The sequence below is a fragment of the Herpailurus yagouaroundi genome, unplaced genomic scaffold (genome assembly GCF_014898765.1).
Source record: "Herpailurus yagouaroundi ecotype Mexico unplaced genomic scaffold, PumYag 187, whole genome shotgun sequence".
NCBI classification, from domain to species: Eukaryota; Metazoa; Chordata; class Mammalia; order Carnivora; family Felidae; genus Herpailurus; species Herpailurus yagouaroundi.
In genome coordinates this window covers 3,446,785-3,507,911 of record NW_024412418.1, presented here as the reverse complement: position 1 = coordinate 3,507,911, position 61,127 = coordinate 3,446,785, and the positions used below count along the sequence as shown (strand labels likewise).

Here is a 61,127-nt window from a genome sequence, read left to right as displayed (position 1 = left end):
CTGCTTTCTCCTCGAGGATTTTGATAGCTTCCTGCCTTACATTTAGGTCTTTTATCCATTTTGAATTTATTTTTGTATATGGTGTAAGAAACTGGTCCAGGTTCATTCTTCTGCATGTCGCTGTCCAGTTTTCCCAGCACCCCTTGCTGAAGAGACTGTCTTTTTTTTTTTTTTAATTTTTTTTTTAACGTTTATTTATTTTTTTGGGGACAGAGAGAGACAGAGCATGAATGGGGGAGGGGCAGAGAGGGAGGGAGACACAGAATCAGAAACAGGCTCCAGGCTCTGAGCCATCAGCCCAGAGCCCGACGCGGGGCTCGAACTCACGGACCGCGAGATTGTGACCTGGCTGAAGTCGGACGTTTAACCGACTGCGCCACCCAGGCGCCCCTGAAGAGACTGTCTTTATTCCATTGGATATTCTTTTCTGCTTTGTCAAAGATTATTAGTTGGCCATACATTTGTGGATCCATTTCTGGGTTCTCTATTCTGTTCCATTGATCTGAGTGTCTGTTCTTGTGCCAGTACCATACTGTCTTGATGATTACAGCTTTGTAGTATAGCTTGAAGTCTGGGATTGTGATGCCTCCTGCTTTGGTTTTCTTTTTCAAGCTTGCTTTGGCTATTGGGGGTCTTTTCTGGTTCCATACAAATTTTAGGATTATTTGTTCTAGCTCTGTGAAGAATGCTGGTGTTATTTTGATAGGGATTGCATTGAATATGTAGATTGCTTTGGGTAGTATCGACATTTTAACAATATTTGTTCTTCCTCTCCAGGAGCATGGAAGAATGCAGCCCCTTTTAATACACAGTGGAAAGCATAAAGATGTAAGAAATCATCAGGTGCTGTGGGAGCCTGGAGGACTGTCCTTTGATCCAGCTTCAGAGAGGGGCAGGGGTTTCCTGGAAGATATAAATATCCAGGTAAATTGCAAAGTATGAGGCGTTAGCTAGAGCGAGAACGTGGGATGCGGGTGTACCAAGGAGAGGGACCACAAAGGGGCAGAGGCAGTGCATTGGGCAATAGGAAACAGTCCCGTATTCTGGAATGAAAGTTTCTGTCCACTGGTTCTTCCTCTCTGTTACAGAATTTCTGCACCCCCCCAGGTGAATTCAGTCATGAATTAGCCCAGGCTCCCTGTTCAGGAATGGATCCTAATCCCCCAACAGCAGAAAGACCCACATGGTGCATGGGCTTCACATCCTCACACAATGCAAGCCTTTGTGTGTCAGAGCCAGTCCCAAGGAGACCTGGGTTCTAGTTCCACATCTTGATCCTGGGGTTGTGCCCTATGGCTTTGGATGAGCCATAGAAACCCGCACCTGCTTCCCAGGATCACTGTGAGGCTGAGTTCACAGAAGTGAAGAACTTTGACAATTACAATCTGATATAAACAATCAGGTTTGAATCCCCGCTTCAACTAACTACTGACCCTGTTTCTGCCTCCATTTCCTCATCTATAAAATAGGGCTAATAAGAGTGGATGTGAAGAGAAATGAGCTTAAAAAGAGAGTAATGAGGGGCACCTGGGTGTCTTAGTCAGTTAAGCAACCACCTTCGGCTCAGGTCATGATCTCACGGTTCATGAGTTCGAGCCCCACGTCGGGCTCTGTGCTGACAACTCAGAGCCTGGAGCCTGTTTCGGATTCTGTGTCTCCCTCTCTCTCTGCCCTTCCCCCACTCGCACTTTGTCTCTCTCTCTCTCTCTCTCTCTCTCTCTCAAAAGTAAACATTAAAAAAAGTTTTTAAAAAGTAATGAGTTGATATTTGGACAATAAGTAATATTTAAATAACAATGCTGATAGTATGGGGTGCCTGGCTGGCTCAGCTAGAAGAGCATGCAACTCTTGATCTCAGGTCATGAGTTTGAGCCCCACGTGGGGTGTAGAGATTACTTAAACTAAATTAAATAAATAAATAAATAAATAAATAAATAAATAAATAAACCAATGTTAATAGTAGTAAAAATAATGCTAATAAATATTAAAACGATGTCGGGTGCCTTCCCAGGAGCAAATGTGCTGGGTTGGAAGAACAGAGATGTTTGCGTTTGTTAGAGCAATGGTCACACTATCTTCCCAAATAGGAGAACCCTTTTTACTTTTCTTTGATCTAATCATTGGCATTTATTCCTCCATTCTACAAAATGTATTGAGCATGTACCATGCAAGGCCCTGGGTTGGGCAGTATGAGATGGGGGCAGGGTGAGGCCGACTCTGTCCTTACCATCAGTAGAAGAGACACACGTCTGTGTGGATGGCAAAAGATTGCAGGAGAAGGGCCTCTAGGCCTGACTTTTCAAGACTCAACTCTGCCAACTGTAAGACTTGCCTGTGTGTTGAGAAACAAAGTGAGACTGTTAGGTGACGGGTATCTTGTAGGTACTAACACACTTTATCTGTTCCTATTGCAGGGTTCAGGTTGTTCAGAAGCCTCTTTGAGCCTTCAGGGCATCTATGAGGGGAGGAGTGGGTTAGGAAGGAGCAGATGTTTTCCTCTAGGCCCCCTGCCTGGGCTGGTTCTGGTCTGGGGCAGGGAGGGTTAATCTGAAACTCCCCTAGCCTTCCCTCCAGCCCAGAGGAGTTCTCAGGGGACCAAAGGCAGAAGAGAATTTCCTGCTTTTTTTTTTTTTTTTTTTTTTTTGAGAGAGAGCGAGAGGGAGAGAGTGCATGCATGTGCACATGCTAGAACACACAAGCTGGGGGAGAGGGACAGAGGAAGTGGGGGGAAGGGAGGGAGGGAGGGAGAGAGAGACACAGAGAGAGAGAGAGAGAGAGAGAGAGAGAGAGAGAATCATAAGCAGGCTCCATGCTGTCAGCACAGAGCCCAACTCGGGGGACTCGATCCCACAACCCTGGAAGCATGTGAGCTGAAATCCAGAGTCGGACACTCAATCGAATGAGCCACCCAGGTGCCCCGGTTTTGATGGAGGAGGAGATTCCTGCTTCCCATCACCTCACACACCTCCTTCTCCTGGGTGAATCATGCACACGTGCGCGCACACACACACCCCTCTCTCCCAGGCTGCACCCCAGTGAATCCTGCCTTTGTGGGTGAGGTGGAGGGCACGGAGTAGAGGCAGCCATGAAGGCAAGAGCCCCAGGAGAGGAGCTGGACGGGTCCTGCCCAAGAGCAAGGAGACAGTCTGCAAGCCAAGGAACCTGCTTCCTCAGCCTGGCTCAGCCACCCACTCACTCACTGGTAGGGGGACTCTGAGCAAGAGAGGTAATAGTGATGACAATGACAACGATAATAACTGAAGTATATTGAATGTACCAGGCTGTCTTGGCCAGCTCGGGCTGCCACAACAAATACCACAGGCTGGGTGGTTTAAACAACAGAAACTTATTTTCTGGAGTGCCTGGGTGACTCAGTCAGTTAAGCGTCTGACTTCAGCTCAGGTCATGGTCTCACAGTTCACGGGTTCAAGCCCCGCATCAGGCTCTGTGCTGACAGCTCGGAGCCTGGAGCCTGCTTCAGATTCTGTGTCTCCCTCTCTCTCTGCCCCTCCCCCACTCACACTCTTTCTCTCTCTCTCTCTCTCTCTCAAAAATAAATAAACATTTGGGGCGCCTGGGTGGCTCAGTCGGTTAAGCGGCCAACTTCGGCTCAGGTCACGATCTCGCAGTCCGTGAGTTCGAGCCCCGCGTCGGTCTCTGTGCTGACAGCTCAGAGCCTAGAGCCTGTTTCAGATTCTGTGTCTCCCTCTCTCTCTGCCCCTCCCCTGTTCATGCTCTGTCTCTATCTGTCTCAAAAATAAATAAACGTTAAAAAAAAATTAAAAAAAAAATAAATAAATAAACATTTAAAAAAAAAGAAAAGAAATCTATTTTCTCACAGTTCTGGAGACTAGAAGGCCAAGGTCAAGGTTCCAGTGGATTTGACTTCTGGTGAGAGCTCTCTTCCTGGCTTGCAAGACAACTGCCTTCTCAGTCCTCATATGGCCTTTTCTTGGTGTGTGTGCTCAGGGAGAGCAGAGGGCGCTAGGTCTCTGGTGTCTCTTTTTATAAGGACACTAATCTATCCAGGGCCCCACATTTATGATCTCATTAAACCTTAATACTTCCTTGAAGGCCCCATTCCAAATACAGCCACGTAGAAGGGTTAAGGCTTCAACATAGGAATTCAAAGGAGACATAATCATTCATTTTATAACACGACCATTGTGCTAAGTGCTTGACATGCACTACCATAATTGATCTGTCCCCTTTATTTATTTTTAAATGTTTATTTATTTGAGGGTGGGGGGTGGGGGGAGACAGAGAATCTGTGCTGTCAGCACAGTGCCCAACCTGGGCCTCAAACTCAAGAACCATGAGACCATGACCTGAACCAAAATCTAGAATCTGATGCTTAACCAACTGAGCCACCCAGGCTCCCCTATTTATTTTTAAGTAGACTCTATGCCCAGTGTGGGACTTGAACACATGACCTTAAGATCAAGAGTCAATACTCTATACACTGAGCCAGCCAGGTGCCCCTGATCTGTTCCATTTTATAGGTAAGGAAACTGAAGCTAGGTCACTGTCCAAAGGCCACACATCTATTCAGTCTCTATGTTGCAACTTTTCTTTCTTTTTTTTTTTTAAGTAATCTCTACACCCAACATGGGGCTCGAACTCATGACCCTGAGACTAAGAGTCACCTGCTCCACCAGTTGAGCTAGCCAGGTGGTCCCCAAGCTGGAACTTAACCCCAGACTGCTGATTTCCTGCTTCTTATCTGCATATCTACTTAGGCCCTATTTCCTCCTGTTAAAGATGATGAGAAATTTTGCCTTGTCTGCTTCATGTGGTTTAACTTAAAGGGCCTTGATTCTTACAAAGTGATATGCACGTATAAGTTCTTATTCTTAACAAGGAACAGCCCCCAGAATTTAGCTGTCCCAGGGTATTCAAATTAGCCCCAGGTCCCCCAGATACCAGAGCTGGAAGGGAGCCTTGCGGTCATCTAGGGTTGTCTAACCACCTCACTCTGTGCCACATCTCGCCGTGTGGGTAAGAAAACAGGCCCAGACAAGGGAAATGGCTTGTTCAGGTCATGGATTAGAACCTAGATATTCCTATGCCTGGTCTAGGCTTTCAGGCTTCCTCCGATTGCCTCAGCCTCATGCATAATTTTTTCTGAATTGGGCCATTTGATAGCAACAAATGGATCACCCTTCACTGATGTTTTGCCATCAGGGGTAACTGGTATTCAGGAATCATCCCCTGGTCCGGAACTGGGGTATGGCGGGTTCCATGCTCATCGCTGCTGGACTGTGGTCAGTGCCATTTACAGCCTCCCTCCCTTTGTTTGCTCATCTATTTTCTTATGACTAAAAATAGAAGTGGCAGACTGGTGGCTCAGAAACAATCAATTTGGCAGATGTGTTCTGTGTGGCTTGTACCTGTTTTTTCAATATGATACGACATTTTTATTTTTTTTATTTTATTATTTAAGAAATTTTTTGTTTATTTTTGAGAGAGAGAGATGGGGGGGGGTGCGGTGTGGGGCAGGGGCAGAGACAGAGGGAGGCACAGAATCTGAAGCAGGCTCCAGGGTCTGAGCTGTCAGCACAGAGCCTGATGCAGGGCTCAAACTCACCGAGTGTCAGATCATGACCTGAGCCAAAGTTGGACGTTTAACCGACTGAGCCATCCAGGCGCCTCTAATGAGGCAACATTTTTGAAATGAAAGATCTAAGGGCCACACTAGGAAACTCATTTGCAATTTATTCCAGACAAAGAGTTAGTTCCCCTCCTGTATAAAGAGTACCTATGAATGAATAAAAATTCAACGATTCTAGTAGAAAATGGAAAGAGATGGGAAAAGATAATTCAATGAAAAGGATGTAGAAATTGTTCTGAAACATGTGAGGGGCACTGGCTGGCTGAATCAGTGAGCATGCAACTCTGGGTCTCAGGGATGTGGGTTTGAGCCCCACATTGGATGTGGAGATCACTTTAAAAAATAAAATCGCAGGGTGCCTGGGTGGCTCAGTCTGTTGACTCTTGATTTCCACTCTCTCCCTCCTTCTGCCCCTCTCCCCCACTTGCACCCCCCCCAAAGAAAAGAAAAATAATTCAAAGAAAAAGAATGAGGCAGTTGTTTGTGTATTGAAAGAGAAGGCTCTTAAAGATAAATTTTAAGGGAAGAAAGCGGAATATGGTACAACGTGAAAAGTATGTTATAATCTGTGTAGGTAAAGGAAAAATAATATTTGCCTCCATACGTGCACAACGTCTCCGGAAGGATGCAAAATACTGTGCTTATCTCCAGCGAAGGTCACGAAGTAACTGGGTGTGGAGGAGGCAGAAACCTTTTCGCTATAAACCTCATTTCCTTTAAAATGTTTGAACAACGCAAATGAACCACTTGTCGATGCAAATGAACCAACCTTTTAGAATCTCTAAAAGCAGAAAAGAAAGTTTTAGTGGAGCCAAAGTTAGGACAGCTGCCTGGGGAAACACGCTCTTCACAGGGAAGAAAGCGTTCTGGAGAACGAATAGATTTTACAGGGTTACAAACGTTTTACATCTTGTAAAGGCTCAAAAGATGATAGAATTAGCGTAGAGGCAGGAATCGCGAGTTTTGTCCTAAAGGAAGACAGGAGACAGGAGCACTGAGCAATAATCTCAAGGACAAGGTGGTTTTCCTTTAGGGTGCTTATTCACAAAGCAGATGTACAATGCATGTGTGACGGGCCATAAGTCTTTTGGCTTGAGCAAAGTTTAAATACAGTCATGTGGACTTAGAAAGAAATCTAAAATGGTTTCCCTTGTATATCAGGCCTTTAGAGAGTTTTTCTCCCACCAACCTCTTCAAAAATGAATAACATTTAGATTTTATTTTTTTTTTAATTTTTTTTTCAACGTTTATTTATTTTTTGGGACAGAGAGAGACAGAGCATGAATGGGGGAGGGGCAGAGAGAGAGGGAGACACAGAATCAGAAACAGGCTCCAGGCTCTGAGCCATCAGCCCAGAGCCTGACACGGGGCTCGAACTCACGGACCGTGAGATCGTGACCTGGCTGAAGTCGGACGCTTAACCGACTGCGCCACCCAGGCGCCCCTAGATTTTAAAATATGCTGTCCTTAGGGGCACCTGGCTGGCTCAGTCAATGGAGCGTGTGACTCTTGATCTCAGGGGTTGTGAGTTTGAGCCTCTCCTTGTGTGTAGAGATTAGTTAAAAATAAAATCTTTAAAATATTCTTTCTTGGAACCCCTACTGTGGAGTCCCTTTGTACTTATTACTGCCGGGAGCACATTTGCTACCCAAGGTATGTTCTTTGGCATATTGATTTTTTTTTAATATATTTATTTGTTTTGAGAGAGAAAGAGAGTGAGCAGGGGAGGGGCAGAGACAGAGAATCCCAAGCAGACTCTGTGCTATCAGTGCATTGCCTGACACGAGACTCGATCCCACACACTGAGAGATCATGACCTGAGCTGAAATCAAGAGTCAGATGCTTAGCAGACTAAGCCACCCGGGCGCCCCTGTCTCATGACCAACTAGAAGAATCCTGAAAGGTGAAATAAAATTTTCTCCTCCCCAGTAGTATATTCCTATCTGCAAACTCTTCTTTCTCCCCCAGCATCAGGGTTTTTCTTGCTTCCTGATAGCTGTGGTCTTTGCAAAGCCAGATGTGTACGTAGATGGCATGGTGCCCAGCCCGGCTCAGGATGCTTCCAGGGTCTTCAGGGTGGAGAACTGTCGCCTTCCACCCTTCGATAAGGCAGAATCTTCCTTTGTGACAGCTCCATCATTGACGGGGGTGTAGGAGACCACCTGAAAAGGAGTTGGGAAAAAATACTTTTCAGACACCGTGGGCAGTGTGGGGTCGAACCTGTGTTTAAAGACTAAGGAGTATACATTTATGGTTGCTTGTTAGAGAGTAACCAGAAAGGATACTTAAGAACCTAATAGAGTAGTTACCAGTTTGGGAGGGGGAAAAAAATGTGTCTACAGTCAGCAAACCCTTTCCAAGCTATCCGCCTTTCATAGTCTTTGAGTCATTATACAACTCTAGAAGTTGTAGTAGCTGATAGCATGCAAAATATTTTTAGAGACCTGCAAATTCTTTCTGTCCAATAGAGGTTTAATTGACTTCCTTTCCCCCACCCTATGGAAAAAACAGTTTTGTCTTTATTTACATATTCATTTAATACTCTTGATCTATAAACATGTCTGTTTTCAGATTCTGTGATTCTAATATCTGCCTGGTTCCCTCGTTGATTAATGAGAAGAATGAAATCTTTAACATGTGTCCATTTTATATCTCTGTGAGTCATGATTTTGCCTTTTTCTAGAAACTACCTTTAAACAGTTATAGATAGGGGCGCCTGGGTGGCTCAGTTGGTTAAGCATCCGACTTCAGCTCAGGTCATGATCTCACAGTTCCTGAGTTCGAGCCCGACGTTGGGCTCTGTGCTGACAGCTCAGAGCCTGGAGTCTGCTTTGGATTCAGTGTCTCCCTCTCTCTCTGCCCCTCCCCTGCTCTCTCTCACTCTCTCTCAAAAATAAATAAACATTAAAAAAATGTAAACAGGGGCACCTAGGTGGCTCAGTCGGTTAAGCATCTGACTTCAGCTCAGGTCATGATCTCACAGCTCATGAGTTTAAACCCCGTGTTGAGCTCTGTGCTGACAGCTCAGAGCCTGGAGCCTGCTTTGGATTCTGTGTCTCCCTCTCGCTCCCTGCCCCTCCCCCACTAATGCTCTGTCTCTCTTTCTCTCTCTCAAAAATAAATAAAAACATTTAAAAAATTAAAAAATATATAAATAGTTATAGATTAAGCTGGAAGGATGCTTAAGAAACTGATGATGGGAGCATGGGTGGCTTAATGGGTTGAGCATCAACTCTTGATTTTGCTCAGGTCACGATCCCAGGGTCATGGGATTGAGCCCCATGTTGGGCTCCACACTGACAGCACAGAACCTACTTGGGATTCTCTCTCTCCCTCTGCCCCTCCCCTGCTCATGCTTTCTCTCAGATAAAAAAAAAAAAATAGAAAAGAAAGAAACTGATGAGTGGGTTATCAGTTTCACGAGGGAAATTGGGTATCTTGGAGTGGGAAGGAGACTTATTTTTCACTGTTCGGTATTTAAAATTTTTCATATGTGAATAACTATCCATTCAAAACAATAAATAAATATAATATGGTTTTTATTTTATTTTTAATTAATTTATTATTTTTATTTATGTATTTTGGGGAGAGCACAAGTGGGGGAGAAGCAGAGAGGAGAGAATCTCAAGCAGGCATTGACAGATGGAGACAGACTCGAGGCTCGAACTCAAACCGTGAGATCACGACCTGAGCTGAAATCAAGAGTCAAAGGCTTAACCTACTGAGCCACCCAGGTACCCCATACAATGTGGTTTGTAAAGAAAATCAATGAAAAAGGGGAGACAAAAATAGGAAGTGTAACCTGGGGATTAAGAGCATGGAATTCAGAGCCAATCAGACCTGGATTTAAAGCTCTGGTATTTCCTAAGTGATTCTGGGCAAGTCACTCACCCTCCCTAAGCTTTAGTTATCTTAAGATGGAAATATTAATACCGTGTTCCCAATGTCCTGGTGAGGATTATGTGAGATTTGAATATGAAAATTTCTAGCCCAGGGCCAGAAATACAGTAAGCACTCAAACCAAACCTGGACCACAGGAATCTAACAACCAATATCAACATCTTCATCATTGTCATCATCAAATCCAGTGTCTCCGCAGTATGGGATGAACCCATGGGAGGGGTGTCAAGCAATTTTAGGCGTACAAGCTAACAAAAAATCACAGACCGAGGAAGCTTTTCCTTTTCAATTTCTTCTGATCCTTCCTGATTTCTCCAGGACAAAGTATCAATTTGGTGCCAGTAGGTCTTTAAAGACCTAACACATGTTAATCTCCTTTTTAAAGAAGGACTTGGGTGGGGGGCACTTGGGTGGCTGAGTCGGTCAAGGGTCTGATTCTTGGTTTGGGCTCAGGTCATGATCTCGCGGGTCCTGAGTTTGAGCCCCACTTCAGGCTCTGTGCTTCCTGCTGCTTGGGATTCTCTGTCTTTCCCTCTCTCTCTCTGCCCCTCCCCCACTCGTTCTCTCTCTCTCTCTCTCTCTCTCTCTCTCTCTCTCTCTCACACACACACACACACAAACACACACACACACACACACACACAAAATAAATAAAGAAATTTTTTTTAAAAAGTGGAAAAGCAGGGCACCTAAGTGGCTCAGTTGGCTAAGCATCCAATTTCAGCTCAGGTCATGATCTCACGGTTCATGGATTCAAGCCCTGTGTCAGTCTCTGTGCTGACAGCTTGGAGCCTGGAGCCTGCTTCAAATTCTGTGTCTCCCTCTCTTTCTCTCTGGCCCTTCCCTGCTTATACACTCTCTCTCTCTCTCTTTCTCTCTCTCTCTCTGAAAAATAAATAAACTTAAAAACAAAACAAACAAAGGTCTAAGGAAGCACATAAAGGAGGTATAGAAAATTTCAGCAGGCAGAATCAGCTAGAAGTTAGTAACTTGATTCTGTTTTCATTGTGTTTCTTTTATAGGTACATTCACTCCAGGGTTGTACTCTGACTTTCATGGGCCCTAGGCACTTTTGCCCTGGTGGGACCTTCTAACGTTAAATGAAAAAGGTAGAGAGAGAGAGAGAGAGAGAGAGAAAGACAGACAGAAAGAAAGAAAGAAAGAAAGAAAGAGAAAGAAGGAAGGAAGGAAGGAAAAGAAAGGAGGGAGTGAGGGAAGGTAGAGTTTAAAAATGATATTTTATGACTGCATTGGTATAAACAAGAATATAATCCAGGCTGGATTCATTATTGTCTTTTCTCTTCTGATTTTAAAGTTTGTTTGTTTGGAGAGAGTGGGGAGAGGGGCAGAGAGAGAGGGAGAGAGAGAATCCCAAGCAGGCTCAGTGCTATCTGCCTGGAGAATGACTCAGGGTTCAGTCCCACCAACTGTGAGATCATGACCTGACCTCAACTGACTGAGCCACCCAGGAGCCCCTTTTCCTTCTGATTTTAAAAGAAATTTACATTAAAGCATTTTCTAGACCCCTAAAAGTATCCTGGGCTCAAGGCTCTGTGCCTGGTTGGCCCTGATTGATTTTATTTATGGTGAGTGCTACCAATTTTCCAATTACAAAGGAGATGTCAAGTTTCCTTTTTATTTAAGTGTATTCAAGTAAACAAATGAGTCTTAAACAATATCATGTTAGTCGGTTCTGGCGGCTGTAACAAAATACCGCAGACCGGGTGGCTTAAACAATTGGGATGTATTTTCTGTCAGTTCTAGAGGCTGCAGGTCTGAGTTCACGCTGGCAGAGTAGACCTCTGGAGAGAGCCCTCTCCCTGGCCTGCGGACAGACTTCTTGTCCTCACGACGAGGGGGTGCACGTGTGTCTTTCTTCCCCTTCTTAGAAGGCTTCCGTTATGTTAGATTCACGTCCCACCCTTGTGACCTCGTTAACTTTACCAGTCTAAAGACTCCATCTATGGATACGGTCACATTAGAGGTAAGGGCTTCGACACAGGAACCTTGTGGGGGGCAGGGGGACACAGTTCAGTTCATAGCTGATGTGAAAGTACACAGATGTGTAAGAATGTGGCAAAAATAAAAGCTCTTCATTTTAATTTTCAAAAATTTTTTAATGTTTATTTTTTGAGGGAGAGAGAGAGAAAGAGAGACAGCACAAGCAGGTGAGGGGCAGAGAGAGAGGGAGACACAGAATCAGAAGCAGGCTCCAGGCTCTGAGCTGTCAGCACAGAGCCCGACGCGGGGCTCGAACTCACGAACCGTGAGATAATGATCTGATCCGAAGTCTGACGCTTAAGTGACTGAGCCACCAAGGCACCCCGAAAGGTCTTCATTTTAGAGATAAGAAGACGGGGTCTAGAAAAACAAAGCCTCACAGAGCCAGGACTGGAATTCCTAAGCCTTCTGGATCCTTCAGGACACTTCATGATGAGGCAGCTGGGTTCCTCCAGATCACTCCCGAGATTGGGAAGACCCTTCGGGCCGCAGGCCTTCTCCAGCAGGACTAACCCCACAGCCTGCTCTGGCCAAGCCCACGGCCTGGGGAGTCGGCTTCCCAGAGGACTGTGAGGAAACTACTCCAGATCTTCAGATCAGGGTTCCGTCTCCATCAGAACACTGTTTAAAAACCATTCAGAAAGGCCAACAAAAGACAGAGTCCCTTGAAATCCAGGCAGCAGTGCCTTGTTAAAAATAATAATAATAAAGAATTGCAGGAGCTTTGAAGAAGAGTAAATTAGCATTCTGACTAGGAGGCTCCTGCCAAGGCCTGAGGACCAGACTCCTGTCACCCAGGTAACCACATCCCCATCAGAGGACGCCTCGGAGACAGAGAGGAGGGACCCTGGCCGCCCCACCCCCAGGGTCTTGTCCTCTTACGTCCATTTTAGCCTCCTGGACTAGAGGCTGAGGGGAAAGGCCGGAGGCCTAGCAGGAGAGCCAGCTCTACCAATGGGTCTGCTTTCTGGGTCAGCTCTCTGGACGGTCGTGGGAGATGAAAGTGTAGTTTTTGAAAATGCGGACAGGGATAGAGATCTGGGAGCTGGGAGCTTTTGCTACTTGTTTGAGCGGGAAGCTCAGCCCAGAAAGGCCCCTAGGGAGCTTCTGAGTAAATGAAAAGCCTGGGCTGGGTTTGAATACCAAATGAATCCTAAATCGAGCAGGTAGACCCAGGGATGAAATTAAGCAATGGTAGAATATGGTTGGTTTGGATAGAAAGCGACCGTACGGCCCTATTTGTAACATTTTATATTTTTAAAGAAATTTTCTTTTTTAAGATTTTATTTTATTTTTATTTTTATTTATTTATTTTGAGAGAGAAAGAGAGAAGGGGAGGGGCAGAGAGAGAGAGAGAGAGAGAGAGAGAGAGAGAGAGAGAATCCCAAGCAGACTCTGCACTGTCAGCACAGAGCCTGACAGGGGCTTGAACCCATGAACCGTGAGATCATGACCCGAACTGAAGTTGGATGCCCAACTGACTGAGCCACCCAGGCGCCCCTTAAGATTTTATTTTTATTTTTATTTAAAAAATTTGTTTTACATTTTTAGTTATTTTTGAAAGAGAGAGAGAGCGTGAGTCGGGGAGGGGGAGAGAGAGAGGGAGACTCGGAATCAGAAGGGCTCTGACCTGTCAGCACACAGCCCAATGCGGGGCTCGAACTCTTAAACCTTGAGATCATGACCCGAGCCAAAGTCGGACGTTCAACCGACTGAGCCACCCAGGCGCCCCAAGATTTTATTTTTCAGTAATCTCTACACCTAACATAGGGCTCGAACTTTTAACCCCGAGACCAAGAGTCACATGTGCTATTGACTGAGCCAGCCAGGTGCCCCCTCTATTTGTGATATTTTGCAATTTTAACCAAAAGACCATTTTTGTGTATCCCACAGGTAAATGTCGGCAACTAACTTCAATGTTTAAATGTCCATCTATTTAATCAAGTGGTGTTTTTAGTACGGAAATGAGAGTAACCCAGGGCTAGCATTCATAAGGAAAACAGGACTGGAATATATTGGGGTGGGGGGGGGAGATAAAGAAAATGCCTTGACCTTGAATTGTTAATGGACTCCTGGCTGCAGCTGTTTCTCTAGAATTTGGGGGAGGGTTTGCTCTCCCCTCCTCCCCTTCCCCATGTGCTATCTCTGTGCCTCTCCTCTCTTAGTCTTATCAGTTCTTTAGAGGAGGTAACAGGCACCACCAGTCTCCTGGTTGCCGCTGCCAGAAGTGACGGTTGGGATGGGTGTGCAGGAGAAAGTAGCTGCTAGAAGGCATGGGGGGACAATTTAATCTGTGTCCTTGATGGCCAATATCAAAGGACCGTGGTCATTCAATCATTCCACGGTTATCTATCGAGTGTCTGCTGTGTGGCAACTGGTGGGCTGAGAGGAAGCTGCGTGGGCCAGAAATGGAATCTGAGCCTTTCACAAGGCAGGCGAGGATTTCAAACCACAAGGACACCTCCACGAGCGCCCCGCATGAGCCCCCGGCCTCCGCAGGAGACAGTGGTGTGTAATTGGTATGCTTCTCTCCACACCCGCTCTTCCTGTCTGGGGGTCGTCTTTTCTTTTCACTTACCCAGATGAAGGATGGAGAGGGGTCAGAAAGAAGCAATTGTTAGGGACCCACAGATGGGAATCCCATACTACCTCTGACTGGGTGAAGAGCTTGCGTTGAGTTCATTTCCACATAATTCACCCATCTTCTCTCCCAGGCACACACAATTTTGTCATTAGATGTTACACGCAATCACTTGAGACTCTCAGTGGTTCATCCAGCCCCTGTGGAGAGTCTCTGCCTTCGGAACTACTGACCTTTAGCTTAGGCAAGATGGATCCATTTATTCAACAACCACTTATTACGTATCTCCCCGTGGTGAGCGCAGAATGATGGGCCGGGAACACACGGTGAACAAGATGTGCAGGGTTCCTGCCCTCATGTGGTTCACAATCCGGTGGGGAAGACCAATCATCAAGTGAGCAATGAGCAAACAGAATGATTGTCCCTGTTGTGGTAAATGTGATGACGAAAACCAGAGAGAGGGGCACGGCGGTAGAGACAGAAACCACAGGGACCATAGTGTGGTCAGAAAGGCCTCTCTCGGGGCGCCTGGGTGGCTCAGTCGGTTGAGCGTCCGACTTGGGCTCAGGTCATGAACTCGCGGTCTGTGGGTTTGAGCCCCGCATCGGGCTCTGTGCTGACAGCTCAGAGCCTGGGGCCTGCTTATGATTCTGTGTCTCCCTCTCTCTCTGCCTCTCTCTCTCTCTCTCTCTCTCTTAAAAATACATAAACATTAAAAAAATGTTAAAGAAGGCAGGGTCTGCTTGGACCAGTCTCATAACTCAGGCAGACTAAAGAGTTTAGATTTTATTGAAAGTGTGGGAAGAAAGCCTTTTTTTTTTTTTAATTTTATTTTTAATTAACCTCTATGCTTCACGTGGGGCTCAAACTCAACTCGTGAGATCATGACCTGAGCCAAAGTCAGGTGCTTAACCAACTGAGCTACCAGGCACCCTGGCACAAAAATTATTTTTAATGGAACAGATTGAACTAAAATATAAACTGTGTTGTAACAGCATAAAATGTATCCAGTAGTTGGGGCGCCTGGGTGGCTCAGTCGGTTAAGCTCAGGTCATGATCTCGCGTCCCTGAGCGGTTTGAGCCCTGCGGCGGGCTCTGTGCTGACAGCTCAGAGCCTGGAGCCCGCTTCGGATTCTGTGTCTCCCCCCTCTCGGCCCCTCCCCTGCTCATGCTCTGTCTCTGTCTGTCTCAGAAATAAATAAAAACATTAAAAAAAATTTTATCCTGTAGTTAGGAAGAAAACGAGCAAAGACAGGTGGGATACATCTACAGAGAAAACTATAACTGTACTGAGAGATGTAAACAAAGACACAAATGACTGGAAATATGTTGAGTAATTGGAAAAGTTGTCAATTCTGCCCCACGAATAATCTACAGAAGTAATGACTGGTCAAAATCCCTACAGGTTTTTTTGTTTGTTTTATTTTGTGGAAACGGACAAGTTGATTCCAAAATATATATTGAAATGCAGGAATCAGGGGCACCTGGGTGGCTCAGTCAGTTGACTGTCCGACTCTTTTTTTTTTTTTTAATTTTATTTTTTTACTTTACATCCAAGTTAGCATATAGTGCAACAGTGATTTCAGGAGTAGATTCCTTAATGCCCCTTTACCCATTTAGCCCATCCCCCCTCCCACAACCCCTCCAGTAACCCTCTGTTTGTTCTCCATATCCAGGAGTCTCTTATGTTTTGTCCCCCTCCCTGTTTTTATATTATTTTTGCTTCCCCTCCCTTGTGTTCATCTGTTCTGTGTCTTAAGGTCCTCATATGAGTGAAGTCATATATTTGTCTTTCTCTGACTGATTTTGCTTAGCATAACATCCTCTAGTTGCATCCACGTAGTTGCAAATGGCAAGATTTCATTCTTTTTGATTGCCGAGTAATAATCCATTGTGTGTGTGTGTGTGTGTGTGTGTGTGTGTGTGTGTGTGTGTTTGTGTGTGTGTGTGTGTACCACATCTTCTTTATCCATTCATCCATCAATGGACTCTTTCCATCAATTTCTATTTGGGCTCTTTCCATACTTTGGCTATTGTTGATAGTGCTGCTATAAACATGGGGTGCATGTGTCCCTTCGAAACAGCACCCCTGTATCCCGTGGATAAATACCTAGTAGTGCCATTGCTGCGTTGTAGGGTAGTTCTATTTTTAGTTTTTTGAGGAACCTCCATCCTGTTTTCCAGAGTAGCTGCACCATCTTGCATTCCCACCAACAATGCAAAAGAGATCCTCTTTCTCTGAATCCTCACCAACATCTGTTGTTGCCTGAGTTGTTCATGCTAGCCATTCTGACAGGTGTAAGGTGGTATCTCATGGTGGTTTTGATTTGTATTTCCCTGATGATGAGTGAAGTTGAGCACTTTTTCATGTGTCAGTTGGCCACCTGGATGTCTTCCTTGGAGAAGTGTCTATTCATGTCTTTTGGCCATTTCTTCACTGGATTCTTTGTTTTTTGGGTGTTGAGTTTGATATGTTCTTTATGGATTTTGGATACTAACCCTTTATCTGATATGTCATTTGCAAATATCTTCTCCCATTCTTCCGGTTGCCTTTTAGTTTTGCTGATTGTTTCCTTCGCTGTGCAGAAAGTTTTTATTTTAATGTCCCAGTAGTTCATTTTTGCTTTTGTTTCCCTTGCCTCCAGAGACGTGTTTAGTAAGTAAGACGTGCTTTCTCCTCAAGGATATATATATATATATATATATATATATATATATATATATATACACATTTTATAAATATTATATATATACATATTATATATAAATATATATGTATATACAAAACCAGAGGGATAATATATATGTATTATTTTATGTATTATATAGTATATATCCCACACACATGATGATTACTTCTCCATGATTTCTTACTCAGTTAAGTATCATGGGCTTCCTGCTTTATCAAAGATTAGTTGGCCATACGTTTGTAGGTCCATTTCTGGGTTCTCTATTCTGTTCCACTGATCTGAGTGTCTGTTCTTGTGCCAGTACCATACTGTCTTGATGATTACAGCTGTGTAATACAACTTGACGTTTGAGTGTTCAACTCTTGATTTTGGCTCAGGTCCTGATCCCAGGGTCATGAGATCAAGCCCTGAGTTGAGCTCCACACTGAGCCTGGAGCCTGCTTGGGACTCTCTCTCTCCCTGCCTCTCTCCTCCACTTACACACTCTTTTAAAAAAAGGCAGGAATCAAGAACAAAGACATTTTTGAAAAAGAGAAAAGTCGAGGGATGTGGTCTACCAAATAACAAAACTTATAAACTCACAATTTGATATCCACAGGCATCGTCTGTTCAAGAAACAAACCCACCCTTCATGTAAAATTCCATCCATGACCAACCAGTTTATGACCGTTGTAATGGGAAAGAAAAACACTACTTTTTCTGGAGAATTATGGAAAATCAATCATCCCCACTCAAAAGCTGTTAGTAAGGATCTAATCACAACGGCTATTTCAAACACCTTTGAGATGCTTTTCAAACCTGTCTTCATCCTCAAATGACCCTCTGGGGGCACCTGGGTGGCTCAGTCAGTTAAGCATCCGACTTCAGCTCCGAAATTCATGAGTTCAGGCCCGGCATCAGGCTCTCTGCTGTCAGTGAGGAACCTGCCTCAAATCCTCTGTCCCCCCCTCTCTCTCTGCCTCTCTCCCACGGTCTCTCTCTCAAAAATGAATAAACATTAAAAAAAAAAAAGACCCTGTGGAAGAGATAGTACCACTCCCATGTAAGGTTTGGAACTATTAAGTTCCCTTGGATAGTTAGTGACTAGAGCAGCAGGACTTAAATCCAAGTCTTTGTGACTCAGTAGCACATGGCCCTTCCCCCTCTCTGCACTGCATCTCGTCACACATGACCCTCTTCTATCTGAAAAAAGTTAACCATTCGTGGCAGATACAAATTTGGACGATGAGATATTTTCGTGGCTGGTAGGGCAGTGGTAATTGCATTGTAGAGGCTGAAGCAAAGGACAGTTTTTATTTGTTTGTTTCTTTGTATGTTTATTTTTAAGTAAGCTTTACACCCAATGTGGGGCTTGCACTCACAACCCTGAGATCAAGATTGGCATGCTCTACTGAGTCAGCCAGACGCCCCAGAACATTTTTTTTGTTTTATTTTATTTTATTTTATTTTATTTTATTTTATTTTATTTTATTATTTTAAGAGAGAGAGAGCATAAACAGGGAGGTGCAGAAGGAGGGAGGGAGGGAGTGAGGGAGGGAGGGAGGGAGAGAGAGAGAGAGAGAGAGAGAAAATCTTAAACAGGATCCATGCTCAGTGTGGAGCCTGATGCAAGGCTCGATCCCACGGCCCTGGGATCATGACCTGAGTGGAAATCAAGGGTCAGATGCTCAACTGACTGAGCCACCCAGGCACCCCATCCAGAACAGTTTTTTTTTTTAATGTTTATTTATTTTGAAAAAGAGAGAGAATGTGAGTGGGTCAGAGGCAGAGAGAGAGAATCCCAAGCAGGCTCTGCACTCTGTGCTGAGCCCAACAAGGGGCTCAATCTCACAGATTGAGAGATCATGACCTGAGCCGAAATCAAGAGTCAGATGCTTAACCGACTGAGCCACCCAGGCGCCCCTCAGAACAGTTTTTACCTAGGTAAGCGATGGGCTCCGTGTTCAACTTAGACAGGGCTAGAGTGTCGGCTCCTAGCCTCTGCCACACATAAACACATGAGGGCTGGGTAAGGCTGGTTGGCTTCCCTGGGACTAGGGGCGCACTTGGGAGCAGTGCGTGAAAGTAGAAGCAGCAGGTCAAAACGAGAAATCCCAATTGGAAGGGGACCAGAATCACAGCTGAGCAGATCGTCCAAACCTTGAGCTAGAGTCAAAGGTTAGAGACAGAAATTTGGCAGAGAGACTAGTTAAGCTGCTGGGTAATAAGTGTAAATGTGGGCAGGCAAGAGAGAGCTTTCTGGAACCAACATGGGAATCAACCCATTTGTGTCTCAGTGTGAGATCCAAAAAATAGCGTGTGATACATCCATACAATGAAATACCATGCAGCCGTTGGAGGTGCCTATAAAGTATGGAACAAAGCCCATGACATTTAACTGAGTAAGAAATCATGGAGAAGTAATCATTATGTGCGTCAGATATATACTATATACTATATAAAATTATATATATATATATATATATATACACTAGATATAGTATTTTTAAAAATTTTTTTTATGTTTTATTTCTTTTTGAGAGAGAGAGAGAGACAGAGACTGCACAAGCAGAGGAGGGACAGAGAGAGAGGGAGACACAGAATCCAAAGCAGCCTCCAGGCTCTGAGCGGTCTACACAGAACCTGGTGCAGGGCTCAAACTCGTGAATTGTGAGATTATGACCTGAGGTGAAGTCAGACACTTAACTGACTGAGCCACCCAGGCACCCCAATATATATAGTATTTTTTAGAGAGGAGAGTCTGGAATTACACATTTGGAACTATTACCAGCAGTGGTTTCTGGAACAACTTTTCATTTATACATGTCTGGATTGTTTGAAAATTTTTACAAAGCACATATATGACATTCAGTAATAACTGAAAGAATAATATAAAAGGTCCTTAGAAAGAAAGAAATTAGCCCATATAGAACACCCACATGGAGTCCTCAAATGTTTCCGTTCCACCTGGAAAAGCTTTGTATTCCTTGGCCTTCCAGGAGCTTCAAATAGGTTGTGGGTCTGGGGTCTGGGGTTGGGGGTATTTGTGTCTGAACAGTTTGGATCTAATTCCTGTCTTTGTTTCTCATTTCCACCTGCCTCCTATAGAAGTCTGAAGGGAAGGTGAAGAAAAGAGGCTGTTTATTTAAAAATATTTTTTTTCAACGTTTATTTATTTTTGGGACAGAGAGAGACAGAGCATGAACGGGGGAGGGGCAGAGAGAGAGGGAGACACAGAATCGGAAACAGGCTCCAGGCTCTGAGCCATCAGCCCAGAGCCTGACGCGGGGCTCGAACTCACAGACCGCGAGATCGTGACCTGGCTGAAGTCGGACGCTCAACCGACTGCGCCACCCAGGCGCCCCGAGGCTGTTTATTTTATTCACTTATTATTATTTTTTGTGTGTGGTAAGAACACTTAACATGAGACCTATCCTCTCAATAAATGTTAAGTGCACATTATTTTGGACTATAAGTACAATATTGTACAGTAGGTCTCTAGAGCTAACTTATCTTACTTAACTGAACCTGTATGCCTCCTAACAATTCCCCATCCCCCAAACCCTGGTAACTACCATTTTAAATTCTGATTTTTTGAATTCATCTTTTTTAGATATCTCATAAAGTGGAATCATCCAGGGGAGCCTGGCTCTCTCAGTGGGTAGAGCATGTGACTCTTGATCTCTGGATTGTATGTTCAAGCCCCACACTGGGTGTAGAGATTACTTAAAAATAAAGTCTTTCTTTTTAATTAAAAAAAATGTGTGTTAGTTTGTTTATAGCACAAGTAGGGGAGAGGCAGAGATAGAGGGAAAGACAGAATCCCAAGCAGGCTCCGCAGTGTCAGCACAGAGCCTGATGTGGGGCTTGACCCCATGAACTGCAATATCATGACCGGAGTCTAAATCAAGAGCCAGACTCTCAACCTACTGAGCCACCCAGGCTGACCCGTTCAAAATAAAATCTTAGGGGCACCTGCAGGGTTCAGTGGTTGACCACTGGACTTCAGCTCAGGTCATGATCTCAGGGTTCATGGGTTTGAGCCCTGCATCAGGCTTCCTGCTGTCAGCACCGAGCTGCCTTGGGATCCTTGGTCCCCCTCTCTCTCTGCCCCTCCCCCACTTGGGTGCACTCACGTGCTCTCTCTCTCTCTCTCTCTCTCAAAAATAAATGAACACTTAATAAACAAATAAATTCCATTCTTTTAAAGAAAGATCACTCTGGAAAACAGTATGGAGGTTCATCAAAAAATTAAAAACGGTACTACCCTATAACACAGCAATTGTACTATGTATGTATGTATGTATGTATTTTAATGTTTATTCATTTTTTGAGAGACAGAGAGAGACAGAGCATGAGCAAAGGAGGGGCAGAGAGAGAGGAGTCACAGATTCCGAGGCAGGCTTCAGTCTCCCAGCTGTCAGCACAGAATCTGATGCGGGGCTGAAACCCATGGCCTGAGCCAAAGTACCTAGGTGCCCCAAGTACTATTAGGTATTTATCCAAAGGATGCAAAAATGTTCATTCAAAGGGGCACATGCACCCCAATGTTTATAGCAGCGCTATCAACAATAGCCAAATTTTAGGAAGAGCCCAAATGTCAATCAACTGATGAATGGATAAAGAAGATGTGGGATATATATATATATACACACACACACACACACATATATATATGTGTGTGTATATATATATATATATATATATATATATATATATCAGAGAAAGACAAATATCGTATGATTTCACTCACATGTGGAAACTAAGAAACACAGCACATGAACATAGGGGAGGGGAAGGAAAACTAAAATAAGATAAAAACAGGGGCACCTGCGTGGCTCAGTCAGTTGGGTGTCTGACTTTCACACAGTTCACGATCTCGCGGTTCGTGGGTTTGAGCCCCGCGTCGGGCTCTGTGCTGACAGCTCAGAACCTGGAACCTGCTTTGAATTCTGTGTCTCCCTCTCTCTCTGCCCCTCCCCTGCGCGATCTCTCTCTCTCTCTCAAAAATAAATAAACATAAAAAAAATAATAAAAGAGGGGGAAGCAAACCATAAGAGACTCTCAAATACAGAGAACAAACAGGGTTGCTGGAGGGGGGCGGGGGTGGGCTAAATGGGTGATGGGCATTAAGGAGGGCACTTGTGACTAAGAGCACTGGGTGTTGTATGTAAATGATGATTCACTAAATTCTACTCCTGAAACCAATACTACACTGTATGCTAACTAACGAATTTAAATAAAATTTAAAAAAAATAAAAAAAGAAGTGGAATCATGTGGTACTTGTCCATCTCTGTTTGACTTCTATCACTCAGCATAATGTCCCCAAGTTGTGGCAACTTGGGGACCATGTTGTGGCATCCCATCCATGTTGTGGCAAACAGCAGAATTCCCTTCTTTTAAAAACAAAAACAAAAAACATTTATTTATTTTTGAGAGACGGAGAGAGACAGAGCGTGAGCGGCGGAGGGGCAGAGAGAGAGGGAGACACAGAATCCGAAGCAGGCTCCAGGCTCCGAGCTCTCAGCACAGAGCCCGATGCGGGGCTCAAAGTCACAAACCTTGAGATCGTGACCTGAGCCCAAGTCGGACGCTTAACTGACTGAGCCACCCAGGCGCCCCAAGATTCCCTTCTTTTTTAAGGCTGAATAGTAATCGGTTGCATGTACATATCCCATTTTCTTTATCCAGCCATCTGTTGATGGACGTTTTAGGTTGTTCCCACATCTTAGCTATTGCGAATAGTGCTGCCGTGATCACAGGAGTGCTAATATCTGAGAAGAGGGTCTTTTGGAGAAAGGTCCTGTGAATGAGGGGTTCCCAGGGTGGCTCAGTCTCTGGAAGGGTGAGCAGGAAAGAGCCCGCGTGGGGCTGACTGAGAAAGGGAATGAGGGAAGATGTCAGGGGAGCACCGGCAGCAGGAACCTCTCCTCACTCATGGCTGCCACACCTGTGCCTTCCCCCAGAGAGGACTGTGTTTGCAGGAAATACGAGACAAGGGCCCATCAGTGGTCCACCTTCAATTACAGAGCAACAATAGCTTCACAAAAGGGGAAGCCACCACCCACGTTTCAAGATGGTAGCAACATCACCATCGTTCTCACACAGATTCACAGTGAGAATATTAAGGAGACCAACATCAGGATGACAAAGTGGGTTCAAAGAAGGATGCAAAAAACTGCGAGTCCGTGCGTGTGTGCACATGCACGAGCTCACACGCACACTCTCAATGAAAAAGAGAATTCTGGACGAAGAACCTGTCTAAGTTGACGATGGAAGTGGCTACTGCCTTACCATGCAAGAAGACCACAATCTTTGGGGTTACCATTACTGTCTCTTCCAAATGTTTCTATTTTACCTTCTTCGATACCAGAGAAAAGAGGGGCGCCTGGGTGGCTCAGTCGGTTGAGCGTCTGACTTGGGCTCAGGTCATGATCTCACGGTTCGTGGGTTCGAGCCCCACATCGGGCTCTGTGCTGACAGCTCAGAGGCTGTTTCAGATTCTGTGTCGCCCTCTCTCTCTGCCCCTCCCCCACTTGCTCTCTGTCTCAAAAATAAACATTTTTTTTAATTGAAAAAAAATACCAGAGAAAAGCATTTGCATCTTACCCATTTTGGCAGGTCAATATCCCACGTGAAAGATTCTGGACCCTGATCCATAGTAAATAAGAAGTCAAAGCAAATTTTTCTTCCCCTAGAATGGTATTCCTCAGCCAGTTTCTGAAGAGAGGTTGGCGCCCTAATGCCCAAGGCATTCCTTTTTTTTTTTCCCTTAGTTATTTTAATGTTTATTTATTTTTCAGAGAGACAGTGTACGAGTGGGGGAGGGGCAGAAACAGAGGGGGAAGGGCAGAGACAGAGAGGGAGACACGGAATCTGAAACAGGTTCCAGGCTTTGAGCTGTCAGCGCAGAGCCGGACGTGGGGCTTGAACTCGGGAGCGGTGAGATCATGACCTGAGCCGAAGTCGGACACTCGACCAACTGAGCCACCCAGGAGCCCCCCAAGGCCTTCTTCATATGTAATCAACACACTTCTCTCTGCATCTAAGGTGGTATCAGTTGTGTACTGTCCATGGGAGAAAATAGTCACTTGAACAAGTCTCTGTGTTCTGAGAATAAGATGACCCTGATTCCTCTGCCCCGGGTCCAAATTTTGGTTCATTTTTCTTCAGAGGAGAAACTATAGGTGCATAGATTTTGAGCAAGAGTTCATCCACGTAACTTGTACTTTTACTATCTGAGGACCAACTGGAAGAAAAATATTCAAAACCTGATAAAATGCCCAACGTGATAAAATTCCCTCTAGAGAAAGAGCTTTAATGAGAACTTGAACCTCACCCAGGATACCCAAGTGGGGAGAAGCCATGTGCATATCAATATGGGGGAAGAGGTCCCCACCAGAAGGGAAGGTTCTCAAGGCAGAGAAACCCTAGACCTGCCCCCCCAGGGTTGGTCTGATTTCACAGCCCTGAGCTGATTGGCTATCTGAACACCCATACTAGTGAGAAATTCTGCAAATATCCTAATTAAGTCAACCGCAGGCCATTAGTCTTGGGGAAAATGCTAATGTCCTCAGCCAGGGAAGATCTTCAGCTTTAATATCAACCTCATCGGACAGGAGAATCTCCACAAAGCAAAGACACCCTCTGAATGTCCAGAGTGGCCAGAGAGCTGAGATGGCTGAGGAGGTAGACCCACAGACTGGGCAAACGTCTCCACCGGGCCTTCTCCACCCAGAGACTGGTCCACAGACCACCACCCTCTGGCTGCCGGACGGGAGATGTTCACTCTGGTGCCTGCTTCAGGTTAACCCCTGGTGTCTACCTCTTCTTTACAAGGATTCATCAGGATTTGTGGTTCAGACAGACTTGTTCCGTATCCGGGCTCGTCACTTACTTGCTATGTGATGTTGAATGGATTGATTAATTTCTATGAGTCTCTCTCTTCTTAAAAAAAAAAAATTTTTTTGTTGTTTTAATTTTAGAAGAGAGAGCATGAGTAGGGGAGACGGGCAGAAGGAGAGAGAATCTTAAGCAGGCTCCACACTCAGCACGGAGCCTGATGCGGACTCTATCCCAAGACCCTGGGGTTACGACCTGAGCCAGAATCAAAAGTCAGATGCTCAACTGACTGAGCCCTCCAAGCGCCACTCTCTCTCTCTTTTTTATTTTATTTATTTATTTTTTTAATGTTTACTCATTTTTGAGAAAGAAAGAGAGAGAGGCAGAGCATGAGCAGGGGAAGGGCAGAGAGAGAGGGAGACACAGAATGTGAAGCAGGCTCCAGACTCTGACCTGTCAGCACAGAGCCCAAGGCAGGGCTTGAACTCCTGAACAGCAAGATCATGACCTGAGCCAAAGTCAGACGCTTAACCGTTTAACCGACCGAGCCACCCTGGCACTCCAGGACATGTCCTCTTTTTTTTTTTTTAATGTTTATTTATTTCGAGGGAGGGGAAGAAGGAGAAGGAGAGAGAATTCCATGCAGGCTGAGCGCTGTTAACACAGAGAGGCGGGTCTTAAGATCTCACCGTTGGTGAGATCATGAGCTAAGCCAAAATCAAGAGTTGCAGGCTTAACTGACTGAGCCACCCAGGCTCCTCGCCCCTCTCTTTTTTTAAATTTAAGATGAGATTAATATGAGCACCCATTTCATAGGTGTCATGAAAATTAACAAGGATGAATGAGGTTGCTTTCCACCACCTTCTTTTTGTTTGGCTGACCCAATTTCCCAGAATCCACAAGCTCAGTGTGTGTCCCAGGCCCCCAGCTTGGGCCTGGGGATGGGGAAGTGGCATCCTCTGTGCCCTTGTGGTGAAGGAACTCCCCCATGGCTGAGGGGGTTCCCAAGTGGCCATAGGAAATGGACCACCAGCAAAGCACAGTCTTTATGGGTCTTTTCCAATGACCCCCAAGGAGACGCACACATATTCTCTCGTCCTGTCCTTGGGCAGTCCCTTAGGATAGCAGTTCTGAAGCTAGCAGCTAACTTTCCTGACTGTTCTAAACAGGACTGGCCCAGCAGTGAGACGATCATAGAACTTTACAGCCATATCAGAGACCTTGTTGGGCAAAGAGGGAAGGGTTGCCAGAATTAGCAAATAAAATACAGAATGCCCAGTTAATTTTGAATTTCAGATAAGGGACCAAAAAATATTATTATTACTTTTTAATGTTTATTTATTTATTTATTTATTTTGAGAGAGAGAGAGAGAGAGAGAGAGAGAGAGAGAGAGAGAGCAGGGGAGGGGCACAGAGAGAGGGAGACAGAGGATAGAAAGCAGGCTCTGCATTGACAGGAGAGAGCCCAATGTGGGGCTCGAACTCACGAACTGTGAGATCATGCCCTGTGCCGCAGTCAGACGCTTAAATGAGCCATGCAGGCGCCCCAGGAGGAAAAAAAAATATTTAAGTATTTCCCAATATTGCCTGGAACATACTTCCTAAGAATTTTTTTTTTTTTTTTGGTTGTTTATCTGAAATTCAAATGTAACAGGGCTTCCTGTATTTTATCTGGCAACCCAGAGAGGAGGGCTTGGTGCGAGGGGGAAACAACTTGGGGGTCACACAGCAAGCCAGGCCTCACCGCCAGGTCTGCTGGTTCCCAGGCCACTGGCCTCACACCCGACCATCTGCCCAGGCATAAGGGGAATGAATGCTTGCTGGGCTGGCGGCCTCGCGGATCCCTCGCCTATTCTACAAGCGAAGAACCACTCATTCCAGGTCTCCAGTGGCGAAGCACGACACCCGCACAGCACACGGGAGAACAGGGCCGAGCTCAGGACTTGAGGGGATTTAGGTCAGAGTCCAGGCTATTTTCCAAGTGCGGGCGATCACAGGCCAGACATTTAACTGCTCCAAGGCTCAGGTTTTTAAACTACCAAACGGGCACAATGAGACCGATTTCCAAAGGGTTACTTTGAGGATTAGCAGAGCTGAGCAATTCCCCAAAAGCTGGTTGCTTGTAAACTATGGAGTATATTCTGGGTCTATGCAGTTTCATCAGGACCCATGAAGACGGAAGAGGAACTTTGGGTGTGTAGGGCTGAGAACTTGCACCCAAGCTTCTCCACCCCAGGCTCCCAAGGGGCTTGGGGCTGAAATCTGGCCCGGCCCCACGAAGCCCGACCGAGTGGTCCGTCCCATCCCCATTTACGGGAACTCACAGCGGCGATCAATCATCCTTAATTTGTAACTGGGCAGTGTCCTGAGCCAGCCAATAGCCAAGACCGACCCCACCACGCACCCCACCTCCCTGACCCTGCGGGGCTATCCACTCAGTCGGCACTGAAGCTGCCCAGGGTCCAGGAGTTTGGAGCAGGTTTGGTGATGGGGGAGGGGGGCGCAGGGGTGGGGGGGGGGTGGGGAGTGGGATGTCTTCGTCTCCTTTCCCTTCCCTGGTTTCTTGCCCCCCTTTTATCTCTGAAGTTTCTATAGACTTGCTTCCACTGAAGACTTCCGTTCCCCTCCTCCCGTTACCCCTCCCCTCAGTGCCCCTCTCTACCCCCCCCCACCGTAACCCCCCACCGTACCCCCCTCCCGCTCCCGCCTGAGCTGTGGTGCCCAACCCCCTCTGGACCTCCCATGCTTCCCCCTGCCTCTAGCGTCATTGTTAGGCTTTAAAGCCGGACTCTGGATGGAACAGATGGATGGAGACCCGGCCTTGGGAGGGGGAAGGAAGGGCCAGCCGGTGCCGGGAAAGGGAAGCGGTTTGGGGAAAACAAAACAGGGGGAGGAGCCTGGGAGAGGAGGAGGAGAAGGAGGAGGGGATTCGCGCTGAGGGGCTTAGGCCGGGAACCGAATGGGGCGGGCCCAGGGTGCGTGGAAGGTGCTGTGGGGTGGAAGCCCCCAGGGCTCCAGGGCTGGGCGCTGACTGCGACGCCGGCTGGCTCCGCAGGTCCCGGCTGACGCCGCCGCCCAGATGGCCTCCAGGCTGACCTCGCTGACCCTCCTGCTGCTGCTGCTGCTGGCTGGGGTGAGTGGTCCCTTCGGAGGGACGGGGGGGGGGGGGGAAGGGGGTTGAGGTTTAACCGTTCCAGGCCCGGAGAACGAAGAGAGCTCCTCTTGGCATCAGCAAGTGTGGTCCTTGCCCCGGGGTTCGGAGAGAGCGAGGCAGGAGCCAGGTTCTAATCCCGGCCCGCTGCCCACCAGTTGGGGTGGCCTTGAGCAAGTCCCTTCCCCGAGCTTACCTGTGATGGTTTATAAAGTGGAGAATAGAGCGGGAGGATCAGAGAGGGCCAAGAGATGGACAGCATTCTGTGATCGAGAAGCCGGGGGTTATGGTGGCAAACTGAGCTGCGGGGTGGGGTGGGGCCCCGGCTGCTGAGACCCTGGTTCTCTCCGGGCTGCGCCCATGAAAACACTCCGGGGGTCTGGGTGGGGGCCGATCGCAGCGAGAGGTCCCAGCGGTGTGGGAGTCAGGAGGAAGGTGGGCGCTTGCTTTGCGCGTCTGTGCAGGGATGGTCGAGTGTGGAAGTTGGCCTGGGAAGTGCCATTAGAGAATCAGCAGGTGCTGCCCTTTGATGAGCGAGGGATCTGGAATCAGAGTTGAATCATCAGCTTCTGTGAGACCCTGGGTTAGTTACTGAATATCTCAGCATCAGTTTCTTTTATCAGTGAGATGGGATAATAGCCATGACATTTGGGGCTGGATAATTCAGTAGGAGGGGCTATCCTGTGCACTGGAGGACGCTTTGCAGTATCCCCGGTTTCTACTCACTAGATGGCCATTAGCAACTCCACCCTACCCCCCAATCCCCTTCCCTCCCGTAAGATAACCAAAACTGCCTCCAGACATTGCCAAAAGTTCCCAGGGATTAAAATGGTCTCGGACTTAGAGCCACTGGTCTATACTATTTCTTCCTCCTCCCTTCCTTTCTTTTGGAACACTGGGGGTTTTCAGTAGGCACTACTGTAACGGCTTGCAACCCACAGTTTGAAAAACCACAGTTCTCACGCAAAGATCACGAGCTCAGATATCTATATTGGCCTGGCAGGTGAGCCGAGACTGGCCGATACCTAAAAGAAATTGCAAGAGGGGCGCCTGGGTGGCTCAGTCGGTTAAGCATCGACTTTGGCTCAGATCATGAGATCTCACGGTCCGCGGGTTCGAGCCCCACGTTGGGCTCCATGCTGACAGCTCAGAGCCTGGAGCTCCCTCTGTGTCTCCCTCTCTCTCTGCTCCTCCTCTGCTTCCGCTCTGTCTCTCTCTCAAAAATAAGTAAACATTAAAAAAAAAGAAGAAGAAATTGCAAGAACATAGATAAATGGCAGTTGGCATTTGCCAACTTACGGCAGTTGCCGTAAGGCAGTGATTGCCCAGAGTTAACAGAATCCCTGTCTGCTCCTTACCTTTGCGGAGATTATCCCCGCCTCCACCCCTGCCCCCACCGGCTCCTGCATTGCCCCTTCTCTGGAAAAACTAGTGGTTGGCAGCTTCAGGCAGGCCCCTTACCCACCAGGTTTTTCCAGCAGTTATCCTCCAGTACGGGACGTTTTCCACAGCCCCCCCTTCCCTTCCCGCTTTGAGTGTTTAAGGGGGACTGTGCTTCGTGGCGGGAAAAATGAAACTCCGTTTCTCGAACCGCAGGTTAGAGCCTTCTCAGATCTGAGTGTTCCTAGCCAGAGCTCCACGGCAGAGAGCCGGCAAGGAGAAAGCGAAGAACACATCTTGGAGGGAGAGATCCCCAAGGATGTATCCATTCAGCACACCGAGGACACTTCCACCTTGTTGAAAACCAGCTCGACTGTCGAAACAACTAATACTGCTTTTGAATCCACCCGTCAGCCCTTCATCCAGTCCACTACTCAACCCACGACCGAGCCCACAACTAAGCCCACTACCGAGCCCACTGCTGAGCTCACTACTGAGCCCACTACTGAGCCCACTACCGAGCCCACTACGGCACCCTTCTGTCTGGGGCCTGATACTTCCTGCTCTGACGTGGAGAGTCAGTCAGCAGAGTCCAAGTTGGGAGAGGCTTTGATGGACTTCTCGGTGAAGCTCTACCATGCCTTCTCAGCAATTAAGAAGGTGGAGACCAACATGGCCTTTTCTCCATTCAGCATTGCCAGTCTCCTAACTCAGGTCCTGCTTGGTAAGAACCTGACAAAGTTCTCTCCAAGTTGTACGTTGGCCCCTCCCAGGAGGGTCCCCCACCCAGATGCCTGCAAACCCCCGATGCCTCAGGGAGGAAGCTATAAAAAATGGGCTACGTTTGGGGGGAGGGTAACTTCATTCTTGAGCATTCATGTATGCCTTCAGCTAACAGTGATTTGATAGGCACCGTGGCCTATAAAACCGCACGGACGATACAGGAACATACATTTTTTATTTTTTTTTTTTTTAATTGACATCCAAGTTAGCATATAGTGCAACAATGATTTCAGGAGTAGATTCCTTAATGCCCCTTACCCATTTAGCCCATCCCCCTCCCACAACCCCTCCAGTAACCCTCAGTTCTCCATATTTATGAGTCTCTTCTGTTTTGTCCCCCTCCCTATTTTTATATTTTGTTTCCCTTCCCTTATGTCCATCTGTTTTATCTCTTAAAGTCCTCATATGAGTGAAGTCATATGATTTTCGACACAGGAACATAGAAAGCAAAGTTCCAGTCACCAGCCTTGGTTCAGGGTAAGGTGGTAAGGAAGGTGAAGCCATGACTGATAGACGTAGAATAGAATCATGCTGATGGTGCTTTCTGGCTGTGTGACCTTGGCAGGCTCCTTAACTTCTCTGAGCCTGAGTCCTCAGGTGTGAAATGGAGATGGTTGTACCTACTCCAAAAAAGAAAGCAGATAGCTTAGTGCCTGGCTCAGAGGGAGGTCAAAAAAATGTTCATCCTCTGCCTTCCTGAGAGATGCTATTAAGTCCCGTGGGATTAACCTCTATCAACACCCCCTAGAGTGTTCCATAAATTTTATCTGTTACTGCACAGAAGAGGGGCACAATGAACATCTAATAATGAATAACTGAAAGGGTATTGAACGTCTAGGCTCTTTTTTTTTTTTTTTTAATTTTTAAGTTTATTTGTTTATTTTGAGAGGGAGGGAGGGAGCAGGAGAGGGACAGAGAGAGAGAGTCCCAAGCAGGCTCCACACTGTCAGCGCAGAACCGGACTTGGGGCTTGAAGTCACGGACCATGAGATCATGACCTGAGCTGAAATCAAGAGTCAGATGCTTAACCGAATAAGCCACCCAGGTGCCCCCAAACATCTATGCTGTTTTGTGATTCTCTGGTGTCTCCTCTTATGAGTGAGCCAGTGTCCCTGCCTATAGGGTAAACCTTTGTAAACCCAAACCAACTAAGTAATAGTACGTGTGCAACAGGCAGTGATTGGACTAGGCCTTCCGTGATGTGTGGGATTAAAATTAGGTAGAAAAATGGAGAGTATTCAAAGCCTTGGAAAAGCTTATCCATGATTATTCCCAATTCCCCCACCCCTGTCTTTGACATAGGAATTATCTTTTGAAACAGTCGAGCCCACTCAGATGATTTGCGATTCCCTTCAAAGCAAGAAACAACACGCCCCCCCCCCCCATAATTCCAGCCTGGTCTCTCAATCCTAGTCCTGAATGGTGGGTCCCCCGTTCCTGCGGTTCTCCCTCATTTCTGCCCTTGGTCGTAGGCGCTGGGGACAGCACCAAGAGAAACCTGGAGAGCCTCCTTTCCTACCCCGAGGACTTTGCCTGTGTCCACCAGGCCATGAAGGCCTTCACATCCAAAGGCTTCACTTCATTCTCTCAGATCTTCCACAGCCCGGGTGAGTTTCCTGAGAAAAGACAACAGCTGCTAAGCAGGGATTGGAGAGGATTCTGAGGGGGACCTGGGGAAAGAGGCTGGAGGGAACATTAGAGCTAGAACATCAGCGATGGACTGCAGAGCGGGTGAGGGCCTCAGCAGGAATGCCATTTGGCTCTAGGTGCTGGATGGTTCTCCTGGTAAGGCCTTGGTAAGTCATTTCCATACATCCACCCTGATTAGATTAAGAATGGCCTTCTGCATTTATTCATAGATAGGACCAGAGAGCTCAAGTTAAAAAAAAAAAAAATTCTTTTAAGCTTATTCATTTATTTTGAGAGAGAGAGAGAGAGAGAGAGAGAGAGAGAATCCGGAGTGGGGAGAGCCTGAGGTGGGGCTTGAACTCACGAACCCCGTGAGATCATGACCTGAGCCAAAACCACGAGTCAGACACTTAACCGACTGAGCCTCCCAGGTGCCCCTCAAGTTGAAAATTTTTTATTAATCTGGGTCAGGGGAGCCTTGAGACTTGTAGTTGTTTGCACTTTTGTGTTCTGTGAATTTGTGGTCATTTACGTATATTGCGTTGAGTATGTAATAAGGTTAATAAGCTTCCAAAATGATCTAATACAGTTATTTTCAAATTTTCTTCCCCAGAGCCCTGGGGTTCTGCTGAGCTGCTTCAGGGGTCATGGTGGAAGTTAGGGGGGTGATCAGGGAGGCTGAGTGGTGGGTGGGGTACCAGCTGTGGGTGCGGGGGGCAGATGGGGCCAGCCAGGCTCCGAGCCCTCCCCCAGCTTCCACCAGAACCCTTTTAACTGTGGGCTTCAGACATGACTATTTGAAACCACAGTTCTGCTCCTTAAAGAGGTTCAAAAACTACAGATCTAGTCTGACCCCCTTCTTTAAAGGGAAAACTTTTTCCTGTTTTTCTTAAACTTGTTTTAAAAATGTTTAATGTTCATTTGTTTCAGAGAGAGACAGAGAGAGACAGAGCACAAGTGGGGGCGGGGCAGAGAGAAAGGGAGACACAGAATCCGAAGCAGGCTCCAGGCTCCAAACTGTCAGCACAGAGCCTGACTTGGGGCTCGAACCCGCGAACTGTGAGATCATGACCTGAGCTGAAGTCGAACACTCAACCAACTGAGCCACCCAGGCGCCACTTTTTTAAACTTAAAAAGCAATACTTACTCATTGTAAAAAACAGAAAACACAGGGAAGCAAAACAAAAGAAGAAGAAGAAGAAGAAGAAGAAGAAGAAGAAGAAGAAACAAAGGAAACTCAGCCATCAGCCCATTATCTTAAAAAAAAAATTACCCTCTTTTTAGAGATGGGCAAAATCGTCTCAGAGGTGTTCAAGAAACACTGCATTTACTTATTTGCTACAAATCCACTCAATCCTCTGTCTTGGTAGATTGGTAGAAAACACAACTGCATTTGATGTTATCTGTTTAGTCCAAGAAAAATTACTCTTCAAACACTATTTCCCCCCCTTTTTTTTAAAGTATTTATTTATTTATTTATTTATTTATTTATTTATTTATTTATTTTGAGAGAGAAAGAGAGAGCACAAGCAGGGGAGGAACAGAGAGAGAGGATCCCAAGCAGACTCTGCAGTGTCACCGCAGAGCCCGAGGCAGGGCTCAAACTCACGAATCGTGAGATCATGACCTGAGCCGAAATCGAGAGTCGGACATTCAACCGCCTGAGCCACCCAGGCTCCCCCAAACACTATTTTCTTTAGTGGACTTGAACTTTAGAGAAGAAAAGCCAGGAAATCTCACCGGATTTCCACTGACACCGAGAAGCAGAGTCCATTCCCTGCTGAATTCAGGGGAGAGAATAGGGAAAACACTGGCAAATGGAAGTTAGTATCTCAGAAGAGTTATTTTGCTGAGCTACAACCACACGGCAAGGAGAGACAGCAAGGGCCTCGGATGGGTCCTGCCTTCAGTTCAGGGCTGGCTTTCTCGGGGCCTCCACTGTCGTGTCTGTAAGAGGAGCGGGCTGGCCCCCTGCTCCAGCCTGCCGCGTTCGCTGCGGCGAGCTGAGAGCGATAGGAAACGCGTTCCCTCTCACAGCCTTCTCCTAGAAGCCAGAGGATGTTCAGGGGACTCATGCCTCCCTCTCTCCACCTGCCTCCCGCCCCCCAGACCTGGCCGTAAGAGACACCTTTGTGAATGCCTCTCAGAACCTCTATGGCAGCAGACCCACAGTCCTGGGAAACGACAGTGATGTCAATACGGAGCTCATCAACACCTGGGTGGCGGAGAAGACCAACCACAAGATCACGCAGCTGCTGGACAGCCTGCCCTCTGACACCTGCCTGGTCTTCCTCAATGCCGTCTACCTGAGTGGTAAGGGAGCCTTGAGCCACGCGGTCTTTCTGCCCTGAGTCCTTTCCCTCTTCCTGCCTTGAAAGCCCACGCAACCCCAAGTTCCACAGCTGGACCCCCTTGTGCCCGGCCCACCCCTTGCCAACAGGGCTTTGAGCTCCTCGTCATCCCTTGCCCACCTGCTTAGAGTAATTCTCCTTCCCCTTCCCTCTAGCCAAGTGGAAGACAACCTTTGATCCAAAAAGAACCAGGATGGAGCCCTTTTACCTCAAATCCTCTGTGATAAAAGCATCCATGATGAACAGCAAGAAATACCCGGTGGCCCATTTCACTGACCCAACTTTGAAAGCCAAGGTATGTTCTGGGCCCTTCCCACTCTCGTTTCAGAGCCTCTGGCAGGTCCTGGTGTCTTTTATGCCACGGCCCCCATCAGTGTGGGGCATACCCTTATGAAGTCCTCATTTCTACTCCTTCCATCTGTATTTCCACCCTATCTTTTCTGCTTTTCCCCTCTCTAGCTTGGCCGAGGCAGGCATGGTTTATTTTAGGCTGGAAAGCAGGATTCTAAAAGTTTCTTCATCTCCCCTGCATCGAAGGTCAAAAAGTGAGTCTGTTCATCTGTTTCTTTTTCTCGTCAACCCACCAGGAGACCCTGGTGGCTTAGTTAAGTCATGTGTATAGCATGCATATGTAGATGTACATGGGTATGGGTAGGTATAGCTGTGTGTGCATGTGCGTGGTAAGTGCACGTGTGTGCATGTGTTAAATGGCATATGTTCCTTAGCAGAAATTGAATGGTAAAATGTCAACGGATGGGAAGGGTGGGAAGATTGAATACGGATCCCAGAAGTTTCTGGTTTTGTGTTTTTGTTTTTGTTTTTGTTTTTGTTTTTGAGAGAGAGAGAGAGAGAGAGCGAGCAAGCATGCACAGGGGAGGGGCAGAGAGATAGAGAGAATCCCAAGCAGATTCTGCACTGTCAGCGTGGAGCCCAACGTGGGGCTCGAACTCATGAACCACAAGACCATGACCTGAGCCTAAACCAAGTCAGACACTTGACTGAGTCACCCAGGCGCCGCCAGATTAAACTCCTTTAAACCATTTATTCCAATAATTTACAAATATGGTTCATATTTCCACAAGCAATTTGAGCTTGTCCATATATTTTGCTTTATAAAAATACTTTATAAGTTTAATATACTTGATTTTCTTTTTAAGCCTGCCAGATACCCATCAGGGATGAATTACAACCCCCATGTGGGCTGGATCTTTCCAAGCACCTAAATCTTACTGTAAAGTAAAAATTGAATTTGAAGAGTAAATCAACTTTCCACCAACATCTCAATATCATTCTCAAATTTAATTATCCTACACCTTTTTTTTTTTTTTGCTTAAAAGCATAAAACTAAGATGTCTGATTCTCTTATGAGCTTATTTATTTATTATATTTTTAACATTTATTTATTTTTGAGAGAGAGAATGGGGAAGAGCATGAGCAGGGGAGGGGCAGAGAGAGGGTGGGAGGGAGAAAGAATCTGAAGCAGGCTTCACACTGTTGGCATAGAGCCCAGTGTGGGGCTCGAACCCACGAACCGTGAGATCTTGACCTGAGTTGAAGTTGGATGCTCAACTGACTGAGCCACCCAGGCGCCCCGATGTCTGTTTTCTTAAAAATTATAAACACCATTTTGAATAATGAACACACCAACCACCCTGAATATACTCTGATGTTAATACTATGGAGTTGGTTTGCTTTGTTAAACTCGTACTTAATTCTAAGGCTTACTGGGACTCAAGAACATTTACCCAACTAAGGAGGTTAGATTTACCAATTCAGGAATAGAAGGGTTACTGGCTTGAAAATTTAAGACCACAACATGGTAATCTTATGGTAAGAGATTCAAGGTCTGTACCCAGGACCTGAAGGGTATACATTTCCAGATGAGTCTGCCCTATTCAGTGCCTATGCCAACAGGGAGCCCTTGTCCGTGTTCTTCAGTTGATATCAGCTTATCGCCAGTTTCTTCCGGGCCATTATTTTGCATTCCATCAATCAATGGGTTTCCATTAATTTCTTTATTGCCCAGTTGAATTCTGCATTCTAGATTCTTCTCATTCCTATCCCAACCTGAACCATTGTGCCCTTGTAATTATAGTCTCTTACATCCTATTAGACTATGGTTTCTCAACCTTGGCACTATTGACATTTCGGATTAGATAATTCTTTGTTATGAGGGGCTATCCTGGGCACTGTGTAGATTTTAGCATCATCCCTGTCTCTACCACTAGATGCCAGCAGCACTGTGGGTCCCCTCCCTTCCAATTGTCACAACCAAAACGTGTCTAGACATTGTCAAGTGTCCACTGGGAGCAAATTCACCCCGGGTTGAGAGCCCCTCTATATTGGACCTATGGGTCCTGTACTTGTGTCACACTTCTGTCTGACCACCAGTTGGAAGTCCTTTTAATGGCAAGCTTGACAGGTAGGCTAGGATCGGCTTGTACACAATCTCAAATGCCGCACGAAGAGATTTATACTTAATCTCATAGACAATAAAGAGCCACCAAAAGTCTTTAAAAGGACTGGGGCGCCTGACTGGCTCAGTCTTTGGAGCATGTGACTCTTGATCTTACAGTTGTGGGTTCAAGCCCCATGGTGGGTGTAAAGATATCTTAAAAATTTTAAAAACGTCCTTCAAAGGACTGATCTGGAGCACCTGGGTGGCACAGTTGGTTAAGCCTCTGACTTTGCCTCAGGTCATGATCTCACAGATCATGAGTTCGAGCCCCACGTTGGACTCTGCTGTCAGCACGGAGCCTGCTTCGGATCCTCTGTTCCCCTCTCTCTCTGCCCCTCCCCCACTTTCTCTCTCTCTCAAAAATAAATAAGCATTTGGGGCACCTGGGTGGCTCAGTTGGTTAAGCATCTGACTTCGGCTCAGGTCATGATCTCATGGTTTGTGGGTTTGAGCCCCATCTCAGGCTCCTTGCTGATCATTCAGAAGTAGCTGACAGCTACTTTGGATTCCTCGCTCACTCTGCCCCTCCCCAGCTCATGCACTCGCTCTCTCTCTCTCTCTCTCAAAAAAATTAAAAAAAAATTAAACACATAAATAAACGGACTGATGTGATGACTCTGTTATATACTTTATGCACAGCACAGTGGAGGGGAAGGGAACAGGGCTCAGATCAACTTACTTGCCTATATTGTGTAGCTAGTCAGCAGCGGACTCGGGGTATAGTCCTCCGCCTGTGTGATCAGAAAGCCATACTCATTCTCTCTGCATCTCGCCAGAGATGCAACTCACAGAGCTAGACCGGCACCGTTCACCCAGCCAGCCTCCCCGTTTTGTCGCCAAGCTTGGGAGCCTCGGTCCGGCTGCGGCTTGCTGCGGTAGCACAGACTATGGCGGCAGACCAACGATAAGCCTCGGGACGCAGGGGGTGGGAGCCAGGAGAGCCGGGGTCGGAAGGCTGAGAAGGCGCATCTCTTACCCTCCAGGTGGGGCAGCTGCAGCTCTCCCACAACCTCAGCTTGGTGATCCTGGTGCCCCAGAACACGAAACACCATCTTGAAGACCTGGAACAAGCTCTCAGCCCCACTGTCTTCAAGGCTGTCATGAAGAAGCTGGAGATGACCAAATTCCAGCCCACTCTCCTGACGCTACCCCGCATCAAAGTGACGAGCAAGCAAGACCTACTGACAGTCGTGGAGAACCTAAGTAAGCTCTGGCAGCTCAGGATTACTCCGAGGCCATTGGGGTGGAGAGGAGGGTATCCTTAGGATGTGGTTTAGCACTCTCTAGGATATTGTATACCTCCGTCATCTCAGGTTATTCCTCAGTCCTGTGAGTTAGAGGGGAAGATGCTATCATCCCATTGGATCATTGAGGAAATTGAGACTCGGTGTTTACATGACTCACCCAAGGTCCCTTGAGCTCATTAGAAATGAACAAGAACATCAACCCAGGTCTCCATCTCGACTATTCCTACTCTGGTTCATCGTGTCATAGACACCGGGACAGGTGCCCAGGATGGGTTATGGATGCTCCTTCCCCAGGGACCTTTCATAACACGCAGCCACCCCATGGACTATGCAAGAAGCTATCTGCATAATAGAGTCTGGAGGCTTCTGAGTTTAGGGGAGGCAACAGAGATCTCTTACCTGACTTTTGGCCTCACTTCCGGATCTTTGACCTCATGTCCAGATATATCATTTCATTTTCTGTTATAGAACCCTCTAATAGGTGAACTTGTTTCCTAGTATATGACCTCATTTGGTAACATATGACCTCTTTCTGGTGTATGACCTCACTTCTAAGGTCCAAGGAAGCAAGAATATCATTTCTCAATGTTCTTTGGTGGGGGGGGGGGGGGGGGGTGGCAAGGCCTCTCACCTCTTCGGAGAGGGTGGTAGTTGGAGTGAAGATCAGCCCACGGATACAGGATGTAAGAAAGTGGACCAGAAGGCACAATATATAATTTGACAAGCAAGGGAAGTGGACAAAGAGAGTATTGGGGCTTGGTTCTAACCCAGACAATATAGGACAAATGTCTTCAGCAGCTGAGGCTTTCATTCTGGTCTGCCTGCCTGCCTTCCTTCCTTCCTTCCTTCCTTCCTTCCTTCCTTCCTTCCTCTCTTTCTCTTGCTTGTTCCCTTTCTTTCCTTCTTTCCTTATTCTTTCCTCTTTCCTTCTTTCTTTCTCTTTCCTTCCTTCCTTCCTTCCTTCCTTCCTTCCTTCCTTCCTTCCTTCCTTCCTTCCTTCCTTTTCTTTCTTTCTTTCTCTCTTTCTTTCTTTCTTTCTTTCTTTCTCTTTCTTTTTCTTTCTTTCTTTCTATAATCTCTACACCCAATGTGAGGCTCGAACTCACAAGCCCAAGATCCAGAATTGCATGCTCTACCGACTGAGCCAGCCAGGCGTCCCTCCTGCTGGTCTTTGACTCCTTGTTTTTCTCTGGTCTGCTCTAGAATTCTTTGACTTTATTTACGACCTCAACCTGTGCGGGCTGACAGACGACACGGATCTTCAGGTTTCTGCGATGCAGCACCAGGCCATGCTGGAGCTGACGGAGTCCGGGGTGGACGCGGCTGCGGCCTCGGCTGTTTCCGTGGCCCGCAATTTGCTAGTCTTTGAAGTGCAGCAGCCCTTCCTCTTCCTGATCTGGGACCAGCAACACAAATTCCCTGTCTTCATGGGGCGGGTGTATGACCCCAGGATCTGAGACCCGCAGGCCACCAGGCTAAGGCAAGCCCTCCCCCTCAAGCCTCGCCCTTCTGGTGGCAGCCTTGCTGTTGCCTGCCTGGACTGACCTCCAGCCACTTCCCGCCTCGTGTGTTCCCTGCCTCCATGTGAAGGGTGCCCTCGGGGTCTGCTGAGGGACCTACATCTAATGTCCCTTCCCTATGGCTCCCCAAAACACTTGTTTGCAGCTTTCTCTGGCTCAAGTTCACCAGACTCTACAAATAAAACCTGGCAGACCATGACTTCCTCTCTTATTTGCCTTTCAATTTTTGAGGACAAGGGCTCCCATGGCCCCTGTATCAGCTAGTATTGCTGGGTAACAAATCATCCCAAACTTAGTGGCTTAAAATAGCAACCACTTATTATTTCACCTAAGTCTTGGGAGTGGAGGAGTGGTCTTACCGACCTGGCTGATCTTCCCGGGACTTGTTCATGCATCTCTAATAGTTGGGGGATGACCGATCTATAATGGATTCCACTGGGATACCTTGGCTCTCCTCTGCAGGTCTCCCACATCCTTCCTGCAGGCAGGGTTCCAAGAAAGAGTCACACCTTTCCACACCTTTCCACCTTTCCACACCTCTGCATCAAGTTTACCATCAGCCAGAGCAAGTCACTTGCCTGCATCTAGCGTGAGAATGGAAAGGCACTACAAAGTTCCAGACGAGGCCACGAGTCAGGGGCTCTTGGTGACCTGCATTTACCACAGTCCCCGTGTCCCTTGTCTGCAAACAACCGCGACACTAACAGTCACTAATGTTGGGAGCTTACACGGGCAATCTGCTCTGAGCTTTGCAGACCTTTAATGCTTGCCACAACTTCATATGGAAAACTTCAGAAAGATGAAGTCTCGCTCGAAGTCACACAGTTAGGAAATGGATTTGAAAGCACGTTTCTAACTCTGAAAATTCAGAGCTACTCTCTTATAGCTCTGTGCCCTTCTGTCTTAAAATCCTGACTTTTCTTAAATATCTAATTATCTGTTCATTGAATACCTAGGACGTGTCGGGCACTATGCTAAGCACCGAAAGTGTACAGATAACTTAAATTTAGTGCCTGCCTTCAAAACCTACAGCTTGACGAGACAGACAAATAGGAAGATACAATTTCGTATTTAGTAGTTTTTTAAAGTTTTGTTTATTTCTTTATTTTAGTAATCTCTATACCCAGCAAGGGACTCAAACTCACAACCCCCAAATCAAGAATTTCATGCTCTCCTGACAGAGCCAGCCAGATGCCTGTAAGAAGATAGATTTCAGGGGCAACTGGGTGGCTCAGTGGGTTAAGCCTCCAACTTTGGCGCAGATCCTGATCTCACTGTCCATGAGTTCAAGCCCCACGTCAGACTCTGTGCTGACAGCTCAGAGCCTGGAGCCTGCTTCAGATTCTGTGTCTCCCTCTCTCTCTGCCCCTCCCCTGCTCATGCGTGCGCTCTCTCTCTCCCTCTCAAAAATAAATAAACATTTTTTTAAAAAGATAGATTTTAATACTGAATGTTCTTTGCATCCCTGAAGAGGTCTCAATGTGTTTTTCTCATGTCTGCCTTCTGCTCTTTGACTCGCTAATGTTCCCTCTAAATTTTATTTATTTATTTTAAATTTTTTTCCTTTTTTTTTTATGTTTATTTGTTTTTGAGAGACAGAGACAAAATGTGGGTGGGGGAGGGGCAGAGAGAGAGGGAGACACAGAATCTGAAGCAGGCTCCAGGCTCTGAGCTGTCAGCACAGAGCCCGATGTGGGGCTCGAACTCACGGACCATGAGATCATGACTTGAGCCGAAAGTTGTACGCTTAACCGACTGAGCCAGCCAGGCACCCCTTCCTTCCAATTTTTAGCCCTTCTAGCTCCCTTTTTCCCTCTCTCCCCTTCTCATCCCATTTTTATTTCAGTCCCCTGTCCCTATTTACCTGCCAAATGTGTCTGTACCCCTTTCTTCCCCCCTCCTAGTTACAGTGTTGTCAACCCAAACAGGAGGACTGGTTTCTGGATGTATCCCTGTTCCACAAGAGCTTCATCAGGCATGTGCCCTACAGGAAGATTTGATTTTCTGATAGGGTCTTTTTTTTTTTTTAATTTTCTTAATGTTTATTTATTTTTGAGAGAGAGAGAGAGAGAGAGAGAGAGATCATGAGTGGGGGAGGGGTAGTGAGAGAGGGAAACACAGAATCCCAAACAGGCTCCAGGCTCTGAGCTGTCAGCACAGAGACCGACGCAGGGCTGGAACCCACAAACGGTGAGATCATGACCTGGGCTGAAATCGGACGCTTAACCGACTGAGCCACCCAGGTGCCCCAACGGTCTTTTTTGTTTTTCCTTAGAGCACGAGCAGGGAAGAGGGGTAGAGAGGGAGACAGAGGGAATGTTAAGCGGGCTCTACACTCAGTGCGGAGCCCGACGCTGGGCTCAATCCCACGACACTGGATCATGACCTGAGCTGAAATCAAGAGTCAGACGCTCAACAGACCGAGCCACCCAGGTGCCCTGATTTTCTGACAGGGTCTTAACCTCAGTCAAGCTAGTCCTGCCTGAGCTGCTTCTGTAGAGTGAGTGATTTCCTAAGGCCATCAAAGCCACCACATCACCGCTGCCTCCTGCTCCAGGGACTTCTGCTGCCTGTAGCATCTGGCTTCCCCATCTCCCCACTCAGTGAACACCCTGGTCATGAGGAGAAACTGAGGCGTGGGGAGGGGGGCCGTGCAATCACTGGCCAAGCTGGGTACTGCAGCCAGGCTCCCCGCCCTCAGCCTTCAGTCCGGCTCCTCTCTCTCCGGCGTGCGGTGATGCAGCTTCGGTAAACATTGGCCGGACTGGCACGGGATGGATTCTGATCACCAAGCACGTCGGCTCCCTAATGCCTCAACTGGTCAGCGTCCTCTCGTCCACGCACGTTCTGGTGGACGTCGGAATTCTCAGAGAGGCGGGAAGAAGACATGAGAGGTACTCCTGGCTTGTCCCCTCCCCTGTATTCACCTATCACCTTGTTTTCTGCTCTCACACTTGCTCCCCCGTGTACCGTGGACTGTTCCTGGGGCGAAGTCTCAGGAGGGCAGGTCCCAGGTCAAAGGCCTTCCTTGCAGCTCAGTCTCCCAGCCGAGGCTGAGAACCAGACAAGGGCCACCCCGATGACCTGTAGCTCTGTGGACACGGAGAGCTCACCACTTCCCAACAGGCCTGATTTGCAGGGTGATCTTTGCACATCGTTCCCTTTCACAGGGGGCAAAAGTCAATTGCGGGCCGCTGGGAAGATGCCACGTTTCCTGTCTGGGCTGATTCCTATGGGAACGGTTGTTGAAAGCAAAGGCCCCTACCTGCTCATTCTGGAAGGTTCATCGCTCCTTGGGGAGACCCTGACCTGAAGGTCTCTCCTTGGGGTACGTGCTCAGTACCCACCTGAGATACGAACAAGCAAAGTCAGGAGGTGGAAAATGATTCTGACCCATGGGCACAGCACTTTGTAAATTTTTTGGACCCTGTCCACCGTGCTGAAAGCCAGGTTTTACTCCTGTTTGTGAGATAAGGAAGCTGAAACTCGGAAAGGTTAAGTAACTATCCAAAGGTCACACAGCTGTAAATTGATCCCACTGGTGTTGGAATTCAAATTTAGTAGGTAGTTTATCAGACCAGGCTCCCTTTCCTTCCAAACTAAACTATAAATCAGACCTTTTTCTTTTTCTTTTCTTTTCTTTTTGTACTTCTTTTATTTAATTTTTTTAATGTTTATTTTTGAGAGAGAGGAGAGAGACAGAGCACGAGCAGGGGAGTGGTAGAAAGAGAGGGAAACACAGAATCCCAAGCAGGCTCCAGGCTCTGAGCTGTCAGCACAGAGCCCGATGCAGGGCTCAGACTCACAAACCGTGAGCTCATGACCTGAGCCGAAGTCAGACGTTTAACCGACTGAGCCACCCAGGTGCCCCTCTTTTCCTTTTTTTAAAGATTTTTTTTTTTAGAGGAGGCTGGGTGGCTGAGTCGGTTGAGCATCTGACTCCTGATTTTGGCTCAGGTCATGATCCCAGGGTTGTGGGATCAAGCCCCATGTTGGGCTCAGTGCTGAGCATGGAGCCTGCTTAGGATTGTCTCTCTCTTTCTCTTCTCTCTCTCTCTCTCTCCCTGTGCTCCTCCCCAGCTCGTGTGCATGTGCATGCTCTCTCTCTCTCTCTAAAATAAATAAAAACTTAAAGATTTTTTTTTCTTTTTACGTAATCTCTGTACCCAATGTGGGGCTTGAACCCACAGCCCCGAGATCAAGAGTACAAGTTCCACCAGCAGAGCCAGCCAGGCGACCTTATATCTGTGTTTTCTTATGCTCTGCAACCATATACCCCCACCAAACCTATTAAAGTGCCTTACGCTAAAAGACACACACACACACACACACACACACACACACACACACTATAAACTATTGAATGAATGATTGAATGAATCACCACAACCTGGTAGCAGGAAAGAATAGAACATCTGGAATTGGAGAGAACTGAAATATTTTCTGATCTGGGGATTTTCTTCTAAGAGAACATGTGTCACTTTTTTAGGTTTGTTGGTTTAAAACAATAAACATTTATGCGTCGTTGAGTCAATGTGGGCCTGACAGTTTCTGGGTGGCCCTGGTTGTATGTTGACTGCAGTCAGCTGAGGGGTTCGCTCGAAGGTCTGATGAAGCTTGGCTTTACTGAGCTCATAGGGTCTGTTTTGCACATCTTGGATCTTGGCTGAGATGGGTCAGCTGACCTGCTCTGCTCCACATCGTCTCTCATCTGCTAGGAGGTTAGTCTGGGCTCCCTCGTGGAGGTCAAAGGAGCCTAAGAGTGGAAGCAGAGGTGTGCAAGGTCTCTTGAGTCTGAAACTGGGAAGTAATACAACAGGCACTGAATGCTCGTTCTAGACCACCTCAGAATGAAAGTGTAGGGAAAAAGTCTCCACTTCTTTTTTTTTTTTCCAAGTTTATTTATTTAGGGGCGCCTGGGTGGCTCAGTCAGTTAAACGTCCAACTTTAGCTTTGGTCATGATCTCGCTGTCTGTGAGTTCAAGCCCTGCGTCGGGCTCTGTGCTGACAGCTCAGAGCCTGGAGCCTGCTTCGGATCCTGTGTCTCCCTCTCTCTCTGCCCCTTGCCCACTCACACTCTGCCTCTCTCTCCCAAAAATAAATAAATATTTAAAAAATTAGTTTATTTGTTTATTTTGAGAGGGACAAAGACAGAGTAAGTGGGGGAGGGGCAGAGAGAGAGAGAGAGAGAGAGAGAGAGAGAATCCCAAGCAGGCTCTGCACTGTCAGCACAGAGCCCGATGCGAGGCTCGAACCCACAAACTGTGAGATTATGACCTAAGCCAAAACCAAAAGTCAGAGGCTTAACCGACACGGAGCCACCCAGGTGCCCCAGGTCTCCATGGTCTTAAAAGTGACCCTCAAATTCACTCTGCAAAGAGCCGGGGTGTAAGGAAGCACGAATAGTTGTGGCCACTATAGCGATCTTACATATCTGTAGAAAAACTATTAGCAACTTTCCCAAGCAACTGGCTGCTCCTTAAAGAATCAAGGACTTTTGGTCTATATCATAGTATCAGACGTGATTTATTATGTGAAGTTTCAAGTTGCTTACGTATAGTTTTTCTCTTGCTGCTGCTGCTATCTCTGTGTCATATCTAACAAGCTCTCACTCCTCATACGTGTCACTTGAGAAAGACAGAGGGTCACACACAGACATACACACATCTAGGACCCCCACCCTCCCGCCACGCACTGTGGTCGTATTCTAGGACAAAGTCCTGTGGGTCAGCCCACCAAGTTCCAATGACCCGCTTCCTTCCCCAAGTACACAGTCCTCCACACCTGGAGGATTTGATTTGAAGGAATTCTGAGAAAGGACCCCTTGTGATTAGAAGTGGGATTAGGACTCCGTTGCAGTTGGTCCTTGCTGCCACGCGGTGTCACTGTTGAAACTTTGTCCTGCATAGCCTTTTGGACATTCGTGACTTTCCCATGAGGTTCCAGATACTTTAATAGCCAAGATGGGGATTTCAACTTCCATTCTAAAGTTTCCAGTTGGAACGCCTGGGTGGCTCTGTCGGTTAAGCGGTTAAGCGTCTGGCTTCAGCTCAGGTCATGATCTTGCTGTCTCTGAGTTCAAGCCCTGCGTCGGGCTCTGTGCTGACAGCTCAGAGCCTGGAGCCTGCTTCGGATTCTGTGTCTCCCTCTCTCTCTGCCCCTCCCCTGTTCATGCTGGCTCTGTCTCTCTCTCTCTCTCTGCCTCAAAAATAAATATACATTAACAAATTTTTAATAATAAAAAATAAAAAATAAAGTCATGGTTTACCCTCGTTCAGCCATTATCACCCCCAAATCAATACCTTGATGATTCCAGAAGACCTCCTGAGGCACATGCTGTGTCAGAACCAGCCTGGTTCTGACCAAGCTAACCCTTAGGACCAGGCTGATAACCCCAACAGCAGCAACAACCTAACGTGCTCCCAGCACTTACCAAGCCGTCAGGCACCACACTAAGAAATTTTCATGGAGTATAAAATTTCGTTTAAGGAGACATCACACCTTATGAAAAGGGGATGCTACCAAAGATGTTGGATCATTCAACACTTAAGTATTTTCCAGAAAAATCACTGTAAAAGGGCAGGGTGGGGGGGGTGGGGAGGAAGCCTCAACCACTGCAGAACATCTTTGCCTTCGTGCTATTTTTTTTTTTTTTTTTTTGCTAAACACTAGAATCTCTAACGTTTCAGGGAATAGGCGCTCCTAAATTAACTACTTGGCGTGTCACGGCAGTTCCTTGGGCTTTTTCAGAGTGTTTTATCATATCTAACTTCCATTACAAAAGTTATTGATTCTGGACCGTGTTTTTTGGCACTCATGCCACCACTTAATGAACTCAGAAAATATCGCCCTAGGATACAGAAAATATTTTAAATGTTAAGGCTGAATATTAAAGTAACAGCCCATCAGTCATTAGCGTCCACTCTCAGAAGGTATGATGCGCATAAACAATGGCTCAATTCACACGATATGAACATGAATAGCAGTTATTTACTTTTGCAGCTCAATGGGTGCGGTCACGTGACAGTGGTTGTAAACGCAGTCCACAGGCCCGCTCAACTCACCGATTTTGAAATCATGTAACCTTGGCGATTTTTTTTTCTTTCAAAAAAAAATTTTTTTTTTAACATTTATTTATTTTTGAGACAGAGAGAGACAGAGCATGAACGGGGGAGGGTCAGAGAGAGGGAGACACAGAATCTGAAACAGGCTCCAGGTTCTGAGCCGTCAGCACAGAGTCCGACGTGGGGCTCGAACTCACGGACCGCAAGATCATGACCTGAGCCGAGGTCGGCCGCTTAACTGACTGAGCCACCCAGGCGCCCCAGCGATTTTTTTTTTTTTAATTTAGGGGGATTTGCAGTTTTTCAAATGTGCATAACTCAAATTTACATAATATATAAATGTAAATGATGTAGATGAAAAATGAAGCCTTCGAAAGCAATTCATCAGGTGTCACTGGCTGGCTCAGTCGGTGGAGCATGTGACTCTTGATCTCAGGGTGGTGAGTTCGAGCCACACGTTGGGTATACAGATTACATAAAAGTAAAGTAATAAACTTAAAAAAACAAAAGCAGTTAATCTATTCCTTTAAGGTGTCGTAGTTGATGAATGACAGGGTGGAGAGTAGACCCCAGTGCTTAGGAACGCAGATTCCCTTTCTCTCAAGATAATTTAATTTTGTTTGCTTGTTTGTTTGTTCACATTTTTTGAGAGAGAGAGTGTGAGTGGGAGAGAGGGACAGAGGGAGAGAGAGAGAATCCCAAGCAGGCTCCACACTCAGCACAGAGCCTGACATGGGGCTCAATACCACAACCCTGAGATCCCAAGCCGAAATCAAGAGTCAGACACTCAACCGGCTGAGCCACCCAGGTGCCCTACTTATTTATCTTTTATTGAAGACTTTATTTTATTTTACTTTTTCAAGTAGGCGTTCCCGGCGTGGGGAATGAACTCTCGACTCTGAGATGCAGAGCCTCATACCCTACTGATGAGCCAGCTAGGTGCCCCCAAGGTAATTTCATTTTTCAGAACTTACTGATATTCCTTGTCCTAAGCCTTGGTTGAAATTACACTCATCCATCCCAAAAGCGTTTCTCAATTTTGACTCTTAGGAAGAAGTGTTGGGGAAATATGAATTCCCCTTATTCCAGAAAAACCCTTATACAAGTGGAACACCTCCTCCTGCCTGGCCTGATGTGGCTACTCAGGGAGGGGAAGCCTGCACAGAGCGATGGACGTTTCTGTTATTTCCTCCCTCAGGACTGGGGTTGCCAGACGTTTGGATAACTAAAAGGGGCCAGTCAAGTGACTTCTTGAAATAGGAAGTCTGCTTCAAGTGACCGAGACTAAAGACGCATTTATTCCTCTCACTGCTTTTTTTTTTTTTTTTTTTTGGTTTTCAAATGATCCTTTATTGAAATATTTTCCTTTGTAGTTCTTAACTAGCTGGGCATTCCACTGCATCACTATTGATGTCACGTATGATGTCACGAGGGTGGTGGCCGTCAACATCGCAGCCCACAGATTGGGCAGTCCCCAAGATCTTTTTAATGGGTCCAGAGAGTTCTCAGGCTAAAGATCAGTGCTGCATCTGTGGGGCAATGTTGACAATCTCATCAAAAGTGATATTTCCACGGTGCTTAATGTTTTTCTGCTTCCGTCTCGTGGCCGTTCCTTGAGGGAAACACTTCAGTCTGAGCCTATCTTCTCTGAATGGTCAGTTTCACCGAAATCCTCAGATCCTTCCCATCACCGGTTGCCTTGGCGATATCATCACCAACCTGCTTTGGAGACAGACCCGGGGGGCTGATCTCCAGGGCTACAGCGAGGCGGCACTGACTTCCCCACCCGTGCACCTCAAGTATATGACTTTGATCTTGTTGGAGTCGAACTTAGGTGGCCTGGTGGAGGTGGCTGGTGTTGGATGAACGGCGACCAAAGACAGTTGCACCTTCACCTCCTCCCGGCTGAAAGCCAAAAGTTCATCGCGTATTTAATCTCGGGCTCGACTAACAACTTAGTGCACACGCACACTCATAGACGTGTAAGTACACTCATACATGTGCGTACACACATGTACACACAATCGCAGTCACCAGAGTCACAGATAGGCACACTCACATTCACACACGTGTACAGAAACACATGCACACCGGTCTCGGGAAGGGTGGGCTGGAGTGTTGGGGCAAACTTTACACCCAGTCCAGCCCCAGACCCTGAGGAGGGCCTCCCGGACATGGGGGAAGCAGGGAACATTCCCCCACGATAGGAGTCTCAGAGCCAGTCAGCACTAATTACAAAGCCTGGAACAGGCTCATCCATCATCTGGGAGCGACAGGCTGGCCATGCAGCCGCCTCCTGGGCCCCTCCCCCACTGCACTCCATTTCTCCTTGAGTGACCGCAGAATGGCTCCCGCAAGCAAAAAGCGCTGTAGCCGAGAATGCAGTGCTGTCCAAAATTGTAAGTATGGGCATGCCCTGGCTCAGCTGCTAGCTTTTGACTCCTCTCTGCACCGAGGAGAGCTCACGGAACACTCCTCCACCCCCCTTGCATCTATTACCCCTTGGCCAACGGCTTGTACCGTGCACTCCCCACGGGGCTTCAGTATTTCACTGCAACTTTGCAAGAATCCTGCACCTTGGGATTGTTTTGCCAGGTTTGCAGACGAAGAAGAGAGCCTGTAAGACATAATTTGCTCAGGGGCGCCTGGGGGGCTCAATCGGTTAAGCATGCGACTCGATTTTGGCTCAGGTCATGATCTCACAGTTTGTGGGTTCCAGCCCTGCGTCTGGCTCTGCACTGACAGCGGAGAGCCTGCTGGGGATTCTCTCTCTCCCTCTCTCTCTCTCTGCCAATCTCCTGCTCACGTTCTCTCTCTAAATAAATAAATAAACTTAAGGAAGGAAGGAAGAAGAAAGAAAGAAACAAAGAAAGAAAGAAGCAAAGAAAGAAAAGACAGACCCCTGCTCAGGGTCACCCAGTGGGGAGGGCTAGAGAAGGTATTCAAACCAGAGTCGGCTACTTGCATATCCCAGAATCCCCTTGCTTCTCCCACTGCCCACCCCCCGCCACCTCCATGCAGGTGACTCCCCACATTGCCAGCTCATTGCTGAGCATTTTCTCTTGGGAGCCACACTAGCACTTCTTCCTCGTCTTCTCTCCTAAATCAACTAAAGAGTCAAAGTCTGAAGGAGTCCCACAGAGGGAGACCAAATAACAGCCTCAAGGGCCAAGGGTCGGGGGCTGAGCAGAAAATGCATGGCGCTGAGCCAGCCAGGCTGCAATGACTCCACCGTGGGGCCCCCCGGTGTGGTCCCAGTGTGCCGGACGTGGCTGGCTTCGGGACACAGCATCAGAGCCAGACTGTCAGCCCTGGATCCCCAATCCCTGGTCATCTAGCTCCGCTTCGTGGGGACTGAGTGTCCTGGAGGTATGTCTGGGGCCAGGGCAGTGTGGGCCTCACTGGAAAAATCTGCTCCCATGCTGAAATAATTCTGAAAATCTCCTTGAAGGCCGGGACCGTGGTTTTTTGTCATTATCTTCAGCTTCAAGTATGGGGCCTGGCATCTATAGAGCCGACCCTCGGTATATACCAGCTAAAACACGAGAATAACAACAAAATACTTTCTAAATCCTATCTACTTATTTAAATGCTGCCATTCTGAGTCCAGTGCAAATCCCCATCCCCCAGCCAGCAGTGTTCTCTGGTCTTCCCAGCCAATAGCACCACGCCCTCCTCCAAGCACCAGGCTGAGCATATATTGCCTTACATAACTTGTAACATGTTCATGAGTATTTGCCTTTTCACTCCAACTACTAGGAAGCTCCTTTGGGAACCTGATTCGCACTGTGCTTCTGTGGCACCACCTATGCCTATAAACGTGCAGCAAAAGCTTTTGATTCAAAGTGTACAATGTCCAGAGGTGCCTGGCTGGCTCAGTTGGTAGAGCAAGAGATTTTCGATCTCGGGGGTCCTGAGTTCAAACCCTGTATCGGGTGGGCGTAGAGCTTAATTAAAAAATGGTTTAAAAAAAAAAAACCCACAGAGCGTGCAATGTCCGTATTTGGGTAAAGATTTTACTTTATAATGATGACATTCATGTTATTCTTACTTAATGTGTCTCCTCAGGAAACCACTAGAGGAAGGAATACCAAAGCACAGCTTCTTGCGGTTATTATCGGCCAGGGGCTTGCCTTACAAGTGTTCTCTCTACCAAGGAATTACACATTTGTGTGGGTGGTCTTTCTTCCTCACTGCTGCCCCCCATCTTCGATTCCTGGGGTCAGAATTTAGGACTCCACGGATGGACAGCTTCAGTCGGAACTGGGGGATGGTTCTGCACCCTTCGTGGAAGGCAACATCTGGAGTCTGGAACTGTAGCTGTAGGATTAAACAGTGTGACAACCCCGCAGATAGATTGTCTTTCTTTTTCTATTCAAATGGGCCACCTAAAGAGAATCTATACTCTGTTATCATCCTGAGGGAGAGGGGGTGTTTTCCCTTTTCCCCCTAATTGATATGTAGTATCTAAAGAATTCTCATGTCCAAGCACCTGAAGTGTTTAACCTAACAATTAGTTATATGCAGAAAAAGCAAACAAACCATGAAGTTCCCAGGCAAGGGTATTAAAAGAAAGGAGACAATAGGGGCGCCTGGGTGGCTCCGTCGCTTAAGCATCTGACTTCTGACTTTGGCTGAGGTCATGATCTCGCCGTTCTTGAGTTCGAGCTCCACACCGGGCTCTGTGCTGACAGCGCGGAGCCTGGAGCCTGCTTCACGTTCTGTGTCTCCCTCTCTCTCTCCCCCTTCCCACACTCCCCCCATTCTCAAAAATAAATAAACATTTGGGGCGCCTGGGTGGCTCAGTCGGTTAAGCGGCCGACTTCAGCTCAGGTCATGATCTCACAGTCCGTGAGTTCAAGCCCCGTGTCGGGCTCTGTGCTGACAGCTCAGAGCCTGGAGCCCGTTTCAGATTCTGTGTCTCCCTCTCTCTCTGACCCTCCCCTGCTCATGCTCTGTCTCTCTCTGTCTCAAAAATAAATAAAGGTTAAAAAATTTTTTTTAAATAAATAAACATTAAAAACATTTTTTTAAAAAAGGAGAGAACTACTTTCCGATACGAACTGGTTTCTGATACTAACCAAACCAGTTTCTGATAGGAACTGCCATGCTTATAGCTTTACAGCAGCCAAGAGATGGAAGCAACCTCAATGTCCGTTAGACGAAGAATGTGTGGGTAAAGAACATGTGGTGTATACATACAACAGAACATTATTCAGCCTCAAAAAGGCAGGAAATCCTGCCATATGCCACAGCATGACTGTGAACTTCAGGCCAGCAGGCCAGCTGAAAGAAACAGGTCACGAAAAGACAAATACTGCATGAGTCTCCGTCTGAGTTATGTAAAGTAGTCATGCTCTTAGGAAGTAGAAAGGTGGCAACCAGGGAGTGGTAGGAGGACGGAGAAGGGAGTTCTTGCTCAGTGGGTGTAGAGTTTCAGTTTTGCAAGACAAAAAGATTTTAGAGATCTGTTGCTCGAGAGTGGGCATATATATATGTGTGTGTGTGTGTATATATATAATATACACACACAGTAAAACCTTGGATTGCCAGTAACTCATTCTACAAGTGTTCTGCAAGACGAGCAAGCATTTCCAATAAATTTTAACTTGATAAACAAGCGTTGTCTTCCAATCCGAGTAGTACGGGTCGCCAATGTCACATGATCCCAACGTGCGCCAATGGTTCTTGAAATTTGCTTTGATATACGAGTGCTTTGAATTATAAGCATGTTTCCAGAACGAATTATGCTTGCAAACCAAGGTTTTACTGTATTGTTTTCTTCCTTTTTTTTTTTTTTTAAAGTAGGCTCCATGCCCAAGGTAGGGCTTGAACTCACGACCCCGACATCAGGAGTCCCATGCTCTATCCACTGAGCCAGGCAGACACCCCAAGAGTGCATATATTAACACTCCTGTATACTAAACATGGGTTAAAAGGGTAAATTTTATGTTATATGTGTTTTACCACAAGAACAATAAGAAAAAGCACCATTCTTGGGTGACAACCTTGTCCCAGGGATTTCCCAGTAGTAAAATACTCATCATAACCTATCGATGGGTATTGTTGTCCTTGCTTCATACATGAAAGAAAGGAAGAGATCCAGCGACGTATTTGATCTCATGGCCACCTGACTTCAGCAGCCATGTTTTTTACCCACAGAGCACACTCTTGCACCCCAGATGGCATTGGCCTGGTGACCATCACTCTGTAGGTAAGAGCAGTGAGTTGGGAGCTTGAGTTCAGACAGGCTTCTCTGGTTTTGCAAGGCCAGACTTCCCACGTCAAACCACCTCCCCAACCATATCAACAGTGTCTCCCCGTATATGTTCCCCCACTTCTTCCTTTGTAACAGCACCCCTGATTTTCAGCTGGCAACTTGGCCAACGGAAATGAAGACCTCCCCTGAAGGTAGTTGCGGACATGTGACTAAGTTCTGGCCAATGGGATGTAAGCAAAGGTGTCAAGGATAACTTTTGGGAGAGGTCCTTAAAACAGGGACACACCCTTCTTCAGTCCCTCTTCCCCCCTTCTGCTGGCTGGGATAAAACACGATGGCCAGAGCTTGAGGCAGAATCAAATCTGAACCTGTAATCCAAACCACAGCATGTTGATGTTGTCACATGAAACCCTTGCACACAGTGAGTGCACCTGGTTTATCAGTGTTCCATATGTTGCATGTAGGAGAAATCTGAAGTCATCCCATTGGTGCTGCCATGCTTAGTGTGACCCAGATCCTTCAGTGCTTATGGTTGGATGAAATTACAAGGTATTTACAGATTGGAAGCTAAAGATCCACTGACTTTCAACGTCCCCTTCATTCATTCAGTAAGGATTAACTGAGTGCCTACTACATGCTAGGCACTGTTTGGACACTGGAAATACGTCAAACAAGACAAACGGAGTCTCTGTCCCCTCAGAACACGCACTTTTATGGACTGATACTGTCTTCCTCCCATTTTCTACCACGTGGTATGAAATATCCCAGTGTATGTGAGAGGTGTGGGGGTAAGGACAAAATGTGGGAGGGATCTTGAAATGTGACCAAGGAGGGGCAATTTTCTTTTGTCCCAGATTTCTCCACAAGGCCTATTTTGCAGGGACCTAGGGGACATTCCTGCCCTGGCCTGTGTTGGGGGTTGGAATTGGGTCAGGTCTACAATATGAATCAATAAACTCATCTAAGAGTCCACCAACTGGGCCAGTTCTTTAAGTTTCTGTGGGACCCCAAAGGGCCCCAGCTACCAAAAAAGGATTCCTGGCAACAGTAATGGTAAATGTGCTAAGTTCACCTGTGGGGACCTATATTTTCCCAAGCCAAAATCATGTCACAAGGTCTAAGAAATACCCATTTCCATGGGGTCCACTAAAACTGAAAAGTTTTGAACTCAGAACTCTACTAGAATATAGATTGGGAACTATGACATTGTATCATATCATCTAGGCCCATCACCCTAAAACCCCTTTGCTGTTAGAAATTACTAGAAACCCAGCAGTCTGTTGTAGCACTATTCATGATAGCCAAGGTGAAAGAACAAACCACATGTTCGACAGATGAATAGATAAAGAAAATGTGGGGCCTCTGTGTGGCTCAGTCAGTTAAGCATCAGATTCTTGGTTTCGGCTCAGGTCATGATTTTGCGGTTCATGAGATCGAGCCCTGCACTGGACTCTGTACTGACAGTGCAGATCCTGCTTGGGATTCTGTCGCTCCCTCTATTTCTCTGCCCCCCCCCGCCCCGCCCCTGCTCATGCTCCCTCTCTCTCCCTCTCTCTCTCTCCAAATAAATAAACTTTTAAAAAAGTATATATATACATATATATATATATATATATATACATACACAGACGGACACACACACACACACACACACACACTGGAATACTATTCAACCTTAAAAAAAGGAGGGAATTCTTCAAGATGCAACAACATGGATGGACCTTGAGGACATTATGCTGAGTGAAATAAACCAGACACAGAAAGACAAGTACTGCATGATTCCACTTCTATGAGGTATCCAAAATAGTCAAGCTCTTAGAATCCAAGAGTGGAATGGTGGTTGCCAGGAGCCGAAGGTGGGGGGAGGGTGTGAGGAATTACTGATCAAATGGCGTAAGATGTCAGTTAAACAAGCTGAGTAAGTTTGAGAGATCTGCTGAAGACATTGCGTCTATTGTCAACAATACTGTATTGTCCACTTATAAATTTGTTAAGAGGATAGATCTCATGTTAAGTGCTCTCAACACAATGAAATAAATTTTTTTAAAAGTCTAACAGTGAGCCAACACTTTATCTAGACTAAGCTAGGTGTTCTGATTAGTGCTCCAGAGAAACTTTCATTCCATCTGGGGAGATGTAACAAGGAAAAATGAGAGGGCACACAGTCTTTGCTGTCAGGGAGGATTTTGGTCTGATGGGGAACCAGACATAAAATAACAATAATCACACAAGGCAGAGGTGCAGCTAAAAAGGCAGGTGGAGATGAATTTGGAAGGTCCTGAATACTGTGCTAAAACATTTGGGCTAGAGGGGTCCCCTGGGTAGCTCAGTTGGTTGCGCGTCCGACTTCGGCTCAGGTCTTGATCTCACGGTTCATGAGTTCAAGCCCCAGGTCGGGTTCTGTGCTGATAGCTGAGAATCTGGAGCCTGCTTCAGATTCTGTGTGTCTCTCTCTCTGTTCCTCCCCCTTTATACTCTCTCTCTCTCTCTCTCAAAAATAAAAAGAAAAGAAAAACAAAGTATACGTTGCTTAAAAAGAAATCTGGACTACATCCTTTTTACGAAGGTCTAACTTGGACGAAGATGGGAGGGTATGTTGTCAGGGAGGCAGTATGCAAATGGAATCCAGAGGGTTCATTTTGCCTTGTGATGTACACCCAAACACAAAATACAGATTTTTGTAGAATGAGTTACCCACAGTTTCCATCACCTTCTCAGAAAAAGAGTCCATGACCTATTAAAGGTCAGGAAGCAATTAGGGAGCCATCACAATTTGGGGCAGGTGAACGATAGGAGGTTTGTGTTGTGGACTTGCACTCTGATGGAGCGGAGGTTAAGAGGAAAGTTTTCAGGGGCACCTGGGTGGCTCAGTAGGTTGAGAATCTGACTCGATTTCAGCTCAGGTCGTGATCTCTAGGTTCGTGAGTTCGAGCCCCGCGTGGGGCTCCGCACTGGCAATGCACAGCCTGCATGAGATTCTCTGTCTCCCTCTCTCTCTGCCTCTCCCCTGCTTGTTATCTGTCTCTCTCAAAATAAATAAATAAATAAACATTAAACAAAAAAAAAAAAAAGAGGAAAGTTTTCAGAGGCTGATATTCAGCTGGCAGGGGAATGGTGAAAATAGGAACATCTGAGCCCAGGATTTAGGTCAATTGGATGAAAGTAGCATAGGGAAAGAGAGGTACGGATTAGCTTTATGACTGGAACCCTAAGGAAGAAGATATAAAGGACATTGTGACTGATTTTCAAATCACACAATTTCTTTTTTTTTAATTTTGTATTTGTTGGGGCGCCTGAGTGGCTCAGTCGGTTAAGCGCCAACTTCGGCTCAGGTCATGATTTCAAGGTTCGTGAGTTTGAGCCCCGCATGGGGCTCAGTGCTGACAGCTCAGAGCCTGGATCCTGCTTTGGATTCTGTGTCTCCCTCTCTCTCTGCTCCTTCCCCACTCATGTTCTGTCTCTCTCTGTCTCTCAAAAATGAATAAACACTAAAAATTTTTTTTTTAATTTTTTTTTCAACGTTTTTTATTTATTTTTGGGACAGAGAGAGACAGAGCATGAACAGGGGAGGGGCAGAGAGAGAGGGAGACACAGAATCGGAAACAGGCTCCAGGCTCTGAGCCATCAGCCCAGAGCCTGACGCGGGGCTCGAACTCACGGACCGTGAGATCATGACCTGGCTGAAGTCAGACGCTTAACCAACTGCGCCACCCAGGCGCCCCTAAAAAATTTTTTTTTAATTTTGTATTTGTTTATTTTTATTTTTTCAATATATTTTTAATTAACTTATTTATTTTGAGAGAGAGAGAGAGCAGGGGAGGGGCAGAAAGAGAGAATCCCAAACAGGCTCCGAGCTGTCAGCACAAAGCCTGATGTGGGGCTCGAACTCACAACTGTGAGATCATGACCTGAGCCGAAATGCTGAGTCGGATGCTCAACCGACAGACCCACCCAGACGCTCCTCTTTTTTTTTTTTTTTTTTTAATTTTGGGAGTATAGTTGACATCCCATTGGCACAATTTCTTTTAATCTGCCTTAGAGACAGAAGGAATATTCTCACCAATCCAGCCCAGGGTGCCTTCCAAACCACAAGCTACCAGGCAGTTTGCCAGAATTTCCCTATAGCCTATGGTGTATTTTGCTAGGAGAGTCAGACGCCCTATTCTCATTCTCTACACCATGTGCTTCACATCCAGAAATTCTGTAAGGTTCTAGTGGCTTGGCGAAAAACCCAGAGTGACTTGTTTGCCTATACGAAAATGGTGTGTCAGGGGGTCACCTCAGAGCCTCCCCCATCTCTGCAAATACAGCAGATCTCTCTTACGGTTCTATAGAATTAAGCCATGTTGCACGGGTCATTCCAATCTCCACAGCAGATAAGGAAGGCTGGAGGTGACTCCAAGGTTTTCAGCCTGAGCGACTGTGTTATAGTTTTAATGGTGAAGAAGAACCTAGGGAGAGAAGTGGGTCTGTGGGAAAGACGAAGGTATGGTAATCAACGTGGGTTTGGGCAAACTGAATTCAAGGCATCCCTGAGACTTTTGATCAACTGGGAACCTTTGGCTTGTGGGTCACAGGGTCCTAAACCCTATGTGAATAGAAGGCGGCCATCAGCTTGCCTTTCTTAGGTGTTCTGATTCACCTATGTGAATAGAAGGCGGCTTTCAAGCTTGCCTTTCGCCAGCATAACAACCCCAGCAATGCCACTGTCCCCAAGGTTCCAGCCAACCTCTCGGGTCTTAATGCTGATGGATTCTGAGTGGATACCCATCCTTGAATCAATTACGGTGATTTAATTGGCTAAATCCTCTGTGGTTGACAGTCTGCAAGTTGGCCCTTTAGTGACGGTACTTCCTAGTATTTGTAATCCGCTTCTTTTGGGTAGCTTACTTCTAACTAATAGTATATGGCAACGTTGGAGTTGTCACTTTTTTTTTAAAGTTTATTTTATTTATTTGGGGTGCCCGGGTGGCTCAGTTAGTTAAGCTTCCGACTTCAGCTCAGGTCACGATCTCACGGTTCGTGAGTTCGAGCCCCGCGTTGGGCTCTGTGCTGACGGCTCAGAGCCTGGAGCCTGCTTCGGATTCTGTGTCTCCCTCTCTCTCTGCCCTTCCCCCTCCCACGCTCTGTCTCTTCTCTCTCTCTCTCTCTCTCTCTCTCAAAAATAAACATTAAAAGAATGTTAAAGTTCATTTTATTTATTTATTTTAAGTAATCTCTACACCCAGCGTGGAGTTCGAACTCACCACCCTAAGATCAAGAGTTGCACGTTCTTCTGACTGAGCCAGCCAGGCACCCTGAGGAGTTGTCATTTCTGTGATTAGGTGACAAAAGATTGCGCTTTGCCACTTGCCAAAAGACTCTCTCGCTTGCTGGCTTTGATGACGCAAGCAAGCCGCCATGCTGGACACAGCCACGTTGCAAGGAACCAAGGACCAGCCAACAGCCACCAAAGAAATGAGGGCCTCAAGGAACGAAATCCTGCCAACCACCAAGAAAGTGAGCTTGCAGGCAATTCCTTTTGCCCACTGAGCCTTCAGATGAACCCCTGCCCTGAGTGACAGACACTCTTAGGGCAGCTACCTGAGACATCATGATCAGAGGACCCAACTAAGCCCTGCCCAGATTCCCACCCCACAGAAACCGCAAGAAAATAAATGTGTGTTGTCCTCAGCTATTAAGCTGTGGGCTAAATGGTTACACGGCAACAGACAGCTGATACAACTGGGTTGTGTGATTGCCCCTGGAGGGGTAGGTGAGGTCCGCCTCGGGTGAATCATGGGGACTCAGTGTGGAGAATAGGTGTCTCCACGAAGGAAAGCGAAGGTGTAGTTACCAGAAGGGGGATGAAATCTGGGCAGGCAAAAGCATCAGATGTCTACCTCATACAAATATTTGGGAATGTAAGGAGGCAGCTGGAAACACATCTGGAGACATAGCTTGGGCAGTGATTCGGGGAGTGATTAGGCGAGGAGAGAGGTAGAGGAAGACAGCGTTTGATGCTGGACAAACTCAGTTTGGCCAGTAAGACACGTATCTGAGGAGCCACAGAGGTTGACTTCTGTTAGAAATCTCGGTCTCAGGGGCGCCTGGGTGGCGCAGTCGGTTAAGTGTCCGACTTCAGCCAGGTCACGATCTCGCGGTCCGTGAGTTCGAGCCCCGCGTGGGGCTCTGGGCTGATGGCTCGGAGCCTGGAGCCTGCTTCCGATTCTGTGTCTCCCTCTCTCTCTGCCCCTCCCCCGTTCATGCTCTGTCTCTCTCTGTCCCAAAAATAAAAAAAAATTTAAAAAAAAAAAAAAAAAAGAAATCTCGGTCTCATCAGGGTCGTGAATTCAAGCCCCGAGTTGGGCTCCACGCTGGGCATGAAGCCTACTTTAAAAAAAAAAAAAAAAAAAAAATCTGGGCCTTTAGTTCAGAGGTTGTATATTGGGAAGCCATCAATACAAAAGTGACAGGTGAAATCAGGCACGTGTATGATTTTGTCCTGGTGACAGAGTATGGAGGGAGAGGAGGACCAGACAAATCCTTGCAGACCGCGTGTCTGTAGGTAGCAGGGGGCCGGAAGAGGACACATGAGAAGGGACCAGAGAAAGTAGCTGTACGAATAGGAGGCGATCCAAGAGAGACCAGTCTTCCCAGGAGCCATGGGAATTTCTGACATAGTCAATAGAGGCAAATGCTTAAGAGACGTTGTGTATGAGGAGGACTGAGGAAAAAAAATGGAATCGGTAATGAGGAGGTCATTGGTGGTCCTAGTGGGAACATTTCAGTTGAAGATAGGGGCAAGGCCTGGCTGTGTGGGCTTAGGAATGGGTGGGACATGAAGCAGAGAGGTAGAAACCCGACTGGCACAGTGAGAGGTTTCCCCGTAGGTTCTGGAAGTCTTGAGCATATGTGTAGGCTGAGGAGGAAAGTCTGGGCTAGGCCCCTCCATTCCCAACTCGGTCATCTTTCCTGAGTTCCCTTACATCTTGCTGAGCCAACAGGGTCCCAAACTACCTACCAACTAGGTGTCAGCCAACTCCTGTTATAAGGAGCCTGTTATAACTCCTGTTATAAGGAGTTGTGCTAGGCTTTGCCAGCTGTGTGGTCTCTGTCACAAGTACTCAACTCTGCCGCTGTCGTGTGAGAGCAACTGGAGACCATCCTTAAGGGAATGGGCACCGCTGTGTCCCAAAGAGCTTTATTCACAAACAGGCAGAGGATAGGATTTGGCCTGTGGGCTGTAGTTCGCTGACCTTGCTCTAGGCTCATGGAAAGGGATTGGGGGGCTTAATACATGGGGCAGATGATAAAGCAAGAATAGTACTGAGACCTCAGAGAAATGGGTTTGCTTCAGAAAGAAGGTTCTTTTTTTTTTTAGACTTTTAAAAAAATGTTTATTTTGGTGGGGGGAGAGCATGAGCAGGGGAGGGGCAGAGAGAGAGAGAGGGAGACAGAGGATCTGAAGTGGGCTCTATGCTGACAGCAGAGAGGGGAGGCTCAAACTCACACTGTGGGATCATGACCTGAGCTGGAGTCGGACGCTTCACCGACTGAGCCACCCAGGCGCCCCAGAAAGAAGGTTCTTACACTTATTTGGGTACCTTTGCAGTCTGACTCCCTCTTTGTGTGTCTGCCTTGTACTCCTCAACTGTGAGCACCTCGGGGCCAGGGATGTTTCCCAGCCTTCCACACAGGAAGCGCTGAGACACAGAAATGGTGGAGAGAAGCAGGGCGGTAAAAAGGCAGAGGCACTTTATCCTGGAAGGAGAGGAAATTGCAGAGGCTCACATGTAAAGGCTCACTGTATCATCTCAGTGACATGGGAGCCACTGATCAGCAACCAAGTTAGACCCCCTGATGTTGAAGGGAGGCAACTCTTCCCAAACATTCCAGATTCAGTACTTCTGAGAGGGGGAGGATTGGGGCAGGTGGTCTCCCCGCCTCACAATTACAGAATTCCACGGGGTGCACCCAAATAGAGAGCTGGGTAGGACTCTGGGGATTAGGGAGGAAGGCGGAGGGGGCACCTCCAAAATGGTCCTGGATTTGCTAGGAGGACAATGGGAAAGCGAGACTACGACAAAGCCCAGGTGCATTCTGGAACTTCCAGAGGACAAGGGAAGGATGCGGAGGTGGGGTGGGGTTTACACTCTTACAACAGGTTGGACCTCGTCTGGCTGTTTCTGGCCTCCTTCCAACTCTTTCCTGAGGACGAATGGGCCAAGCAGGGGTTTAGAAGGTGACAAGCGAAACAGGAAGCTTTCTCCATGCAGTTCATTCCTGGGCGTGGGGAATCCAGAGACTGGAGACTGAGCTGAGAGGGACCCCGGAGAGTCCCCTGTTGGGGACCTGCTGTCCACTGTGCCCCAGGAAGGACACTTGTGGACAGGGGGCCTGCGGGCTAAAGTGAAAGCAGCAGAGAGCTGGGGGTGGAGGCACTGAGGTAGAGGGAGGAGTAGGTAGGACGCGTCTCTTGGTGGGAAAAGGAGAAGAGCAACTTCAAGAAAAACAAGAGGAAGGATGGACGTGTTCAAGACCTCCATGATCTGTCCCAGCCCAGCTTTTCATCCTTGTTGTTATTCCCCTTCGTACCTCCTAGGTTCTCACTGAATTTCCCACCCACCCCGAACACATCCCACCATTCAGTGTGTGTTGTTTCCTCTCCTTCACGTTCCCTCGTCCTCCTTTCTCCCATCGCCTCATCTCTAAATCTTTTTTAGCCTTGGAGTCTTAG

The 61,127-nt window shown here is 46.9% G+C and overlaps 1 protein-coding gene, 1 long non-coding RNA gene and 1 other non-coding gene across 3 annotated transcripts; all 3 read left to right on the top strand.

Moving 5' to 3' along the window:
- The first annotated feature begins 749 nt into the window (after window positions 1-749).
- On the top strand, window positions 750-20,495 carry LOC121043406 (uncharacterized). The gene is made up of 2 exons (XR_005796824.1): window positions 750-924; window positions 20,376-20,495. It is a non-coding gene; the product is annotated as an uncharacterized LOC121043406 (long non-coding RNA).
- Window positions 20,496-23,149: 2,654 nt separating this feature from the next.
- TRNAP-UGG (transfer RNA proline (anticodon UGG)) lies at window positions 23,150-23,234 on the top strand. Its single transcript has one exon. It is a non-coding gene; the product is annotated as a tRNA-Pro (tRNA).
- A 3,652-nt stretch (window positions 23,235-26,886) lies between these two features.
- Window positions 26,887-39,323, top strand: SERPING1 (serpin family G member 1). Its single transcript, XM_040495103.1, has 8 exons — window positions 26,887-27,084; window positions 27,661-27,738; window positions 29,353-29,860; window positions 31,392-31,526; window positions 33,658-33,861; window positions 34,055-34,194; window positions 37,341-37,560; window positions 38,808-39,323. The coding sequence occupies exons 2-8, from the start codon at window positions 27,685-27,687 to the stop codon at window positions 39,059-39,061; spliced, it is 1,515 nt and encodes a 504-aa protein (XP_040351037.1). The 5' UTR covers window positions 26,887-27,084; window positions 27,661-27,684; the 3' UTR covers window positions 39,062-39,323.
- The last annotated feature ends 21,804 nt before the right edge of the window (window positions 39,324-61,127 follow it).

Bases quoted from the DNA above. Each gene is read 5' to 3' on its own strand.
- SERPING1 (XM_040495103.1), top strand. From the start codon at position 27,685: ATGGCCTCCAGGCTGACCTCGCTGACCCTCCTGCTGCTGCTGCTGCTG. The intron at 33,862-34,054 runs GTAAGGGAGCCT...CCTTCCCTCTAG, and splicing joins CAATGCCGTCTACCTGAGTG to CCAAGTGGAAGACAACCTTT. The intron at 37,561-38,807 runs GTAAGCTCTGGC...GGTCTGCTCTAG, and splicing joins GACAGTCGTGGAGAACCTAA to AATTCTTTGACTTTATTTAC.